This window comes from Lolium perenne, chromosome 3, assembly GCF_019359855.2.
Source record: "Lolium perenne isolate Kyuss_39 chromosome 3, Kyuss_2.0, whole genome shotgun sequence".
Taxonomy (NCBI): domain Eukaryota; kingdom Viridiplantae; phylum Streptophyta; class Magnoliopsida; order Poales; family Poaceae; genus Lolium; species Lolium perenne.
The window spans coordinates 189894363-189965224 of NC_067246.2; the positions used below are offsets into that span (position 1 = coordinate 189894363).

Consider the following 70862-nt stretch of genomic DNA (forward strand, 5'->3'; position numbering starts at 1 on the left):
AGTGATAGCAAGATATATGTACTTCAAGCACGATGGCTATCACAAGGAAAGTAAGCTCAGGTATAGAAATTACCGAGGCACGCGGAGACGAGGATGTATTCCGGTGTTCCCTTCCTTTGCAAGAAGGTACATCACGTTTGGAGGGGTGGAGGTCCCACGAAGGACTCCCCAACGCCACGAAGTCTCACCCTATTCTCCGAGCTAAACCCACGAAGGATAATGAGCCTTTCCTTGTTAGCTTAAAATAGTAATTGCACAGGATGTACAGGATCACTACTGCACCAAGTAGATCATGTCTGTTTGTCAGAAACAGGAAGCAAAGCTTCACTGAAAAGCACAAGTAATAGGCACAACTCACAAAAATGCAACCAGGGGCATCCAATCAATTAACCAGCCACCAGTATTGCTTCCACAAGCAACAACAACCACCAGTAATTGGTGAGAAGCTGGATACACATGCAACAGCAACATATATGATAAATTCATACAAGAACGTAAGCCAACAGAAAGCCTTGATGATCACAAGATCATTCAAAGCCATAGAGATAAGCAGTACTCACTGCAAGCCTTAATAGATGATTATACAGGTATAAAATTCACCTTTTACAATTGTATCCAGTAGTGCATAAATGCATTACCACAACAGGCAATACATAAATGACATAGCAAGGCATACCATGAGAGCCACAAGCATACTAGCACTTGCACAAGCAAGAATTGCTCACAACAATTGGCCAGAATCAGTTCATAGATACGCACAGAAGGAGGCAAGCAGTAGGATGACAACTAGAGCAACATGGAAAGCCTTGAGCATCATAGCATGCTCATGAGCTGATGCATATATGCCACAATAGCAGCAATAGCAAGAGTAGAGGTATAGGAGTAGCTGCAGACAAGTGATACATGCATAAGCAAGCCAATAGCATCTAGGAACTGCACCAAATCATGCACATCAAATAGAACAACACGACATAGCCTGGAGCACCACAACAACAGTAGCAATACCGATATGAGCATGAATTTAGTAGCAGCAGTAGAACAACATGGCACATAATAGAGCACAGGGACAACAATAGCAGCTAGCACACCACAACAGAAGTAGAGCAGCAGCAACATCCAGCATAGTCCAGCAGCAGCATCACAACATGGCAGCATCTCCAAGAAGGGGAGCAGCCATAACTTGAGCTAGACAAAGAGGAGAAGCAGACGAGAAAGAGGAGAAGAGAAGGAGGCGGTGGAGCACTTACAAGCGAAGCGGACGAGGAGCGCAACCATGGCGGCCACGGAGGCGCACGCCAGGGGCACGACGGCGCCAGGCCAAGCCAGGCTAGGCCACGACAACGCCGCAGCAACCAACACCACCACGACGGGGATCACGATGGCGCCATAGCGCCAGGGACGCCGACGAGCAACGAGATCGCCACCGATCCCCAAAACCTAGCCACAGAGGAGAGGTCAGAGACGAGCGGGAGCGGCACCATCTCCAAATCGACATGGAGGAGGTTGCTCGGCGTCGCGAGGCGGTGCAGATGCGCACCATCTCGTCGCCGGAGATGGCCGTGGCCGGAATAATTCGGAGAAGGCGGCGGCGACAAAAGTTGCCAGAGCTCGAAGGGGATTAGGGTTCGGAGGAAGGAGATGACGCGCGAGCGACTGGGTCCGTTGGACCGAGCCCAACGGGCTGGTCCAACCTAACCAACTCGGCCACCTGACAGGTGAGGCCACAGGGGCAAAATGGTCATTTCAAAATTGGCTATTTTAGCAAATCTTTCCAGGATTTTTAGAAATTAAATATAGCTCTAAAAAAATATGTAAACCACTCAGAATAAAATTCTCTATCATAATAAAATATGAAATGGAAGTTTTGAGACAATAAAAAATTAAGCCATAATTAAATGCAAGGAATGAATATTTTAATCATTAAAAAATCACACTTTATATTTTTTATGATAAAATAAGTCCATCAATTCATTTGGACTTAAAAACACCTTGGCAACATTCCAAGGTAGTAATTTACTCTTAAGGAGTCTTCTCGAAATTATTCTTATTAACCATCTCTGACATGAAATGATAAAACACCAGGGAGGGGGAACTAAACCCTAAAACTGAAAAGCATGCATATTTGCTTCTTTAACCATTGCCCTTGTCGGACAATGATGCTATCTTTCAAAAACATAGGACAAGGGTCAGTCCACACCTTCCAACTACAACACTTTGCAGTCTTCAGGCAAGTTCATCGCTTGCTCATGTCATTTGAGTATTTTTACCAAATTACTTGCAAAATACTATACTTATCACTCTTGCATGAAAAGCAAAAGTACTATTTTCATAACTATGCATATGACTATGTGGTGGGCAATGGAACCATGATATGTGTTGATATGGTGGAGGTTCCATTGCAATGGGTTTATATCCATCTAGGATTAAACAACAAATGGCGTCCAGTGATTCTTGTGCAGTAATACCCGTGTTAACCATAAGATCTGGAGTGGGACAGAGTAGTCAATTGTGCTTCCACCTCTCGTTCATCAACGGATGCGCTTACCGTAGACACTTGATCCAGAGAGGGACGAGCGGTAGGGTAGGGGTCCCAATGAAGTCCCCACAGTAATGCGGTCTATGATGGGTTGCATCTACCGGCGAAGGAATTTATGGTAGAGCCCTGAATTGACGTCGTGGTCGGGGGCTATCCACAAGTGGTGTAAATGCACCGGCGAAGACCCAGGGTCGGGGATTGCAACAAAGGGTGGGTGTTCGAGGTAGCGGAGGAGTATGATTGGCTAAGACCTTATATCGGGCCTCACACAAAAGGAAGTGTGGACGGGAAAACTGCCCGATTGGCACCAAGGTTAAGATCTCTTATGGGTAAAGCAACACACCTCTGCATAGTGTAATGAATCGTGACCTGTCACTCCCTGTTCTGGGATTTGGAACTACGAACGCTGCCGGAAAGGAACTCCATGAAGTTCTAGTAAACCGGTGAAGGCTGACGGATATAGTTCTTCTTAATAAAAGAAACCTTTTGAAGAAATGGTTATTAAAACATGCATTGGTATTAGACTTTCTGGTCTAGTATCGTAGCTAGTGCATTAAACACCTCTTTCCTAATATGAACTTGTTGAGTATGCTCGTACTCATACCTCTTATAATCCCTTGCTTAGAATGTCTGAACAACCTCGAGGAGGCATCTGATGGATAAGGTGGAGCCGAGGAGATCTTGTATGAGGAGCCTGATCTCTCAGGCGGAGTCGAAGGCGTAGACTATCTTATTGTCTACGGAAACGGGAAGACATCCGAAGGGAACCAAGCCTGAATCACCTTAGTACTAGTAGTAACCGAGCAGTACGAACTTCTTAGTATTTAGCTGCTCGAAGAAAAAAAATGTATAACCTGCTGAAACTCTTATATTGTAAGCTAAGTCGGGTTCACCTCGGACCCATGAGGAGCTCCAAGATGATGTATATATTTGGTTTGTAATAATGTATGAATGAGTTATGGACCAGCTATGTTCTATTATACTACTCCGAGGGATGTAATATTTGCGGATTGGTACTTCGCGAATGTTATATCAACGACTGGCATACTACAACATGCAGTGGTATGCATGGTCACCACATTTATATAGGAGGCTAGGTCTCGGAGGCCACTTCGGGTCGGTTTACAAGTAATTGTCAAGGCTATGTTTATGTCAGCTCCTTTAATGGGCATTTCCTTATTCAACATGCTTTGGTTCCTAGGCTTCGGATGCTTCCAGTCTTCTGGCTTGATGGGCTTCTTCCTGAATACGTATCATGGATATAAAATCGCAGACTCAATAAGGTATACCTATGTCACCGACATATCTTGTTGATGACAACCTGGCGATGAGTGAGTGCCAAAGCATCAAATGTGTCAAGCGCTTTGTTTGTTGCTATGGTGGAGGTGTTTGTGCTGAGTACTTGAGAGCTGTCAATGCTCAAGACATGGCTAGACTGTTGGCGATCAACACCACCTGTGGTTTTGGGGATGCCTGGATCATGCAATGACATCAATGTTCTTTAGAGGTCACCACTCTTTGCCAAGCTAGCCAATGGAGAGACACCGGTTGTGGAAATCGTTGCCCATGACCACACCTATGACAAATGATACTGCCTTGCGGATGGCATCTATGCGAAGTAGGCTACATTTTCGGAAGCCTCTTGTCTGTCCCACATGTAAGCAACAACAAGACTTTCACTATGCACAAGCGGCGGCTAGGAAGGATGATGAGTGAGCATTCAAGATTTTGCAAGCCCAATTTACTATTGAGAGAGGTACTGTGAAGTTCTGGCATTAGGAGATACTTTGGTACATCATGGCAGCTTGCGTGATCATGCATAACATGATCATCGAGAACGAGCAAGATTTGGATGACCATCACTATGAGTTGATGGGGCATCCGGTGCAGTTGCATCGCGAACGAGACTGCATCGCCCGCTTCGTTGAGGGCTACCACGCAATCCGGGATGAAGATACCCATGAAGATCTTCAGAAACATCTCATGAAGGAGTGGTGGGCATGGTGGGGGCGACAGAGGAGTGGTGGTCATCGTTGAATTGTGTGATGAACTATGTGTGTTAGCCATTGAAAATTACTTGTGATCCATGTAAGACATTGAAACATATAATTCATAATGTGTTTAGTTCAAGATAAATTATTAAACTATTTTATAAATTGCGTGAAAGATCGCAATTTTTACCGACTGAATGGAGTTACATAAAAGACTATCAAATGTACCAAATTAGAACGACTATGTACTGAAGCAACAATAAGTAAAGCATCTACCAACAAGATGCAAAAAAAGGGGGAAAAAGTAGAGGATACTCTACGTTACGACATATCGCTATGGTTATGGCCAGTGGTGGAGGAGCCATTTTGGCAAGCTATGCATTTGATATAGCTTAATTTGGGCACACGTCCTTGATTGAGTCAAGAGTTATAGTTTGTACCTCAAAGATTGGTATCTTTTTGATCTACGGTGCCCCAGTTTGGCATACCAAAACTTTCGTTTGCCTTGTTGTGGCCAGATTTGCAATGTAAAGTCTGCACTAGATAACATCACTAAAGAAGAAGAAAGAGAAACAAAATGAAACTTCGGCAAGTGCAAGAAATAAAAAAGCTACTAGTAAATTTGAAGACACGAAATACACCTGAAGTTTGAGTTGTTGGCAGCAAACTCTACTTGGAGAGGCTATGCAAACATGACTACACATTTTTTTTCTTTGAGCTCATGTTTCTCGAATCACTTACTATCAATGAAGTACCCTAAGCTTATGTGGCTTAAAAATCTCATAAAGAACAATCGACGTCCAACTGTATTTGTGTGTCCGAGGTATGCGGTGGTACACACCAGAGGCGGCGCCACTGCCAACTACTCCCGAACTCCGACACTTGTCACTTTCACAGCCTAGTTCGCCCAAAGCCTCCAATTCAATCCCGTCCCTCCATCACGCAGCGCGAACCTCAACGCACCACACCCCCACAGGCCACAGGCCTCTCGTCCTTGACCTCCCTCCCCCGCCGTCTCGCCCTCCCCTCTTCGGTCAGATCAAATCGAGCCTGCCCATCTCCACCCCATTTCCCCTTCCGCCGCCGCCGCCGCGACCTGAGACCACACGCACGCACGCACCATGTGGCGCCGACTCCAAACCCTAGCCCCGGCCCTCCGCCGCGCCGCAGCCGGAGCCGGCGCGGCCCCCACTCCCATCACCGCCCGGGCCGCTCCCTTCTCCACGGCGGCCGCCGCCTTCCGCCGCACCACCCCCCTCTCCTCCGGTAAGGCCCTCTCCTCCCTCGCCAGATCTCCTTCTCCCGCCGCTTCCCGTCGCTGATCGGCGTGTTCCTCCTGCAGGGGACAAGCCGCCGCCGACTGTGGACGAAATGGTGGCCATCGTCGCCGCCTTCCGCCGCATCAAACCCCTCTCCTCCGGTAAGGCCCTCTCCTCCCTCGCCAGATCTCGCTCTCCCGCCGCTTCCCGTCGCTGATCGGCTGGTGGATCGGCGTGTTCCTCCTGCAGGGCACAAGCCGCGGCTGACTGTGGAGGACATCGTGCCCATCGCCACGGGCCATGAGCGCGAGGAGCTCGAGGGGTTTCTCAAGGTGAGACGGATTGTGGCTTGCGGTTTGGTGATTTCGGGCGGACCTGGCCCTGTCGTTCGGTTTGGCCCTTGGGAGTGGGTTCTGATTTCTCGATCTGCTCGTCGTTTCGCAGGGGAAGAAGCGCTTCGACATGGATGCCCCCGTTGGCCCCTTCGGCACCAAGGTGAGGTGTTCTCTGCTACTCTTCATAATAATATGGGCCTGGGATCATGCGTGCTGGTTCTGCTTAGGTTCGGCAGAGCACTTTATTACTGTATGAAATGAGTGGGATGCATAGTGCATTTATCTCCGCACTAATGTTGTCCGGTGCACTGGTGCGCTTTAGAGAGTGTCTATGCGCACAGTTCATCAATTTTTGGTCATCCATTACCATTAACGTAGAAACTTTTGTTCTATCTAATAGCCCGGGTGTTTTTGTGACAATATCATCAGAGTCGGTTATCTTATTCTATCAAATGATTATAATTTGCCCCTGGATCCGTTTTATAAGTATGTAATTGTTGTAAACCTGAAATTGCTTAAACTTCTAGCATTACCGCATTTACTGTCTCAGCATCGTACGCATTTTCCGGTTGCATATGGATATACTGGGATAAAAACTTTATCTGTTTACAGTATTAAGCAGTGCAAGTGCAATGTAAATACTTTTATTCCTGCCTCATACAGTCATATGTAAGAGTTATTTTCTCCCATCTAGTACAGTTTGTTATGGTCATGATTGGAAAATCACCTTTAATATGACGTCTTGCCTTCCTTTTCAAGCAGAAGATTATATACCTCGCATAGTATGTTCTTTTAAGTTTATTAAGGATCTAACTACAAGCCCATTGATGCATAATTTCTGTTCTAAGAGCTGTGGTATTGTAATTATGTACTACCGAGTATCTAAAAAATGTAACAGGTCTTAAAAGTTTTTGTTGATTAAGTGGTGTAAAACATAGTTAAAAAGAACCGTGTCGAGAAACCACATCACATATCGCAGGGTGGCTAGGAATGTGAGGCCACAGGGGTAGTGTGCTTTGGTAAGCTAGTTCTTAACACGGGAACATGACCCAGTAAGTCTGAGTTGGTGCCCCACGTACAGAGCTATATATGGCCTGACCAGAAAATTGTGTTGCTTGTTCACAGTCAAGCACAAACAATACACACATTTAGGGTGTGTTTGGTAGACTGGGTCTGCTCAGATTTACTTTCCCAGTAGAGATATCTGACCTCATACATGCTAGTCTGAGATTTTACTGTGTGTTTGTTACCCTGTATGTGTTGGGAAAATCTGGACAGGTACTTTGTTTGGTTAGCCCGTATGTGTTGGGAAAAGTCCAAAGACTAGAAATAACATAAAGGTCCAAACTTTTACACAAAGAACCTTGAACAAACAAGATAAAAATCAATCAAGTCCCTGCAGGTAGAAGCTCATCGGCGGCGCCCGCAATCCCGTCCTGTAGCTGCCGGCTGCTGTGCAGCGGTGCGTGGAGGCCGTGGGGCATGGAGGCCATGGGGCGTGGAGGCCGTGGGGCATGGAGGAGCGTCATGGCGGCCAGTCCTGCCGGCGGTCGACGGCTGCTGGGGGCTCCATGGGCAGCGGCGCGAGGGGCTCCATGGCGGCGGCGCGAGGGGCTCCATGGCGGCGGCACGAGGCGCGTGCGTGGAGGCGTCACGGCGGCGGCGCGACGAGCCAGGGAGCGACGAGCCAGGGGCGGCGGCGCGACGAGCCAGGGAGCAAGGAGCGGGGAGACAGGGAGCCAGAGAAGGATGGGAGAAAATGGGGAGAGAAAAAACGTGGGGGTGAGGGTCTGGGGGGGGGGGGGTGGGGCGCGGCGAGTACAGTGTTTTGCGGGACGAGTTCGACCGGGATGACCAGAGAAGCTCGATTTGAGCTTCTCTCCTCAACCAGGCTCTGAGGCCTTTTTCGTATGGGTTGGGCAGTGCTGAGTTGCCCCGACCCGACCTAACAAACACATTCTTTGTATAAAATCTGGGTTGGGAGGAGAATATCTGGGTTGGCCCGATCTACCAAACACGCCCTTAGTTTCAGGGAACATTACACATTGTAGCTGCACGCTCCACAACAACAAAATTCAGAACAGTAACAACTTGCCCACCCCAAGTCACCTACTGGAGGCTCAAACAGCAGGGTTAGGCACAAAGAAAGAAGTAAGAATCCATAATTCTGTGTCAGAAAAGCAGTCCTGCAAGCAGAGCCACAGGTGGTGGTGGCCTTCTCTCCCTAACTCTTCTCTTCTCCTAAGTCATGAAAAAGGACTCCTCTTCTCAAGGCGATGATGACAATATCATGAGAAGCGGTAGCAAAGAAAAGACATGGTGAAAGGGCAGATGGGAAAATGCGCCGAGACTTTGGCGGTGTTGATGCTAACCAAGGAAAGCCATGGGACCCAACAGAGCCAGATGATGCTGTGAGAGGCAATATTTGGGCCGGGCCAACTATTATGGCTGCATCTTTCTGTCCCTTTATTTTATTTTATTGTACTACGTAGTTAGAAATTTAGAATCTTCTGTCGCTATTATGTGTACCATATTCAAATCCTATCACACCGATTTGCGAACCCATCTTAGGTTCGTGTACAGATATCTGTACTGCATCGAAATTAATTCATATAAGTTGATGATTTGTGAATCACGGACCGAGTGAACTGCGTATCTTTGAACTACGGTACTGCATTTCAACATCGAATATATTTGGAGATACAGATTGTCATGGGACCTGCGAGATATTAGACTTTTGAGTTTGATCCTCCTATGCATATCTACTTTCCCGCACTTCAGAGTTCAGCAAAACTTATTTGCATATTAAGACACCTTTGATGAATTTACTACTGATGCTAGATGTGAGGGATGGCGTCATGCTATGTGACCTGCTGCCGCAGATTCCTTTTACTTTACGTGCTAATTTTGTGTGTTCACTTAACCATTATTCTTTTACTTTGATGTTGTCTGCCTTGCTCCTTTCTGTTTCACTTTGCCTATAAAAAGTCAGGAACAGATAAGTTCTATATATTCCTTTTGTTTGCCTGTGTGTGCTGTTCCACAATTTTAGGTTACAGTTTCCATTGCATTACGTATTTGGTGGTTCTAGTATTCAGATGTGTGCTTCATTCTAAATGATAGTAAAATATTGTTTGATCAGAATTTCAGAACCTATGAAATTGAACCATTGTTTCTTGTTAACTTTTGTTCCAGGCTGTAAATACTCTGTGCCGTATTGTTCATTACTTTCCTTTCATTCTGTACTTGCAGGAGGCACCAGCTGTCATTGAGTCATACTACGACAAGAGAATAGTAGGCTGCCCGGGTGCTGGAGGAGGTAAGCCAGTTTGGAAATGCTCTAGATGCTAGATGTGGCAAGACTTGTATAACACTTATTGTGGTTGTTTCATATGCAGAGGATGAGCATGATGTCGTCTGGTTCTGGTTGAAAAAAGATGAGCCACATGAATGCCCAGTTTGCTCACAATACTTCACGGTAATTTGACATGTCAATTTAGTTTATCATAGCACGTGCTGCCAAGCTGCGTGTGGTTTATCAGTGTTAAGCTGTTCATTAAGGGATGTTTTGCTGCTTGCTTTATGCAGCTTAAGGTCATTGGTGATGGTGGAAACCCAGATGGGCATGACACTGATGATGAAGGTCATCACCACTAAGGATGCCTTGTGGTTCTGAAAATAAGAATTTGATGAGGCATATGATATCGTTTACGCTTTCTAGCACCAGACTGCTCCACGGCATCCTTGTTTATGAATATACATTTGGCCATCAAGCAGGTGGTAGTTTTCGCCTTAGGTTTTTTGTCGAAACAAAACTTTCTTCCGATTTGACCAGTGCGTGTCTTATGGAGCATCATCGAATAAAAGATGACTTCTGAGATTTTTTGCTTTTGCTGCATAGTGGCCATCGGATGTGATGGACCTCACCTATTCAATCATGCAAGAATTTATGTTGTGCTGTCTAGTGTGACAGGCAGTTTGCAAACTCTTCTGTTAAATTAACAGCTTCTTGTGCATTGCCTTGTTGCTGAAACGCATCTGGTCATCTTCACACATAATTGCGAAGTTGTTGTCGTGGTGGTCGCTTTCATGAAGCTAACGAGCACATATAACATTCTCTACCCTGGTATTGCTATCATCTTGCTTAGCTCGTTTAGTTGAAGAGTCTCGGCTTGAGATCGAATACCATTCCCTTAACATTTGATTGTCAGTACAGTCTTGTCCATTGGGAAGCTTAGTTGATGCAATGTTTCTGGTTAACGAATAGTCCATATCCTTGTTTTGCAATGTGAGATGATTTTGCTAGCAGACACGAGAGACAGAAAGCCCTTGGATAAGAATAAGATGCAAGCAAAGCGTTTCACACGAGTTGTGAACTCAGGCAAAAAGTCCCGTGCTGTCTGTTCCGCTTCAGTTATTTGTCGCGCCGGACAGACGTCTGTTTGTTGGCAAGTTCGGCTTCGTGTTTCTGCCAACGAAGAGATTCGAATAGTCGCTTATCTTTGCTCCGTTCTTTTTCTCCCATCACATTTTGGCCATTCCTGCAAATATCTTTTCACACGACTTTGCCTGCTAAATTGGGCACCGCTCCTCCTCAGGTTCAGGCATCCCAAAAGAAGAAAATAGCAAAGAGTAGCCTTGTCCACAGTTTCGTACAATTTCGTACCACCAGCAAGTACATTGTACATCATCAAGTACGTGCAAGGTGCAACTATAGAGTCCTCCGACCACAAAAAGTATACTTCTACCTTTGTCTATTTTTCATTTAAAATCCACCGTTCTAATAATAATCATCAACAAACGTACAAATAACATAAAAGTAATTAAATTACAAATAGGTACTTGAACCACCTAACGACGACTAGCATGAGCCAAAGTCGCGTCGCCTTCCTTGCCCCTCAAGCCGGGCAAAGCTGGTTCTAATAAAATTTATTGTAGTAGATAGACGAGAACCCGCCGTGCTAAGGCCTCAAAGGACTAGTGCATTAGAGCATCACTCATCAATAATGATGACAACCGCTGATGGAAAAAAGAGATTGATCTAAAACCACACCAATGAACACGAAAACCGACCGAATCTGTCGGGCACATGATTCCACGTGTGTTTCGCCAGCGCTAGACACACCAACATGGTGAGAATAGAACGCAAAAACCTTATTCTGATTTTAGGATGTAGTCGCCGCCTCACCATCCCTAAAAGACACTGAAAAACAATTTAACCTAAACAAAGGAACACCCCCACCGACGAGGGGCCTTGTCCGCCACATCTCCTAGGCCCCAAGGCCAGCGGAGATGGGACCTGCCAGCGACGACGGCTGCGAAGGAAAAGAAATCCTAGATGGGTTTTGAGATCGCCACTTTCTGATCACCTCGCTCCTAGCCTCCTCGCACTTCTAGCATTCTCTCGACTTAAATTTGTTAACTTCTACCAAAAAAAATTATAGAAAAGTGTAGATACTCACTAGATTTGTTTTGAAATGTAATTCCTTATATGCTAATTTCATATCATTGTATGTTAAAATTATTCAAGTTTTTTTAATTTAACTTAGCAAAAAGTTAGATGTAGAGTTATTTGTTATTTATGGACGAGGGAGTAAGCAAGATCGCAGATGGTACCAAGCGCCGACACGCGTCGAGTTTACCACAAATGACGATGGCGCCGCGCCACGGTGAATCCCGGCGACGGCGAGAACCGATGCCTGAGCGTGACGGCGCCGCTGAATTTGGGAGGTCTACAGGAGCGCGGTCGCTACCCGTTAAAGGCAAACTATGCCCTAGACGAACGCGCGCCGTAGAGAGCAATGTTCTGCCTGCCTCCCTCCCTACGCTACGCTCCGTAGGTAGGTGGCAGCGGATCCGATCGCCCGCCGCTGCCACGGCCAAGACGACGGCGACACGCGCCCACTGGAGCTCGGATTCCCCGCCTAGGTAGGTGGCCTCTCAGCGTCAACCCTGAAATGAAAATCGAATGAGAACATGGACTTCCGGTAGTACATAGTTCGTCCGTTTCACAAACAGTGCCGTCTAGCTGTTCGATGTTATTCCTCCCTGAGATAGCCTGGCCTTTTCCTCTTTCCAGCCGATGGATGGGATGGACGGACGGACGCGCGCTTGTCAGGGTCTCCAAGTAATTTCAGCTGCTGGGTGCAGGGCTTTCATCGTCGAATCGTGACACACGCTGGATTTCCAGCTGCTGAGTGCGAGGTTGTCACGGTCGCGATACCGGCACGCCCTCAGTTTCTAGCCGTTGTATGCACCTGGAATTTTGTGGCTGACAATACCTGTATCTGCATTGACATTTACTTGCACCATGCTGTTGTCTGCACTTTTTCAGAAGAAAAGCGAAAGGGGAAAGCAAGAGGATTATTATGCTTGGATTCCCCTATTCCGTATGCTTCGAGCGATTACGCTGGTGATTCAGATGAGCAGCAAAATGACGCAGAAAGAATGGCGCCTGGAGACGCGAGAAGTTCTCACGGCATCTCGTGCCACATATCTTAATCGGATGATGTTGGCGGCTGGCTGCTATAGTTCCCGCCGCTGCTTCACATTGCCTACTAGGTATGAAATTTTAGCATTTCGTGTCGGAAGCCTTTTTTCTGTTTAGGCAGAGAAGCCATACCAGAAACTTAAGTAGTAAACGAGATAAAATTCCCTTTCCCCTTGCTTTCGAATATATTAGTGCACCCATACATAGTTCCTTCCCAGTGAAGAAAAGCGCAGCTATATACTATTTCATACATGTCATGATATTCTGTCTGGTCCTTTTTGCTAATCCGGTGCACTGCAACAAAGGATTACCTGCAAGAGGAAATGAAACTTGTAATGGCAGCTTTCTGCAGTTCAAACTCATGGAATGCTGGCAGAATGTGGCAGCAAAGGAGAACATAGACTGGCTGCAGGCCTGCACGTATCAAGGATAGAATTAAATTGGATTTTTTTTTCAAACTTCGTTATGTGTACTCATGTGAAAGCTTGCTTTAAAGTTAAAAGTAGTAGTATTATATTTGTAGCTTCGATCCCATATGCAAGAACATTTTTCAAATGACTACTTTTGTTCCATATTATTCGAGGTTCATCAGAGGATAAGTTCTGCACTAAAATTTGCTTTTAATACCTTTTTCCTTCCCACAAGTGCTTTCAAAAGCCTCAGAGTGTAAACACTGATTCAGAAGTACGAATTGTATACCAAATAAATAAAAACAAAAAATTAAGTAGTGAAAGACAGTACGGAACGTGTTACTCAATATTTTTCAGTTGAGATCGTGGCAATTGCAACCCCAAGGATTTGGAGTCATTAGATGGCATTATTCTTTCTTGCCACAATGGTGGCCTCAAATGTCTCCCTTTATTTTTGCATCATCCTTTCTTGCATTTTGTCGCTGACTTCTGTTAATTAGGACTTGATGTGGACTCAATCGATACAGTAATTCGTCATTCCTTACCTGTTTTATTCAGTGGGAGATGATGAATCAGGGGACCGTACCTAACGGCATTTGCAGCTTGTGAGAAAAAAAAGTTCAGTCCATAAAAAAGCTAGGCATCACTGTTTTCAATTTTTTTAAAAAATCAGGGGTTCCAAACAGCCTCAGAGATGAAATCTTCTTAACCTTGGCATCAGCCTAGGTTTACTTCAAGCTGATATGTTTCGGAATCTTGTTGAAATATGTCATGTGAACTAGTAATCTTTGGGTACCAGACAGCCTTAGAGATGAAATCTTCACATCCTCCTGTCTACTTTTGAATCAGCAAAACTCTACTTCAAACTCGCATGGTACTAAATCTTCTCAAATATTTAGTATGTGAAATAATAATGTTTGGTAAGACACTTAACATACTGTATCCACGCCAACTAGGTTATTTGAGAAAAAAGTGAACTAAGTTTGAAATGCATATAGATGTTCAATTCAATTAATACAATATTTGTGAAAACTCCTTTTGCTGTTCCTAGTAGCTGACAAAATGTGTAAACTTTTCGGTAAAGACAACTGTTGATATTTCACTCGTGCAGCCCACTTTTTAGAATATATTCTTTTAATAATTTTTTCGATGCTTCACGTTTTCATAGGATGAGAATATGAAATTAGAAGAAATATATTCTAAATCGGGAATATGCAGGCTCCAAAGCCCTATGACATGATACTTCGACGGCCTATAACCTCCAGCAAATAGTGAAAATTAGGTAGTTCATAACCTTATATGTAAAATAATACTTCATAGCCCCTACGCAGCCTCTATTCTCTCAAGCAAGGTAGGGACAAAAAATACATTTAGGCCACATAATTAAGCCCCTATACAGTCTCTATTCTCTCAAGCAAGGTAGGGACAAAAAACACATTTAGCCAACATAATTTAGTCTGAGCTGTCCCCCCATAAGGTTAACCATGGATAGAAAAATGCAGAGCTAAGTGCATATGATTCCCTATGTATGTAGTGCACTCATATAAAAGAAAGATTAGGTGAAAATCCTCTGCATTATTCTGCTATCACAAACCCTATGGGGTTATTTTAGATTTGACTTAGGACTTTGTTTAATCCCTTTTAAATTTGGATCGTCGAGAGGGGATCAAAGCCTACCACTGTTCAGTACTCTAAAAGCTACTCTGCACCATTGTAAAAGTGGAATCACTTTCTTGCTAGCAGGATCCAAGAATAGCAGAGTTTGTTATGAAAGCTGACCTCAAAGGGGAAAAAAGGATGCTGCTGAGGAATATTTGGGCTTATCGGTGATGTAAACGTGACGGGATTTATAATGGATATGTAATTACCATGGAGGTAAAGCAGAAGAAGTGCGCGGAAATTCTTAGAGGTGGATCCCTGTACTTCTTCTCAATACACAAATTTTCAGGTACCTGTTACTGTCAGTTATCACTGACCTGTACTACATGCTTGCGTTGAGCAGTTCTCTTTGCTGTACTGTAGTATCGATGCCTTCATCAACAATGCTCTCCATGTATTTTTGATGCAACTGGACCTTCAATTGTACCAAGTTGGTTTGATATCTGCATGTGTCACTGTCAACACCTCAGAGAATCTTCCTTGCTGCAGTATGCAGAATTTTGCACTGTATCTGCCTTGCAATGAAACGGTACCACTTGTCATATCCAGACCTCTTGGGTTTCAGTTCCGGGTTGAACTGCCCTTAACCTATATATGAAAACATCAATAATTCACGGCCATTATGTATTTACATCTACCACTGGTTTTGATCTAAGAACTACTCCCTCCGGTCTGATTAAATTGACGTGGATTTGTGAAGGATCGTGAGTATGTAGCACCTCTAACCGCGTCAATTAAAACAGACAAGAGTAGTACAATAGTACAAAAAAAGCCTCCTGCAAGAAAGCTGCTTCGTGCTTTGCCTTTTCGTCCTAAATATAGGGTTTTGTTCAGGAGGACCTTTTTATTCTCATTCCTTGTCATTTTGATCTCTACAGTTTCAGTTCCGTGCCGAATCCCACCTGAAATTCTAGTGAAAATACTCCATTTTTCAGAGTTTGAGTGGACTCTGCCTTAGATTCTACCCCCACGCGTCTATAAAAGGATGTTGGAAATTTGTCTAAATTCAGATGTATCGATACACAAAAGAGTGTCTAGATACACAAAAGAGTGTCTAGATACATCTAAATTTGGACAAACTTGTGACATCCTTTTATGGACAGAGGCAGTACTTTATTTGTAGAGTTCCAATTCATTGTCAAACTATGCCTTAAGCTCTAATGATTTTTATCTAAAAGAGTACCTAACCGTGCCTTAAATTACTGATTATGCAGATTTTTTTTCAGTGCCACTTCAAGTTCAGTGTCAAAACACGTCTGAAATCTCCTGTAAATCCTGATATTTACTGCTAGTTACAGTTTGGTGTGGAACTGTTTCTCCTGGGGGCACGGAGCTTCAAGATTGGTGAAGTCACTAATGCTTCGCTATCAACAGGAAAGTCTATTCCACTGAAAGAACAATCCTCTTTTAACGAGACACATGGCATGAAACTTGAGGTTTTATTCTCCGTGGTCTAGGGTTAAAACCACCATCCTACACAGCCAACCAGCACTTGGGTGTCGCCTTAGTGCCGGTTTGGATGAGGGGTATTTGTCTGTGGAGCCTTGGTATGCTGAAAATATTACCCCCTCTGTTCCAAATCAATTAAAGTCGTCCTGGGTCGAATTACTTTAAGTTTATTGAAACATATCAACATCTGCAGCGCCCATTTAATTTCACTAGGTTCATACTAAATTATATTTTCATAGTATATAAATTGATCTGCAGAAATTAGCATATTTTACTATAAATCCAGTCAAACTTGCCTAAGTGTTTGACTTAGGACAAACTTAAAACTTGAGTTAATTTGGAATTTATAAAGTAAAATTTACTTCCGGAGTTTCATTTCTATTGTGAACTGGCACTAGTGAAAATACCCATAGCTCCGTGTCTTTGTGCAATTAAATCTATCGATACTTTTGATGGCAGTGTTATAGTAATGCAAAAAAGTGACAAACCTCTTGCAAGAATAGGTGCCACAAGTTTTGCCTTTTCCTACTAAATATGGGGTTTGGCCTAGATGAACCTTCCTTCAGCATGGAGACAGCGAGACATCATTGTCTTTTTTTTTTTCTCCGAAGAAAGAAAAGAAAACACTGTTATGCCTATTCCTCACCATTTCGACTAAGGTTATATATACTTATATATATACAATCTTTTGGATCTGTGATGCAGAATTAGTGGGCATTATAACACCTTATCATGATAATGGTGATGACAAAAAATGGGTATGAATTGGTTAAAAGGGGTCCTAAGTAATATTTTTATACCTGGATTCTCCCTCCACTGCCAAGGATGAATATATTCTCCTGTGAGCAGGGCCAGAGATAGGGCCCATCCTAAGAATAGTTAGAATACATAATTTGGAGCTTGATTATCACTATGCCTATTTGTTATGTGCAGTTACGGTGAAGACCAAATACCTGTATACCATAGTTAGGTTTAACCCTGCTGCATTTGAGGGGAGTGATGTTTTGGCACATGGGAGCGTATGCTTCCTTTATTTTGAAATACATGTTAGACACATTTTAAAATGTCAAAAAAATTGAAACAAAAATTTCGCACGTACATCTTCATGTGCTACGCGCTCACAAAGTCGTTTCGTGAAAAATCGACATGCCATGTGGCGTGTGTAAAAAAGACAAAATTCAGTGCTGAAACAAAGACTTGTCACAAGATAAATTTTCTCTTTTTCGCTTAGACTACAAAAATATTATTTTTTCGTGAAACTTGACGAATACACATATATTATGGAGATGTACATGTAAATTTTTTTGTCAAATTTTTTTATCACTCGGAAATATGTTTTTATGATAGAGGGATCATACGCACCCGGGAGCCGAATTGAGTTTCTGGCATTTGAGGTGCTATAAAATGCTTAGTTGCCTATAGTCCAAAATTGCTGAAGCTGGAGCTGAACCTGCAGGCCGAACCCAGCCTTTACTTATGTCCTAACACTAAACCTAATAGCGAAGGAAAGCCCCAAAGTTTGTCTCCCTCCCAAGTCCCATCCCATGCTCCTCCCCGCGTGACCTTAGCCAGCACCTCGATCGATCGCCTTTTCCTCTCTCCCATCGCCGGATTCCCTTGACGCACAGGAGTACAGCTAGATCGCAGCGAGCGACGCACGGCGCACGCAGAGCCGCCAACGCACCCACGGGAGAGAGACACGCGGGTTAGTTACTGGACTGACTGCTGCCGTTCATACACATATTCTCACTCCATCGGGCCTCCGCTCGCCCCTATAAATACATGTCAATCGGGCCTCTGCACTTCGTACTTCCACAAGCATCAAGCTAGCCAGCCAGCGACCTCTACCACCATTACCGCCACCTTCGAGCTAAGCTACCTCATCGAGCACCGCCCGTACGTGCTGTTTGTCGCTCCGGCACCATGAGCTCCTCCGGTAAGTATGGCCGTGCCCCTGAGCTTCTCTGTCCCGCTTCTTCCAAGGTGACTCGCCGTCGCCGGCGGCCGATCTCATTGCTTTGCTAATGGTCCGTCTGTCTGCAGGCTCGCGCGGCGTGAGGCGGGAGTATGGCAGGACGTACGTGGTGAGGCCCAAGGGCAGGCACCTGGCCACCATTGTGTGGCTCCATGGCCTCGGTGACAATGGCGCCAGGTAATCCTATACTATACACATGCGCTCTCTAAACTGCAAGATTGCTTTTGTTTCAACTTGGATATACTAAACATGAAAGATGAATGGTAGAAACTGGAGTGACCAAGTGCTCTCTAAACTGCAAACCAACTACTAGCACCCCTCCTAGATAGAGACATGAGCAGCAAATGCTAGAACCACCAGCAGTTCTTGTCTGAATGCGACCCATGGCCTGAAGGAAGGAAGCTAGGCCTGGCTGTCTCCTCGAGACGTCGGACCATGTCGACCCATCGCGCGCTTTATTCTCCCACACCTCCCTTTGCCAGAAACGAGTGATAAGAGCTCTCTATTTCGGTCCATGCATATATTCCTAGTACTGCTTTTACTCCAAACCTCAGATTGATATTATGATCCATCTATCTTCTTACGCGCGCGTCTTTCTTTCGCGAAGTAACTACATCTAAAAATAGCAATTGGTGGGAATATAACTGTACTTCTGCACAGAAAAGTTAACTACTTCGCTCGACGATGGAATGTCAAGCTAGAGATAACATGACTGACTGGTTTAATATTATCTGCTAGCTCACCTGAGGTACCTTATGTCTGCCACCGAGGATAGAACGCATGGAGAACTTCAGTTTTCTTTAATACACATAGGGTTTCTTGGTCTTGCAAATATGTTTGGCATGAACTTGCATTTTTTTTTCGTTCTTTCTATCCATCTTTATTTCTCGAGTTCATTATACACGCATGTGTCAACTGTCAAGTGTGTCAGCTCCAAATGTTCCGTTTCTCCCACTTGTTTGCTTTTCCAGATCGGTAGTGACTCAACTGCATGTTTCGGCCGAGACACATTATGCTGGTGTAGCCCCAGTGATCTTGGTCGATCCGGTTTTATCATATGCCAACTAGCTACTACACACATATTCTTTCCTCACTCTCCACTCTCCTCTCTTATTCCCCAATGCCTGCTTTTCTGATAAACACGCGTAGTCGAATATTTATGCTTATGTCATGTTACAAGCTATGCTTTAATGATTTACAAGAGGAGCTACGACTAAAATATCTGCACAAGTTGCTGACTAGCTGAGATATTTATGATTAATTCTTTAATTTCAGGAGACACACTGACCTAATATGTTTTCCCCCCATGTTTTTGTCTTATGCAGCTGGTCCCAGCTCCTGGATAATCTCCCACTGCCGAATGTAAGTTGAACAAATCATGCAGCCATCTACCATCCTATTCCTAATTTCCTATTCCTCTGAGCACCATAGTATATACTACGTAGTATAGCTTCTTGTTATCTTCAGACTAGTCAATGAAGCTTATCTGAATCATTTGAGTAATTAGGCACAAGCATCAACTGCTAGTTCTATCGGATTAAGAACGAGCGTTCTTTCCAACTCTGAAGCTGAATTATTTTCATATTAGTTATTGATGCTTAATCATCTCATGTATCCCTACGCAGATCAAATGGATTTGCCCTACTGCGCCAACACGGCCTGTCGCGGCTTTCGGTGGATTCCCCTGCACCGCATGTGGGTTTCTCTGACTTACATATGGCTTGGCTGCAGAGCGCCAGAGCCTGATGCAGCTTTGCCTTTCCTATGTTTTTTCTGGGCTGTTTAATGGGACAAAATGATCAATTATTGTTTACTAAAACGAAACAGGGTTCGATGTGGAGGACACTTCGGTGGATGGCCGTGATGACATCGAAGGGCTGGACGCTTCAGCAGCGCACGTAGCAAACCTGCTGTCATCCGAGCCATCTGATGGTACTTACATATTTCTGAATATGCTCACTGGAAACTGATCATAATTTTTTTTGGTTGATAATCTTTGAGTGCAAATGTAAATTACTAATGCTATTGAAAATGAAAATTTGTAATGTCCAGTGAGGCTTGGGATAGGCGGTTTCAGCATGGGTGCGGCCACTGCCCTCCACTCTGCCGCATGCTATGCTCATGGAAGGTTCACGAATGGCGCCGCATACCCGATTACTCTTAGCGCCGTCATTGGGTTGAGCGGCTGGCTTCCCTGCTCAAGGTCTGATTATTTGATATCTTGGAAGAAAATATGGTGATGTTATTGATATACTTGTAGCTAATATGTGATGCTTTTTATGTATTGTTGTTTAGGACCCTGAGGACCAAAATGGAGAGCTCACAAACTGCTCTCAGGAGAGCTGCTGCCTTGCCAATCCTGCTAACCCATGGACTAGGTTGGCATTGCTGTTTGTTTTTATGTTGATGTCGTAAATATCCTGACCTTTTTTGTGTGAATTTCCAAAGTACTTAAAAAAGGTCTTTGTCCTTGTGTTCTTGCAGCGGATGAGGTTGTCACATATAAGAATGGTGAGAGGTCGCTTGAGTTTCTGCGAACCTCAGGATTCTTATATCTGAATCTCAAAACCTACAACGGGTACTACAGATCTACATACATGATTTACAACATGATCACTTTCTATCATATTTTTCTTCTGAATTTTAGTACTGACGTCATCTCCTTTATGTAGACTGGGCCATTATACTATCCCTGAAGAAATGGATTATGTGGCCACGTGGCTCAGCGCAAGGCTTGGACTCGATCGATCTCGTGGCTAAGTTCCAAGATACACACATGGTTCCATGGCGTTGGTGGTGACATATGAGACACAAGTATTGACAATATAGAGAAGGTTGATGATAGGTTAACTAGAGAAAAACGTTTTGAGTTGACGACTGCCATAAGTTGATGATAGCTTGTAACACTATGTGCTTCAATTCCTCACTTCTGGATTTTATTTTACAGTTGTAGTTTACTAGTAAGAGTTGTAATACCTTGTTACTACAAAAGAGGACGCCTGTAATGTAGTATTGTATTGCTTTGGTTGACTACACTAGTAACTAATGATGATATTGAGTTCTATTAATCATTAGTCCCTTTGGAGTTCTATTATGTTTGTGCTCTATATCAGGCTAGTCTACACTTTTCTATTTCATGTCATATCATCAGATCCCTTTTCTTGTTGGCAGATTCTAGTAATACCTCAAAACACACGATGCGATATTTCATAAATTGCTACAGAAAAGATTCAGAAAATAATAACCATAACCAATATATCACGTTCTGAAAGTATGATTAAGTCCTACACTGAGAAAATCTCCTAACTAGATGAGGTGTATCAGTATCACTATACTTGAGTGGATCAAAGACAACATCTGCAGAGAGGTCTACAGTCTCAAGTCGATCGAAAACCATCGAACTTACTTATCTTGGTCATCATGGTTGAGATGGCAAGCGTCAGAGTTTGATGGATCCTGCCATAGCACGGAGTTTGGGCCATTACTCGGCGATCCATTGTCCTGCGCAAACCCCTGATGTCTTTGGGGATCAGCATCGCGCTGAAAGGTATACCCGTCTTTTAAATGCTGGAACATGGCCTCCAGGCTGCTGCCACTGCACAAAAGGACACATGATTAGAATGTAAACACAACTTTCATACTGTAAACTGTCATTTAGTTAGCGACCATAGGAGGCCAAAAGATGGATCATATACATTACTAATGCCCGAATTTGATAAGCCTTGGTAGAGGCAAATCTGGTCGCCAACCAAACATAGTACTACTTTGGAACTCTCAAATTGAAGTTTAACTCTAGAAGGTATTGCACAGGCTACATCACATTTGACAACGATGTTAGAAAAAATCAAACTTACCCCATGGCTCGAGTCCAGGGAACAAGATCGTCATAGCTGCCACTGTAATCTCCAGCGACTGGGATTGACGAAAAACAGTCAACCATGCCTGCTTCGTCAGCCGGCACATTAAGCATGTCGCCGAAGGTTGAGAACGCTTCATCCAAACCGGCAAATGTTGCACCTGAACCACCGAACATGTTAATCTGGTTATCATCGTGGTTGAGACGGCAAGCGTTAGAAGTTGATGGATCCTGCCGTAGCATGGAGTTTGCGTCATTACACAGCGATCCACCGTCCTGCTCAAACCCCTTATGTCTTTGGGGATCAACATTGTGCTGAAAGTTATCTTTGTCTTTCGAATGCTGGAACATGACCTCCAGGCCACCGCCACTGCGCAAAGGGGGGCACATGATTAGAATGCTGACACACATCTTTCATACCGTAAACTGTAATTTAGCTAGTGAACATTGAAATATAACTTTTGTTGGCATTGCATAGGACTACATCACATTGGACAACAATGTCTGAAGAAATAATATGGAACTTACCCCATGGCTCGAGTCTGCGGAACAAAATTGGCACACCAGTCACTCCAGTCGCCAGGGATGGGGACCAGCGGTAAACCGTCAACCAGGCCTGCTTGGCCTGCCGGCACATTAAGCACGCCATCGACGTCTGACGACGCTCCATCCGAACTGGTTAATGTTGCGTCGGAACCGTCGGATGTTCCAGCAGGACTGTCGTAATCTGCTTTAGCAAGAACTCGGCTGAGGTTATAGGCGAGAAACAAGACAAACAAAAGAATAGAGGCGATGCACCTACCGCCGTTGACTCTGAACCTGTTGGTGCACCCTACGCACTGGCATTTGGCGGTGCACCTGACGTCGTGCTGCAAATCGCGACAGCCGCAAAATCGAGGGTGAGATCGATCGGTATTTACACAAGTAATAATGGTAAGAAACCAAGGATAGGATAGGGCAGCAGCAGCATATAGATACGTATACCTTGAAGCACTCGCAGTAGAGCTTCCTGCATTCAGCCTTGTTGCAGTTGCATCCCTTGACGTGCACCATCACCTCGTGCTGCTGCGATCCAGGCGCATCGCCGCCGCCGGCGGCGGCGACGATCTTGGGCTTGAATGCGTCCGGCCTCTTGCTCGAGATGCCTTCGGCGTGCTCGTCCACCTCGTCCTTGTTCTCCTCGGTGTTGTGGCACTTGCAGCAGGAGCAGGCCTCGGTGCAGTAGTGCTTTTGGTCGAAGCAACGGCAGTACCTGAATGCACGCACGAAATTAGCTATCTTATGCAAGGCCCACGGTAAGAAGAGGGGATTCGTGAGTTGCTTACCGCTGGAGGCACTCGCTCTTCTCGCAGGTGCACGGCTGCCTGGCGTCCATGGCGGCGATTCAGAGCTAGGGTCAAGAGGGAGCAGAGGGGAAGATCCGTTCGCACCTGATGCGCGACGACGAGGAGTCTCTGGCGAACGAAGGTTATGCACTTATGCTACTCCTATATACGATTTGTTACAGGAGAGTCTGAGCGACTTCAAGGTGCCTTGTAGAGTCCATTCATTCAACGAAAATTATCGAGACTCTGCGTAACGGCCGACTACAAATAGTTTGTTTTCCTCTCCCCTGCTTGTCCATGTTCGCCATACGCATGAGCACCGTCGTTGCTTTGCTGTTTGTCTCGCGTCTGGGCTGGGCCGGGCCGCATACGCTTGCCGTGGGTTCTTCACCGCGCAAAAACACTCGCCGGAACATAGACCTGCTTCCCTCCAGGCTCCGGTGGACATGTGCGAGCCGGCGGGGGTCAACTGCAGCATAGTCTTTCCGTCAATGACTATTGTGTCGGCTGTCCGGCGATGACCTATCCGTCAACTAATGATGGAGTATACTACCTTAAAATTCAAGTAAAAGACTAACCCAACAAAAAACGGATATAATAGTGAATGATACAGAATCGTTATTAAAACAGCTGTATCAGCACGGACAGAGATACAGCACAGCGAAATCAAATTCAGCATAAACAATCTGTTCATCGAGATAATAGAGTTACAAGGCAGCGGAGAGGAAATTCACCGGACTAGCAACCAGGGGGTACATGATTCAATAATACAGACGCCACCTTTGATGTTTGTTTATGTTCAATCGACAGTTTCCAGCAGACACTAGCTTTAGTCAACTCCACCTCGTTGCAAATTGCCACCCCTCTGATTACTTCTTTGCTTGTGCGTTGTAGGCAGAATGTCCTGACTACTCTTCAGACGAAGCTGGCACGGATGCTTCTTCCCGACATGCTCCCCTCGATTGCCCGGGGGGAAAGCGTCCACAATGGCTTGCTGGCCAGGCTTTCAAGTCCCAGTAGAAAGCCATGGGACTTGCCCTTGAGCTGCATCATTGCGCAGGGTCGCCATCGTCTTCTCCAGCATCTTCCTGGGAACCGGCGGGTGCCTCCGCGGACATTGCCATGTCGCCAGCTTCCTCGTTGTCAGTAGCAGTGACCTCAGCATCAACACTGCCGCTAGTGCCCCCTCTTGAAGTAACCACGAAAAAAGTTCTGGGTCCCTGAGTGGCTGGGATTTCCGCGTCTGCATAACCAGGGGCTCGCATGACGAAGACCATTGTGAAGGACGCCCCACGAAAGGATGATCTCTCACTGCCACCCTCCTCACCATCAAAGACCCCGAATTCTCTGCCGCTGAACCCAGAACGCACCATGCTGAGCAAGTCCCCCATATCCCGCTGCTGCTCCATCCTGCGCCAGTCCCGCTGCCGATCAGGGTCCACCTCGGTCGGCCGTATAGCAGGATGGTCCTCCCTGGCGTGCTTCCTGAGCTGGCTGTACGCGCCCTTGAACTCGCACGCCTCCATGGTGCACGCCCGGGCCTTGGAGTTCATGAACTTGCGCGCATCGTAGTCCTTGGTCCAGTGGCTGACGGGCCCACGGCAGAGCGGGCACGCCAGCTTAACGGGCTGCTGGCACTCGGCGCACTCCGGCGCCCCCGAATCCTTGGAGGACTCCTTGGAGGCCTTGCGGTACTGGTCGAGGCAGTTGGAGTGCCGGTAGCTGGTGTCGCAGACGAAAGGGCGGCATCCCTTCTCGTGCGAGGAGCAGACGAGCATGACTGCGTTGTGAGGGTGGTCCATGCACACCGGGCAGCGAACCTCCTCCCATTCCGCAGCCTGCTTCGCTGCAGCTGCTGCGGCAGCGGCCGCGGCGACAGTGGCAGACTCCTCTGACCGGCGTGAACCGCTCCGCAGCTTGTATGGCAACGCACGGGGTGCTGAGCGGGCGCTCTTGTCCTTTGGCATAGTTACCTCAAGTCAGTAGTCGGATGCAAGGCGCTGCTGAGAATTCTGTGTAGTCCAAAGGGAAGCAGTACCACAGATTCTAGGTCGATTTGTTATACCCGAATTAACTTGAGCAGATTGTGAAGCCAAACTTGGAATTCTGAAAGAGAATAGCAGTCAGAAGCAAGAGTTTAATCAGATCCATAGCAACAGCATCCAGCGGGCTACACGGATAGTATACAACAGGGAGGGATTATTGTTAGACGGTTTTGAAATTTGAACATGGAACACGTTTCTACATGTTCCCAAACATGGAATTCATTCCAAATCCAAGACGAAAAGTAGCCCTGATCTGAAACAAGGCAAACTTTACCCATCTGGAAATGAACCACTCTTCCCCGTTAGACGAAACAAAACAGACTTTATTAGAGGGTACTAGTTATTAGTCGTAAAAGTGGGGACTTGTTTTTAGGATCGTGGTGTGCTAGTTAGTTGAGTTTCCTGAGAAAATTAGAAGCAACAAGAGAGCGGGCGCAGTGATTTGGAGGACTACTGCTGGGTCTAACAGCGAAACACTAGTCGAACAATCCGGCCCGAGGACCGTTCAAAAAGGGAAAAAAAAATTGTCATTGGAAACCAGTACCGTCGACGGATCCGGTCTAAAACTGAACACGTCGAACAATTCGTTGCGCAGAAGGCGCGGGGAGACATGTCCCGCGTGTCCTGCCACGAGAGGGCCGGCCGAATCGGCGGTGGTCAACGGCGGCGGGAGCAGATCGAGCGCCGACGGTGGGCGTGAGCGAGAGGGAGGAAGTTTTACCGTGCGGGCCGGTCAGGAGGTACCAGCGAGCGGCGCCCGTGGCCGCCGGAGCCCCCCTGGGGCCGATTCGGCGGTGGCGGTCGGCGAGGATTGAGGTAGTGGTGGTAGCGGCGAGGAGACGCTAAGGTAGGGGAAGGGAAAGGAGACGGGAGGAAGGGAGAGGGTGATGGGCAGGGAAGGCGGGGTCGGCTGCGCTGCCTCTGTCATAAATATGGGTGGGTCGGCTGACGTGGACGGTGACGTGGTCGGCTAGGGCTCTCTCGCCCCGTCCTGAAGGATGCGCCCAGTCGGCCAGCGCGGCCGCCTTCCGTGGACCCGGCCTCGCCATGCGCCGTGCCTGTGGCTCCGGGGGGGGGGGGGGGCCACCTGGCGGCGACGCGTCGGTGTTGCGCTGGGATGGGCGCAGGCGCAGCGTCGGTCGCGAGATGGGCCCCACGCGTAGGCTCGGTGGGCTGTCAGTGAGAATGATGCGCGGGGGCCACCACCACTGCGGTTCATGCGGCGTGACTGTGATGCTCGGACCGGCCACGCCCCCCGTGCCAGAGACTTGGAGGATGACGTGCGGGTCCGGGTTCGTGCGTGGGTCCAGTTGGGTGTGTGTGGCTGGAGCGGTAGCCGGTGGGTGGGAAATAATAAACCTGTTGGGAGGCACAAGCACGTAATCTTTTTCTGTCCTTTGATTTAGTGCACGCCGCTGCTGCTGCCTGCAAGCACCAGGCGCTGCGGTGCTCCTCGGGGTTTGGGCAGAAAGTAGTGGCGGCCTTCGAATTCGAAATTCTCCTACTACTCGCTGGGAACTGGGAAGGAAGCATTCCTAGGGGTTTCCTCCATGTGACCCATGATCTTGCTGCAGCTGAAGCAATGAATTCCGTGGAGTATCTACGTCCGCGAATAAATACAGTATACTACTACGTACTAGCAATGAGCAATGAGTACCTGTTTCATATTACTCCTCGTACTATATAAGGTTTAGTTTAAACAGAAATTTGCCATATTTAATAGATTATATGTAAAAATAAATAATTACTTAGATAATTCTATAATAATGATATTACATTAGTATCGTAATGTAATATACAACTCCATCCGTTTCATATGTATTTGTCAATAATATGGATACACCTAGAGCTAAATTATGTCTAGATGCATCTATATCAGACATAATTAACATTGATTGAGAAAAGAGTATCTTTGACTTTGTACATATATTAATATTTTATCATTAAGAGTTGATCAACGATTATAAAGCTTGCTTTTAACCTTTAAATGTTATATATGTGGAGCACTATGAAATGGAGGGACTATGTTTCTAACTTTGTCCTAAATCAAAACTACTTCCTCCATGGTTTGGTTAATGTAATTGGTGTTTTATTTCAAAGCGGAGTATAGGATCTTTTAGATGTTTCAAAGCGGATCAGATATTTCTGGGCGACATGACATGGTCGACATTGCCCTTCTTCTTCAGGGAGTGTCACGGGAGTTCTACCGTAGCTACATCCACTCTAGCTAGTGCTCACAGAAACACTGACGAATCTTCAACTACGCATTCCCGCTTCGACAATGTGCTTGATCACACTTCAATGATGTGTTCATGATCTCATACATGTGGATATCGTGGATGTGTTGCACGTGCGGCACTATATCGTGCAACGGTTTGAGAGATAATGCATCTCCCCGCGTTTACTTCGACAACGTTGATACGTCCAAATTGCATCACTATTTTATACTCCCTCCGTTCCTTTCTATAGTGCCTATTGTTTTTTGGCACGGAAATTAGCGCGAGCCATTTTTTCACGCAAAACCCCCTAGCGATATCACAGACAAAATAGGAAACTGAAATCAGATCTCAGAAATACATGACCAGATCGGTTTCAGTTTTACGGACTTGACTTTGATCGGTGGAAGGGGTTCTTTGCAAAAAAAAACATAGATTTACTCTTATATTCTGAAACAAATGCGAAAAAACAATAGGCATTATAGAAAGGAACGGAGGGAGTATCATAATTTACCGTTATTCATTGATATATTTCATATTTAGAGATGATACTTATGTTATTTCATCTATTTTTGCATGTTTGATGATTATTGGAGAATTAACTGCCGGAGTCAGAATTCTGCTGGAAAAAGGATCGTCAAGATACCATGTTTCTGAAGAACAGTAATTCCCAGAAAATACCTAGAAATTTCTATTTTTACAGACGCCGGAGGAAGCCAAAAGGGGAGTCTGAGGTGGGTCGGGAAGGGCCCACACCACCCCTAGGCACGGGCCACCCCGTGGCCACGCCTAGGCATGGTGTGGTGGGCCGGGAAGGGCCCACACCACCCCTAGGCACGGGCCACCCCGTGGCCGCGCCTAGGCATGGTGTGGTGGGCCGGGAAGGGCCCACACCACCCCTAGGCACGGGCCACCCCGTGGCCGCACCTAGGCATGGTGTGGTGGCCTTGGCCCAACACTGACAGAGTGCCTTCGCGTATTTCATCCCCCGAGAACCCTAAACAGAGGGGGAGCGAATAGTTAAATGTTCCGTCGCTGCGACGGGGCGGAAAACCTCAGAGAGAGAAAAGCTCTCCGGTAGGCAGAAATATGCCGGGGAAATTCCTTCCCAGAGGAGGGAAATCGTCGCCATCGTCACCATTATCGAGCTGGACTTCATCGGGATCATGATCATCATCATCATCATCTCCATCACCAACAACATTATCTCCACCATCTCCACTCCATCCCGCTGTAACATTTTGGGTTTGATTCTTGTCTAGTTCATAGGGGAAACTTTCCCGGTGTTGATTACTCCTTGTAGTTGATGCTATTGAGTGAAACCATTGGATTAAGGTTCATGTCCAGATTGTTATTCATCATGATATCACCTCTGATCATGATCCAGATGATGACTTGTGAGTAGTTCGTTTAGTTCTTGAGGACATGGGAGAAGTTAAGATGTTAGTAGTGGAACTATGTTGAGTAATATTTAATGGTTTGATATTTAAGTTGTGGTGTTATTCTTCTAGTGGTGTCATGTGAACGTCGACTACATGATACTTCACCTTTATGGGCCTAGTGGAATGCATCGTGTATTTGGCTACTAATTGTGGGGTTGCGGGAGTGACAGAAACCTAAACCCCTGTTTAGAAACCAGTACATGAGGGAGTGTAGGATCTGAAAGTTTAAGGATGTGGAATGGTATAAGATGCTGAAGAATGTCCGATCTATTGGATGGGAGTAACTTGTACCTCTCTTATTCCAAATTCTATCCTCCTAGTGAGATTCATAAAGATCAGAATCAAATATATAATTTCTGGCCTCAAGATGGAGGGAGTATTGCCCAAGCATGGGGGAGATTGAAGTCACTAATGCTCAAATGTCCCATTCATGAGCTCCCCAGTAATATTGTTATTAATAACTTATATGCAAGGCTTTCTCTTCATGATAAGGATTATTGGATGCTTTTTTGTTCTGGATCATTTACACGTATGAAAGAAGAAGCTAAATGGGATCTTCTCGACTGCATTCAGGAAAATACTGAAGGATGGGAGAATGATAAAGGAAGAAAGGCAGGTATAAATTATGATTATGAATGCATTGAATCTTTTATGAGAACTGGTGACTTTCACAATACTAGTGTTGTTTATGGCCTTGATTTTCAAATTCTTGCAAATTGCTTTAAGATCTTTGCCTCTTATCTTGATGTTCCCAAAAAGGAGTGGAACAAGTACCATGCACCTTATAAAGACATTGTTAATTGTGTTCCTGCTATAAATATTGAAGTTTGTATTGTTGATCGTGTTTTGCCTGAACCTTATATTGAGAAAGTACCTTTCCCTGCCAAGGTAAAGGAACATTCTATTATAACTAATGTGGTTAACAAAAGTACAAAGAAAGCTATAGAACGTGATGACCAAATAACTATTGAACCTGCGGTAGCAATAGTAAAGGACCTTGTTACTGAAAATGTAGAAGATGGACACATTATCTTCTATGAAAATGCTTCTAGTATTGTTTCACATCCTAGTAAATCTAAGAAAACTAGTGTACCTATGCTTTCTGTCTGAATATGTGATCATTGCTATTATGGTTTATGTGATATTGGTGCAAGTTTAAGTGATATTCCTTATGAGCTTTACAGGGAAATAATGCTTGAAATTGGTTCTTCTGAACTTGAAGAAATTGATGTGGTTATTCAGCTTTCTAATACCATCTCTCCAATTGGTATTGTTAGAGATGTAGAAATTTTATGTGGTAAGATTAAATATCCTGCTGATTTTCTAGTACTTGGTTTAGCTGCTAGTAAGACTTGTCCTATCATTTTTGGTAGATCTTTCTTGAATACTTGTGGTGCTATTATAGATTGTAAGAAGGAGAAAATTCTAAATTTAATGGAGAGTCTTATGAGTATAAATTTTCTAAGTTTGCTAAAGCTCCTTATGAAACTAAATTTCCTAATAAAGATTTTAGAGTTGAACAACTTGCCTATATTGCTCTTGCTCCTAACAATGCTTTGCAGCAATATATGGAGGACCACGAAAGTGAGATCTTTATGGAGAAAAAAATGAGATTGATGAGATTTTTATTTGTCAACAGAGATGCTTAAACACAATTTACCCGTGGAAGACTTGGGTACCACACTACCACCCAAGGAGGATCCCGTTTTCAATTTAAAATCTTTACCTGATGATCTTAAATATGCTTATATTGATGATAATAAAATATATCATGTTATTAATAGTTCTAAACTTTCAGGGCAGGAAGAGGAACGGTTATTGGGAGTATTGAAGAAACACCGAGGAGCTATGGGATATACTCTTGATGATTTGAAGGGGATTTCTCCTACTATATGTCAGCATGCTATTAATATGGAACCTGATGCAAAGCCAGTTATTGAACATCAATGCCGTTTAATTTCTAAGATGAAGGATGTGGTAAGAAATGGGGTATTGAAACTCCTTGATGCTGGTATTATTTATCATATTACTGATAGTAGATGGGTTAGTCCTGTGCATTGTGTCCCTAAGAAAGGAGGAATTACTGTTGTAGCTAATGAGAATAATGAACTTATTCCTCAAAGAGCAGTAGTTGGTTATAGGATGTGCATTGATTTTAGAAAAGTTAACAAAGTTACTAAGAAAGATCATTACCCTTTACCTTTTATTGATCAAATGTAAGAAAGGTTGTCTAAGAAAACTCATTTTTATTTTCTTGATGGTTATTCTGGATTTTCTCAAACTGCTGTTAAAAGGCAAGATCAAGTGAAAACCACTTTTATTTGTCCTTATGGAACTTATGCTTATAGACGTATGCCTTTTGGTTTGTGTAATGCTCCTGCTACGTTTGAAAGATGCATGTCTGCTATTTTTCATGGTTTTTGTGAAGAAATTGTAGAAATATTCATGGACGATTTCTCCATCTATGGGACTTCTTTTGATAACTGTTTGCACAATCTTGATAAAGTTTTGCAGAGATGTGAAGAAACTAATCTTGTTCTTAATTGGGAGAAATGTCACTTTATGGTAAATGAAGGTTTTGTTCTTGGACATAAAATTTCTAAAAGGGGTATTGAAATCGACAGAGCCAAAGTGGAAGAAATTGAGAAAATGCCCTGTCATAGGGATGTTAAAGGTATTCATAGTATTCTTGGTCATGCTGGTTTCTATAGGAGGTTTATTAAGGGTTTCTCTAAAATTTCAAAGCCTCTTACTAATCTTCTCCAAAAGGATGTATCTTTTGTTTTTGATGATGATTGTAAGGAAGCCTTTGAAACTCTAAGGAAGGCTTTAACCACTGCTCCTATTGTTCAACCACCTGATTGGAATTTACCCTTTGAAATTATGTGTCATGCTAGTGATTTTGCAGTAGGTGCTGTTCTCTGACAACGAGTAGATAAGAAGTTAAATGTTATTCATTATGATAGTAAAACTCTTGATGTTGCTCAAAAGACATATGCTACTACTGAAAAAGAATTCCTAGTTGTGGTCTTTGCTTGTGATAAGTTTAGACCTTATATTGTTGATTCGAAAGTTACTATTCATACTGATCATGCTGCTATTAGGTACCTTATGGAAAAGAAATACGCTAAGCCTAGGCTTATTAGATGGGTGTTGCTTTTACAATAGTTTGATATGCATATTGTAGATAGGAAGGGTGCTGAAAATCCAGTTGCTGATAATTTGTCTAGATTGATAAAAAAAATCTTATGATCCTATTCCTGTTAATAATAGTTTTCCAAATAAACAATTGGCTGCAATAAAAGTAACCTCGCGAGAGAGTCCTTTGTATGTTGATTATGCTAACTTTATTGTTTCTAAGTACTTTCCTCCAACATTTACAGCTCAGCAAAGAAGAAAATTATTGTATGACTTGAGGCATTATTTTTGGGATGATCCACACTTATATAAAGAAGGAGTGGGATGGTATTATGCGAAGATGTGTTCTAGAGTATGAGCAACGAGAGATATTGAGAAAATGGCATGGTAGTGCTTATGGAGGACATCATGCTGGAGATAGAACTGCACAAAAGGTTCTACAATCAGGTTTTTATTGGCCTACTCTTTTTAATGCAAGAAAGTTTATTTTATCTTGTAATGAATGCCAAAGAGTTGTTAATATTTCTAGACGCAATGAAATGCCTATGAATTATTCTCTTGTTATTGAACCATTTGACTGTTGGGGATTTGACTTTATGGGCCATTTTCCTCCTTCATAAGGTTATACCTACAAAGAGTGATGATGGCGAGACCTCGTTAAAAATGCTTAAGGATGTTATTTTCCCTAGGTTTGGTGTGCCTAGATATCTTATGACTGATGGAGGTTCTCATTTTCATGGTGGTTTTAGAAACACCCTTGCGAGATATGATGCTAATCATAGGATTGCTTCAGCCTATCATCCCCAAACAAGTGGGCAAGTAGGATTATCAAATAGAGAAATTAAATCTATCTTGCAAAAGACTATTAATAAATCTAGGAATAATTGGGCTTGTAAGTTAAATGATGCTTTATGGGCTTATAGAACTGCTTACAAAAATCCTATGGGTATATCTCCTTACAGAATGGTTTATGCAAAAATATTGTCACTTGCCTTTAGAATTAGAACACAAAGCTTATTGATCAGTGAAAGAACTTAATAAAGACTTTAAACTAGCTGGTAAGAAAAGGTTGCTTGACTTAAGTTCTCTAGATGAATGGAGGAATGAAGCTTATGAAAATTCTAGAATCTTTAAAGAGAAGGTTAAGAAGTGGCATGATAGGAGAATTCTTAAGAGAGAGTTCCATGTTCGTGAGAAAGTTCTATTGTATAGGTCTCGTCTCATATTTTTTGCAGGAAAATTACTCTCAAAATGGGAAGGACCTTTTATTATTGAAGAGGTGTATCGTTCCGGTGCAATAAAAATTGCTTCATTGAAAGATAACACTACACAAGTTGTTGTGGGTATACTTCATGGGTGTACCATCGACAGTGCCTAGATCCGGCAAGCCCGGGTGGCCCACAGACGGTGATGAGGCATGTGGCCCATCGGGCGGCCCAGTTGCTGTTGATCATGAAGGAAGAAGTCCAGCCCAGGATCAGCAGGCCGGATCCGTACCGACATAGGAGTAACCCGGATCCATGGAGGTCCACGAGGAACCCGGATCCAGTACGACGTGTATGGGAGGCGGATCCGTGGCGTGCACGGCAAGATATTGTACCGTAGCTAGGCTATCTGTAATCCGGCTAGGACTCTCCATGTAAACCCTAGATCCGTGCGCCTTTATAAGCCGGATCCCGGGAGCCCTAGAGGCACAACCACAACTCATTGTAACAACGCGAAAGCGCCCAGATAATTCCAGACAAGCAGCAGTAGGCCCTGTCATCGTGCAGGTGTTCGAAGGCGGGTAACTCGCGTACCACCGTCCCGTGTGCACTCCGCCCTATGGCCCCTACTTCTTCTCCCCCTCGTGAGGATCCCTCCTCCGAGGTACCGTCGATTAGGGCAACGACGGTTGGCGCCCACCGTGGGGCCTGTGGCGTACGGAGGCCGGAACCGGGAGGGTTCCGCCATGGGAAGCTACGACGACACCATCGCCGTGGGGCGCGTCCTTTACGCCGGGAATCTGCCGATCGTCCCTCCGGATGAGTGCTGGATTCCGGCTAGGACAAACCCCGTCAAGCTCTCCATCGTCCCTATAGGCGGCATACACATCTTCATCGGGGAAACCGTCGATTCCGACGGAAACCCACTGGTAAGTAACGCAGACGCGACCGCCGCAGAGCTGGACGCTGTCGCGAAGATCCGATCTGAGATGCGGGAGCTCCCAAGGAAGATTCCACCTTAGATCCGGAAATTTCAAAGCCCACCCAATCCGCCCACGAGCAGGAAACAACGGTGGAAGACCAATGCGAGATCCGCCCGGGTCTCCTGTGTGTTAGAAAAGCAGAGGTGCCACTTCGTACACTTCTTGGCCCATACCGCCGGAACCGCCCCTCAAGAAGCCGGAGCTGGTCCTGAGCAGGTAGAGGCACCGGAAAACGGCGCAGATCCGGATCAGGCTCAGCCTGTCGGAAAAAGCGAAGCTCCGGTTGAAGAGTCGATTTTGGGCAATCTGAGCCCAATTTCCGGAGATACCTCCTCCATGGAGTCTGATGACTTCGTTCGCAAGATAAGGGAATACGGATACAGTGATCAGCCCGAAGTCGACTCCGCCCAGCCTAAGCAAGTTCTCGCAACGATAGCAGCGCAGGGACAAACTGGATCTGAAGAGCCAACCAGCCAATCTGACCCTCCACCATCCCACCCCGGATCTCCACTGTCTCGGGTGGGCCCCCACAGCGATCCTTCCTCGGAGGAAATCCCGTCGCGAGAGGAGGTGGCCGCGCGTGCAGTTCTTAACACACCTATAACCCCGGGGCGACGCCGCAGATCTGGGAGGCTCTAGAGACCGCCAGAAGGAAATGCTGGCTACAGCCAAGAGACTCGCCCATACCGAAGCTGCGTTAAAGGTAGGAAGGGCAGATCATGCGGCACTGGTGGAGAACTTCGACAGACAGGACCGCGAGATCACTGCCACACTCGAGCAGGTCAAGAACATGAGGGCTGAGTGGGAAGTAAAGATGATCTATGCGCAGGAGGAGGCTGATTGTATTGTTAGAGAAGCAATTCCGCCTCGCAGGATACCCTTCAATACGCCCGCAGATCACCAGCCGCTGGAAACTCCAAAGGACAACATGCAGAAAGCAGCGGAATTGCTGAAGAAGAAGGACGAAGAAGTTGACATCAACTATCTCCGCACACTTGTCGCTTCGACAATGCATGAGACGAGAGCAAGGCGTATACTTCGCGTAGGTTGGAATCCAATCCGGATAAGCTGTGTATCTACCGCGCAGAAGGACGATGAATCGCACACCGGATCCTCGGAGAGCGCGAGAAAAGGGCCGGGGAGCACCCAAATCCGATCCCCGTTCCGTCGCGTACGCCTCCGTCGGATCCAAGAAAGGGAAAGGATGCGATGTACTCCGGAAGAGACAAATACCGCAACCCCTCTCCTCCGCCCAACGGTTACCCGCGACCCCCTCGCCGCCGTAGTCCAGCCGGAAACACCAGGCCCATAGGGCATGGTGCACTTGTTATCCGCGACAACGTGCTGCCAAGAAACGAGAAACAGGGGAGCGCTCGCCGGAACCTCGCCGGAATCGGGAACAATGTTCATGAGCCCGAGCCCGGGAGGAGTCGGAATGAAGACCGCGGTCCGAGCCTCGCCGGAACCGTGATCCGAACCTCGTCGGAGCCGCGACCCGGAGAACCTCGCCCGAGCCGGGACCCGAGCCTCGTCGGAGCCGTGACCCGGAGCCTCGCCGAACGACCGGGGCAGCCAGCGCCAAGGCGAGGGCAGCCACAGAGGCCGGAGTCGGCACCGGGAAGGCCGAGGAGATTCGGATGGCGGAAGCAAGAAGTCAGACCGCCCACCTCGCAGGTCTCCTCACCACCACCTAGCGGTGGCGGCGGAGGTGGAGGCGGAGGCAATGGCCGGAGATCTCGCTCTCGCTCAAAGTCTCCTCGCCACGGCTCGCGACGCGCGGGACCGCCTTAACGAGTACGTAACCGACTACATTGGCCCGAAGTGCTTTGGCGGGATGATTCGAGAGGAACCAAAGCCAAGGATGAACCTCAAGCTACCATGAAATCTGAAGCATTATGATGGCACCGAAAGGCCGGATACCTGGATCGAGGATTACTACAATGCTGTAACCTTCGCTGGAGGAACCCCTAACATCGCCTGCCGCATGCTCCAGTTGTACCTTGTAGGTCCAGCCCGGATACGGCTCGGCGACCTCGAGAAGAACTCCATCTTTTGCTGGTTCGACACGAAGAACGCTTTTGAGAAACACTTCAGGGGTACCTACAAGAGACCTGCCACAACAAGCGACCTACGTGCTTGCATCCGTAAGAAGGGCGAAACATCGAGGAATTTCCTCACCCGATGGTTGGCATGCGAGAACGAGTGCGAGAACGTTGACAACCGCACGGCAATGCACGCCTTCATTGGGGGCTTGCAGCGAGGAGGATTGCTGCGACACAAGCTAACCTGCTTGGTCAATGCAAATAAACTGACGTTGGATGACATGATCACCATCGCTAGCGATCACACTGCCGCCGATGACGACGCAGGCGGTGATCTCGCAGCTACAAAGACTCCCCTGCATCAACAAAAGAAGAACCGTGACAACGGCGGCAGCAGCAGCCATAAGCGCAAGAACCACGATGACCGAAGAGTGGCGGATCCGAGATGGTCGCCATGGCGTTTCAACGCGGAGGTCCAGGAGGCGGAAGAGGACGCGGACGCGGAGGCGGAGCCGGCAGGGGTCGCAAGACATACCCCCGAGGTCACCGGCGCCGGATCCCGCGCCCGCAAACCTATGAGGAATACAGAGACATGCCCCGCCCGGCCCATCTCGGATCCGGTTACTGTGGAAGTCCACTCATACCAACCGCAATCGCAAGTGGGTCAATGATCTAAAGAACGACCCGGAGGCCGGATACAAGCGCGCCCGGAAGCACCGCCCTCGCGGAAAAGGTGGCAAGGGCAAGAACAAAGACAAGGAGGACGATAGTTCCGAGGCGATGGATGAAGATGATAACTCGCCGGATCCCAAGGCAGGAGCCGCAGTAAATCCAATCCATTCGACAAAAAGAGCGTGGGGGCTTACCACACTTTCCTCGGAACCCCAACAAGACGCGCCTCCAAGTCGGCTACCCGGATCCCGAACGCCATAGTTCCGCCGTGCCGCAAAGACGTCAGGTGGTCGGAAATCCCGTGTACATTTGACAGGAAGGATCACCCCGCAATTGTGCCAAAAGAATGCTACGCCTTGGTTGTAAGTCCCCGCATAGACGGGTATGACTTCTCCAAGTGCCTCATGGATGGCGGAGCCAGCTTGAACATCATGTACACGGAGACTCTAGAGCGGATGAACCTCACCAAGGAACAGCTCAAACACGGCAACACCGAGTTTCATGGCGTGGTTCCGGTAAGAAGAAAGCCGAACTCCCTCGGCAGCATCACACTTCCCGTGGCTTTTGGCGATGTTCATAATTTCCGCGAAGAGAAGATCACGTTTGAAGTTGTGCCCTTCAAGAGCTCCTATCACGTCATCTTCGGCAGGCCCACCTACCACAAGTTCCACGCAAGAGCGTGCTACATCTACAACAAGCTCAAGATTCCGGGTCCTAAAGGTATGATTACCGTATCCGGAGACTACAAAAAGGCTCATGAGTGCGAGTTAGGTGAAGCCGCCTTCGCAGAGTCTGTGATATCCGGAGAAGAGCTGAAAGGCTACAGAGCCGCGGTGGATCCGACTGAGATGCAGACCACCAAGAAGCAAATCTCCGAGCAGAAAACCTCCTTCAAGCCCGCGATAGAAACCAAGAAGCATGACCTCATCCTGTGACTCTTCCAAGCAGGTTTCGATCGGAGCCAACATGGACCCCAAGTAGGAAAGCGCGCTCGTCGAGTTCCTCCGCGCTAACATGGATATCTTCGCATGGCAACCTTCTGACATGTCCGGAGTACCTAGGGAACTCGCCGAGCACTACCTCAACATAAATCCGGGGGCCAAACCAGTGAAGCAAGCTATGCGACGCTTTGGAGATAAGAAGCGCCGTGCCATAGGAATGGAACTAGCAAAGTTACTAGAAACAGGTTTTGTAATAGAAGTTATCCATACCGATTGGGTCGCGAATCCCGTCCTTGTACCCAAAAAGAACACTGAAATACTAAGAATGTGCATCGATTACTCTGGCTTGAACAAACATTGCCCGAAGGATCCGTTCCCCTTGCCGCGCATTGACCAAGTCATTGATTCGACGGCGGGGCGGAACTTCGTGTTTTCTTGATGCGTATTCCGGTATCATCAGATCCGGATGAAGGAATCCGACCAAAAGGCGACTTCATTCATTACCCCGTTCGGTACTTATCGCTATGTTACTATGCCCTTTGGTTTGAAAAATGCAGGTGCTACCTACCAACGTACGATGCAGCGGTGCTCGAAGGACCAAATTGGCCGGAACGTGCACGCTTACGTCGCCGATTTACATCGCGGTCATGACCCGGAAAGGATCCGACTTGATCAGCGATCTCACGGAAACCTTCGACAACCTCCGCAGGTACAAGATGATGTTGAATCCGCTGAAGTGCGTCTTTGGCGTGCCAGGAAAACTCCTTGGCTTCATAGTCTCTCACAGGGGCATTGAGGTTAACCCGGAAAAGATCAAGGCAATTCTGTGTATCAAAAGGCCAACTTGTCTCAAAGATGTGCAACGACTAACTGGTTGTGTCGCAGCAATCAGTAGGTTTGTTAGCCGTCTTGGCGAGAAGGCATTACCTCTGTACAAGCTGCTGAAGAAAACAGACAAATTTGTCTGGGATGACGCAGCAGACGCAGCTCTTCGAGGGTTGAAGGAAATACTTACCTCCCCTCCTATCTTGGCAGCTCCAGCAGAGTCAGAGCCAATGCTCCTTTATCTGGCAGCTACCAACAAAGTCGTCAGCCTCGTCATCGTGGTGGAGCGAAAGGAAGAAGGTCATGAATATGACGTCCCAGAGACCTGTCTACTACATTAGCGAGGTGTCGACGGAATCAAAACAGAGATATCCTCACTTTCAGAAACTAGCTTATGGCGTGTTCCTAGGCAGCCGGAAGCTGAGGCATTATTTCCAAGAGCATCCAGTAACAGTCGTGAGCAAGGCTCCGCTGTCAACAATTCTCAACAACGCTGACGCAACAGGACGTACGGCTAAATGGGGCAGCGAATTATCCGCCTTCGACATCGCTTACAAGCCAAGGACTGCGGTAAAATCCCGTGTTACGGCAGATTTCGTTGCAGATTGGACAAGCTCCGGATGCAAGTCCGGAGCCGGAACCAGAGACATGGGTCATGCACTTCGACGGATCCAAGCAGCATCAAGGCTCGGGAGCCGGAGTCATCCCGAAGTCCCCTAGGAGAAGAAGCTGCAGTATGTTCCCAGAGATCCACTTCGAAGCTACTAACAACATGGCGGAATATGAGGCTCTATTACACGGTCTGCGCATCGCTAAGGAACTTGGGATCAAGCACATCATATGCTGTGGAGATTCCGACCTGGTGGCACAACAAGTAGCCGGAACCTGGAACGCCAGAAATTCCGTCATGGCGGCCTACAGAGACGAAGTTGACGAGATCGCAAAGAGCTTCCTCGGATACGAAGTCAAGTACGTCAGGAGAGACGATAACACAGCGGCAGACATGCTATCCAAGCTCGGATCCGGCAGGAAACCAATTCCGCCTGGCATTTTCCTGGAGCATCTCTGGATACCCTCGATTAAGGGCGCTAACCGGAAAACCCGCAGGTGGCAGTATCTCCGGCTAGGGAAGTGATGGCTATCATTCCGGCTTGGACACAGCCTTTCCTGGACTACCTCATCGATCAGAAGTTGCCAGAGGACGAGGTCCTCGCACGACAGATCGTCAGACGAGCAAGAACCTACACAATAGTTGATGGACAGCTCTACAAACGAAGTGCAGCAGGGGTATTTCTTAAATGCGTCTCCAATCAAGATGGCATTGAAATCCTCAGAGAGATCCACGCAGGGGATTGCGGGCATCACGCCGCTCCCAGATCACTCGTTGCAAAAGCCTTTCGGTTAGGTTTCTATTGGCTTTGACTAAAGAAGACGCTGATAAAATAGTCAAGACCTGCCGAGGTTGTCAGTACTACGCTACTCAACCAAACGCTCCAGCCCAAGAGCTGAAGACCATACCTATCACCTGGCCATTTGCGGTCTGGGGGCTCGATATGGTTGGTAAGTTAAAAAGATCATCTCCTGGCGGTTTTGAGTACCTCCTGGTCGCTGTTGACAAGTTCAGCAAATGGATCGAGGCTAAGCCAGTGAGAAAAGCCGATGGTGCTACGGCACTAAAATTCGTCTGCAGCCTCGTGATGAGATTCGGCATCCCACACAGCATAATCACAGATAATGGCACGAACTTCGCTCAAGGAGAATTGAGGGATTATTGTGAAACAATGGGGATACGACTGGACCTCGCATCTGTGGCTCACCCACAGTCCAATGGTCAGGTTGAAAGGGCTAACGGCCTAATATTATCAGGAATTAAACCACGCCTTGAAGGACCGCTGCGACGAGCAGTGGAGCTTGGGCTGATGAGTTGGAAGTCGTTTCGTGGAGTTTACGAACTACCCCTAACAGATCGACAGGGTTTACCCCTTTTTCCCGGTATACGGATCCGAAGCCGTGCTTCCCTCCGACATCATCCACGATTCACCGCGAGTTTCCGCCTACAATGAAGAAACAATTGACGAGGCCGTGACAGCTATCTCGTGGACCTGATCGAGGAAGCTCGGAACTTAGCGGACTGCAGATCCGCCATCTACCAGCAAAAGCTCCGACGTTATCACAGCCTGCCGAGTTCGGAAACGCTCCTTCATGGCAGGAGACCTGGTCCTCCGCCTTCGACAGGTGAAAGACCATAAGCTGCAATCTCCATGGGAAGGACCCTTCGTCGTTAGCAAAGTGCTCCATAACGGGTCGTACTACCTTGTTGATTTCCGTGAGCTAAGGGATAGACCTGCTAATTGGCACCGGAAACGCAAGCGCGAGGATCCGGATGACATCTACGATGAAACAGATCGCCCTTGGAACATTGCACAGCTACGTCCTTTCTACACTTAGCATATATTTTCCGAGTTCTAAACTCTGTAATAGTTATACATGATCAATGAAATAAAGCTTATGGTTCACTCTTTGAGTCTTTTACCTCCTTTACTTGTTCATTTTAGATCATGTATGTTTTTTCCGACTAAAACCGCAGAGCTGGATATTTCCGCCTAGGCGTGTATGAAAGTTGTGATTTTCAAAATCGTCCTTTAGGACGTAAGGTTGAGTTTTACGATTAAGTTGTTATCTCGTTGCGAACTCGTGGATTCCTAGTAGCGATTTCCGGCACCTATGCTCGGGGGCTTGTTTCCGCGGTTATGGACGGACTGCCATTGGGCTTCGTTGCCGGCGGCGAGCGTTTCCGGCTAAGGTTTTCCGGCTCGTGGAAGGTCAAGCGGGCAAGCCAGAAAATAACGAAGTCAGCACTTGCTTTCCGACATAAAACGAAACATGCACATAATATTTAACGGATAGCAGGATAAGTGTTTCCGCCCCATGCATAATCGTTTCGTTCCTAGCTACTTAAGAATTTAGTCTTATTACAAACCCTCGCTGGGGCCAAAATGATGCAACTTGTTTCATTGTTTCAAACAGGAACTCTACCTGAGTCCTCCTCTTCAGATTGCCGGTAGCTGGAGCCGTTGTCGCTGCCACCGCATCCGGCTTCGTAGTCGTCTCCAGAATTTTCTCCGAGTGCTCGCTGCTTTGGACCCGGATCCTTCCCCATAATACTGCTCGCCTTTGCTTCCTCCTCTCGCATCGGAAAAACCTTCGGGCAGATTGTGCTTGTTGTACCGTAACGAGTGATCCACTCGCCCGACAAACAGCTCTTCATAGCCTTCAGTTTCCGCGAGGAGGGCGCTCATGTCGGAACTCTGGGGCTCCGCGTGCAACTTGCGCCGAGGTTGAGTGAGGGGAAGAAAGCCTTGCAGGTGGCCAGGACTAAGGAGGCGGCTCCGCGCGTCGAAGACTTCGCCGGTCCTTGATGAACTCCGGCACTGTCGCATAAGTTTGGTCATCGTATCGATGACCGTGGTTTTGGCCTTCTTTAGCGATAGAGCCGTGGCGATTCCGCTACATGTGCTTCAAACAGCGCATCAATTGACATCCGCGCTTCATCGTACGCCTCCGTCCTCGTCAGGTTTGAATCTTTTGTCCACTCAAAGCCAAGGCTTGCTGTGGAAAGAAAGAGGTTCAGTTCCGTCGTAGAAAACATGCAAGGTGGTCGGAGCAACGACGCGGAAAAATGCTTACGGAAGATAAGCTTGTCAATGGCTTCCGCCTCCGCTTCTGTGGCTTTGTTCTTGGCAATTGTGGAGATCACGCGGCCCTGGCTTTTCTCCAGCTTGTCAATCAGCTCCGCCCGCTCACGGGCATGCTTCTCGGAGAGCTCCTTCCTCGCCTCGCCTCTTTGCTTGAGGATTCTTTCATGAAGTTTCGAGGGACTCGTTCTCCGCCTCAAGCACCTTGACCTTGGCGTATAGTTCATCAAGCGAGGAATGCTTGGCGCTTTCTTCCGAAAGCGAGTTGAACATATTATGCACCCCGAACAACCGTCGGTACAAAAAAAGTGAAGATCCGGATCTCGTACCTTGAAGTCGGGTCTCAAGCAGCTGGATAGCCTTTCGGCTATTTTCCGCGTGTTGGCGCAGCCCCTCGATCTCCGTGATTTGCTCCAGCACGTGTATGCGCAAATCTTCGTGCAGTTTCCGCGTGGACTGAGATGCAGCAGAGAGTTAGTCGGATATTAAAATCTGGGGGGCTGGCGAAGATTTCAAAGACTTGGATAAAAATTTCAAATTTCCGCCTAACAGTACATTTTGAGAAAGCATTGGCTAATACATGTTACACGGAACTATATCACCCAATGCTTGGGGGCTAGTATTACCTGCCGCACTTCCTTGTGCTTGGCGAAAAATTCCTTCAGCCGTCTTCCAGCTCGGCGAGATAACCCACCTCCTCCTCCGGCTTCCCCCATACCTTGTTCAGCATGGCGGAAACTTCCGCGTGACGCTCTGCGAGGGTAAGTTTTTGGAGGGACGGAGTTGGCTCGAGGCTGACTCGGGTCGCATTGGTAACTTGGAGAAGCTTGACCTTTTGCCCTTGCTCTTCATCAGTAGGCCCCGCGAAAGCGGAACTTGGTTGATCTGGTGGAGGAATGGGTGAGGAAGTCCCCTGGGCGGAGTCGCCATGGTGAGCAGGGTCTTCAGGAAGGTCTTCAAGGTCAATGATGTCCTTCGGATCCGGCTTCTTGGCAGAAGAAGCCTTGGGCGGAACTTCCACCTCAGGAGTGATAGGGAAAGAAGCCGGAGATGGTTTGGCCTTCTTCTTGATGACCCTTGGGGCCTTGGGAGGCTGGCTTCCGAAACTTCAGGAAAAACATACAAATATAAGAGCGAGTGTTAAACCAGAACTTGGGTCTCGGAAGAAGACGCTTACCGGAAGGCTTGAAAAGTGCTGGATGGCAGGCTGCCCTTTGTTGCTGGTATTAATCAGCGCGAGGCGCTTCTTTTCCGCCTCAGCTTTCCGGTAGCCGCGATGCCGAGCGTTTCGCGGGGCGTTTCGCGTAAGGGCTGGAAGGGGCTGGCTTCTTCCTCTTCGCGGGACGTGGAGCTTCAGGAGCTTCCGCCTCTGACGTGGCTTCCGGATCCGCGTGGCCGGTGGATGGGACTCGGAGGAGAGTTCCGAGCTCATTTTCCTCAAGCGCCTCGAGCTAGTTCAAAGTTACACTTAGCCAAAAGTTTGAAGAAAAACGATAAACCAAAGTCAAGACGACGTACCGCAGTTCCGGATCCCTCCGTGTGGATGTCTTTGTTGCATACGTGAACGTGGAGTTCACGTGGGATTTTGATGAGGACCCGGATCCTCTTGTCGATGGCGTCGGCGGAGAGATTATCCTTGGTGGCGCGCATCGGATCGTCGCGCCCTGTGTATTCAAACATCAGGCGGTCTCTATGTTGCGGCGGCGTGGATCCGCTTCGTGAACCAGGAGAGGGTTAGGTCTTTCCCCGTCAGCCCCTCCTCCGTGAGCTTGCAGATCCGCCCGACAGCCGCGGGTCAGCTGAGGCGAGTCGGAGAAGTGGGGCAAGTGCGTCCATGACGGAAGCTCGGTGGCGGGGCAGTTCTTGAAAGGTGGTAGCTTCTTGTCGCTCGCGGGTCGGAGACGTCCTTGAGATAGAAGAAACCCCCGAGACCGGTATCTCGCGGATTCGTGGCGGTCGGTGGGGGGGTAGACGCGGCCCGGGCGGATGATGAAGGTGACAGATCCGCAAGTCGCCAACTCGGAAGTTTGGCGGATCTTCTCCTTCTTGACAGAGAAATAGTATTGGAAGAGGGAAAGCTCTGGAGTTACCCGGAGGTGGCCTTCGCAGAGAGCGACGTGGTTGCTGATGGCGAGCACGCTGTTCGGAGATATGTTGTGGGGTTGGAGTCCATACGTCTTCAGAATCTCCCGGAAGAAATCCGAAGGCGGAAATGAAAATCCGCGCTCCACCAGTGCCTTCATCAGCACCATCTCGTCGTCCCTTGGAGCCGGAGCAGGTTCATTAGGAACTGACCTCCAGCTTCCGGGTTGCAGGAAGCCTCCGACTCGAGATTCTTCAATTCCATCTCGGTGGTGGTGCAGGGCCACCATTTTCCCTTAGCTTCGGAGTCGCGCTTCCGAGCTTTCGATTTCTTGGCAGCTTCTTCTGTTTGCTGCTCCGACTGGCCCGCCCCGGAGGTTTTCTCCGGGTGAGCGGAGGTCCCCTCAGTCTCCTTGCCGGAATCCTTTGAAGGATCCAGCCTGATTGGGACAAAGGGAGGAGGGGCGGAGGAGATTGGCGTCGCCATGATTGGCTCCGAGCTCGGAGGCGGAGTCGTTGAAGACATCTGAAGAAAAAGGTTGGCGGAAACTTTTCTTAGTCGGATCCCACGTTGTCTTCCCCAAGTTCATCCCTACCAACTACGGCGCGAAAGTAAAGCTCGAAGGTTACCGTAATGGAGCGTGCGGTGGACGGAGCTGATCGGCGGCGAGTTTTCCGTGCGGTGGCTCGCCGGAGTTAAGAACACGAAGAACACTGCGGCGGAGGGCTCGTTCCGGCGATGCTCCGGTGACTTTCCGGCAGGTTCCGGCGCGGCGGAGGAAGGGCTCATGGGCGGCGCTCGGCAGAGAGATGAATAGGGGGGTGAATGGGGTAAAGGGGTCGACGGCTGATATTTATAGGCTGAGGGGATAAGATTCGTGTTCCGCATCCTGTGGTCGGAACGCAAGCGTCGCGCCGTTGGATGCGTGACACGTGTCCCAAACCCTAGCGGTAAAAATGGCTAGAGATAAGTTACCGCACGAATCGCGCAAAAATGGCGCCAGAATTGGCGGAACCGTTTGAGTCTTTTAAGATTCCGGGAAAGTGCGTGAAGATAAGTTGGCTCTCGTTCGCGCGCAGGGAGTAACCCGGAAATGTTCTTTGAAACGTCGATGGGTGAAGTCCCGCAGGGTGAGAGCATTTTCCGGCTGTAAGTTGGAAAAAGAAGAAAATGCAAAGTTGGAGCTCTTCAAGTTTCTCCGCGTTGCCAACGATGCCGGAAACTTAAGGAACAAGCATGGCGGAAACTGCAGGTGAAACTCGGAGAACTCTGGGGGCTACTGTTGTGGGTATACTTCATGGGTGTACCATCGACAGTGCCTAGATCCGGCAAGCCCGAGTGGCCCACAGACGGTGATGAGGCATGTGGCCCATCGGGCGGCCCAGTTGCTGTTGATCATGAAGGAAGAAGTCCAGCCCAGGATCAGCAGGCCGGATCCGTACCGACATAGGAGTAACCCGGATCCATGGAGGTCCACGAGGAACCCGGATCCAGTACGACGTGTATGGGAGGCGGATCCGTGGCGTGCACGGCAAGATATTGTACCGTAGCTAGGCTATCTGTAATCCGGCTAGGACTCTCCATGTAAACCCTAGATCCGTGCGCCTTTATAAGCCGGATCCCGGGAGCCCTAGAGGCACAACCACAACTCATTGTAACAACGCGAAAGCGCCCAGATAATTCCAGACAAGCAGCAGTAGGCCCTGTCATCGTGCAGGTGTTCCGAAGCTGGGTAACTCGCGTACCACCGTCCCGTGTGCACTCCGCCCTATGGCCCCTACTTCTTCTCCCCCTCGTGAGGATCCCTCCTCCGAGGTACCGTCGATTAGGCAACGACACAAGTGGTGAATGGTCAAAGACTCAAACATTATATTTCTGGAGATTCTTATAATGAAGATATTGATATTATTCAAGTGGTGACTCCGGAAGAATTTATTAAGGAGCAAATCCAGGAAACTGCAGAGTTAGTTTTAGAATAGATAACAGTTTTAGTAAGAAAAAGTTAGCGTTAAACTTTCCAGCTTATATTTTTATCTTTTTTATTAGATATGAGAAGATACGAGACGAAAACGGGTAGGAGACGGCGCCCGAGGGTACCACACCACCCCTAGGCGTGGGCCAGCCCCAGGCCGCGCCTAGGCCTAGTGTGGGCGCTCCAGAGCTCCACTCCGACCCGGTTTTGTCTTGTACCTTCCTTTTTGTTGTAAAAGTTTTTGCTATATAATCCCCCAGATCCCCCGAGGTCCGTATATCGTTTTCTTGTCGTGTTTCCGTTTCGATCTGTTTCTGTCAGGATTTGTTCTCAGATTTATAGCCACCATGTCTTTTTCTGGATCACCGAAAGACAACTCCTTTGTGAACGTCGTCAACCGTACATGAATGAGCTGAAGATGCATCCTAAGGAGTTATTGGTCAAGGATGGGAAGGTGCAAGTAGAAGATGTTCGGGATCCTAAAGGAGAAGGCAGTCTAGAGGCTAGGATGGAAAAGCTAGAGCAAGAAGTCTTTAGATACAAGAAGATGGCAGAACGTGAAGTGGACATTATCCATAAGATAAATGCAGAACTCATTGGCGAGCACAGGAAGGAAACTGCAAATCTTTGGGATGATATTTTCTTGCTCCATGAGACCACCAACGAATTACAAGCACAACTCTATGATGTGCAAAATCAAAACTGTGAGTATGAGACTAGGTTTAAACGTATAAGTTCTGCTGCCAGTTACAGGATATTGGAAACCCGGTCGTCCTTTGTTGATGGGGAGCCTTTACCTTGAAAGACTGATGATGAGAAGGAGGCACCACCACCACCGAAGGAGTAATACGTCATTGGTATTGGCATCCCTTGGCTTGTTCCAACCTTGGGGGAGTGCCGCGGGCACACTATTATCTTTTACCTTTTTTACTTTTCAGTAGAGTCATATCATGAGTAGTGAAGTTATCATATATGATAGTTTGTAGTGTGGAAGTATCTCTCCTTTAGTCGATTATCTTTGTATTCCTTGGTGTGACTTGCCGTTATGGAATATTAATGAGAAGTTTTATGATTTACTTTCTGCACACCTTATTTTAGTTTGCAATTTCTGTCATATGATTAATCTTGTTGATTAGTATTGGTATCACTTTAGGAGCATCAAGTAATTCTAGTTGGTCTTGGCAAACTTAGCATTGGTCAGTAGCAACAATACTTTGAGTCTTGAGTAGAAAAGAGAGAAATACATGTAGATACATTATTCCATTATCTTTCTTTCTTGTTGTCTCATAAGCTTAGTATTCTTAAGTTAAAATCGTTTGTACTTCCAAGGAAGATTTTATGATTGTTTTCTATCACATGTATATTTGTTTGTTTCACTCAACTCTTATGCTTGCTACCCAGCCTTGCTAGCCAAACACATGTTCTGAGAGGGAATGCTTATCGTGCATCCAAACCTTGAACCAAAAACCCATGTCAGTTATATCCACCATATCTACCTATATGTGGTATTTCACTGCCACTCCAAAGTAATTTTCTTGTGTGCTACCTTTAAAACCTTCAAAAGCTATTACTTGTTTTGTGCTCCTATTTTAGCTCATGAGAAAGCATTGGATGCTTTATTATCTCTTTCATGTTTATTTTGGCTTCACACCTTGACTGGCATGCATAATGTGCTAGTCCTTAATATTGCAAAAAGAGCAGGCAAGCGGGGGTGCCCACCCCACTAAAATATAAAATGAACCAATAATCAAAATCTCCTAACACTATGTACTTGAGAAATCACGAACTTAGCTTGTTCAAACAAAGGTGAAGAGGAACTTTATTGTTCTCTCTATGGGAGCCGCTCTTGTATCCATTAAACATGAAAGGATGATAAATCATTTGATGTCATTCGTTGACATAGACATACACCACTCTCAGAATTACATTTTCATGCCTCTGATTCATTTAAAACGAAAAGCTCTAGCACATGAGTAATCCTGCTTCCCTTTGCGAAGGGGCCTATCTTTTACTTTTATGTTGAATTAGTAAACCTATTTCCCTCTATCTCAAGCAAGCATTTGAGTTGTTGTGATCCAACCATTTATGTGTGTTTATGTATTCAATCATATCTTTTACCCTTTCTTGTGCATCACAATGTTTTTATCTGAATGAATATAACGCTGAAAGTTATGAATGATTGTAAAGAGACTGTAATGATTGAGCATGTGATTTCTGCAATATAAGCTTTAATATAAATACTCTTCTCGAAAGATAAGTACAATCTGTTAATTGTTCTCTGACCAAGAACGAAAGTTTGCCATCACCAATTATGATTTTCTCTGTTCACCTCTATTAGTGACTCCTTACTCATTGCAAGTTGAGTTATATAAGAATAAGTTGTTGCCTATAATGACTTGTGTATTGTTGCCTATATCGACACTTCACTCCATAAACCCGTGGTCTGATTTACTAAGTTCAGTTTTGGCTTGAGGACAAGTGAGGTCTAAGTGTAAGGGTACATTGCCCCTATGTGTGGTTTTGGTAATTAATGACAACCCCTATGGACTAATGTTTTCATTGAGTTTATATGAAGGAATATTTCATTGGTATGGATGCCATGAAGATAAAGATATACCTTGAGTATTGGCATCAAGATCAACGATTTGAAGACATATATGTGATATGATCAAGAAGAAGAAATGAAGATGGATTTCCTATGTGGAACTCAATATTAGCCATGCTCTAGCTTATGTGATAAGCAATGAATGATCAAGATCTTGAGTGTTTGATTCTAAGTGAAGAATTCAAGTTATGGCTCTAAGTCGGTGTCATGATAGTCTCATGAGTTGAGCTATGGTTGACTAAGATTTAGAGCATGCAAATAAATGAAGAATTCTTTATACACCTCAAGATAGTATGATAGAGCATGAGAAGATACAAGGTTGACCAATACAAAGAGTAAAGAATAGATTCAAGTTTGGTCAACACATGAAGCATGAAGAATGTGCCACGAGAAGTCATGTGGTATGACAAGCCATATCAATTATGCTTCATTAACTAACCCATCATATATATGTTCCCTTGTGTTGTCTATGTGGGTTAGGTATCTTTCCATGGGCATGCATCAAAAGTGAGATCTCATATAGTCCATGAGAGGATGACGTCAAGTGGTGATCGTCATCAAGGTTGAGTTGGGAAAGTTCAAGTTGAGCATCTCGGGAGGATCATATGCCTGAAGCTTGCCGTCCATTTGGTTATAATGGACATGTGACTATGTGCATTGATGTCTACGGGTGCTTCTATTTTTGTAGACAGTGTTGTAATCATAAAGGAATATAAATAAGCACTTCACTATGCTACTCTGAATTACTCTCTGGCAAGATAATGAACTCTAATTCATCATGTAGGCAAACCTTAAAGATGTATTCCCAAGTACTAATGAACACCCCACGCTGTCACTTTGAGCATTCACAGGAGGTACTAACACACCACAATTTCATAGAGACATCCAACTCAAATCATAACTCAGTGAATAAGTATTCTGTGAAATATAGCCTAAGAGACCCACACGGTGCACACACTGTCACCTTTACACACGTGGGACAAGGAGTCTCCAGAGATCACATAAGTAAAATCCACTTGACTAGCATAACGACATCTAGATTACAAACTCATCATATGGATCTCAATCATGTAAAGCAGCTCATGAGATCATTGTATTGAAGTACATAAGAGAGAGATTAACCACATAGCTACCGGTATAGCCCCGAGCCTCGATGGAGAACTACTCCCTCCTCATGGGAGACAGCAGCGTTGATGAAGATGGCGGTGGTGTCGATGGAGGAGCCTTCCGGGGGCACTTCCCCGTCCCGGCGGCGTGCCGGAACAGAGACTCCTGTCCCCCAGATCTTGGCTTCGCGATGGCGGCGGCTCTGGAAGGTTTCTCGTACCATGGCTTTTCCCGTATCGTGTTTTAGGTCAGGGACCTTTATATAGGGGAAGAGGCGGCGTCAGAAGGTCAACGAGGCGACGACACAACAGGGGGGCGTGGGCCCCCCTTGGCCGCGCCAGCCTGGTGTGTGGTGGGCCTGTGGCCCCCCTCTGGCGGCTCTCGGGTGTTCTGGAAGCTTCATGCAATCCTAAGACTCTGGGCGTTGATTTCGTCCAATTCCGAGAATATTTCCTTACTAGGATTTCTGAAACCAAAAACATCAGAAAACAGCAACTGGCCCTTCGGCATCTCGTCAATAGGTTAGTTCCGGAAAACGCATAAATATGACATAAAGTATGCATAAAACATGTAGATATCATCAATAATGTGGCATGGAACATAAGAAATTATCGATACGTCGGAGACGTATCAGCATCCCCAAGCTTATTTTCTGCTCGTCCCGAGCAGGTAAACAATAACAAAGATAATTTCTGGAGTGACATGCCATCATAACCTTGATCATACTATTGTAAGCATATGTAATGAATGCAGCGATCAAAACAATGGTAATGACATGAGTAAACAAATGAATCATAAAGCAAAGACTTTTCATAAATAGTACTTTCAAGACAAGCATCACAAGCATCAATAAGTCTTGCATAAGAGTTAACTCGATCATAAAGCAATAATTCAAAGTAAAAGGTATTGAAGCAACATAAAGGAAGATTAAGTTTCAGCGGTTGCTTTCAACTTATAACATGTATATCTCATGGATAGTTGTCAATGCAAAGTAATATAACAAGTGCAATATGCAAGTATGTAGGAATCAATGCACAGTTCACACAAGTGTTTGCTTCTTGAGGTGGAGAGAAATAGGTGAACTGACTCAACATAAAAGTAAAAGAAAGGCCCTTCGCAGAGGGAAGCATTGATTGCTATATTTGTTCTAGAGCTTTGGTTTTGAAAACAAGAAACAATTTTGTCAACGGTAGTAATAAAGCATATGTATCATGTAAATTATATCTTACAAGTTGCAAGCCTCATGCATAGTATACTAATAGTGCCCGCACCTTGTCCTAATTAGCTTGGATTACCGGGATTATCATCGCAATACACATGTTTTAACCAAGTGTCACAAAGGGGTACCTCTATGCCGCCTGTACAAAGGTCTAAGGAGAAAGCTCGCATTTGGATTTCTCGCTTTTGATTATTCTCAACTTAGACATCCATACCGGGACAACATAGACAACAGATAATGGACTCCTCTTTAATGCATAAGCATGTAGCAACAATTAATGTTCTCATATGAGATTGAGGATATATGTCCAAAACTGAAACTTCCACCATGGTTCATGGCTTTAGTTAGCGGCCCAATGTTCTTCTCTAACAGTATGCATGCTCTAACCATTAAATGAGTGGTAAATCTCCCTTACTTCAGACAAGACGGACATGCATAGCAACTCACATGATATTCAACAAAGAGTAGTTGATGGCGTCCCCAGGAACATGGTTATCGCACAACAAACAACTTAATAAGAGATAAAGTGCATAAGTACATATTCAATACCACAATAGTTTTTAAGCTATTTGTCCCATGAGCTATATATTGCAAAGGTAAAGAATGGAAATTTTAAAGGTAGCACTCAAGCAATTTACTTTGGAATGGCGGAGAAATACCATGTAGTAGGTAGGTATGGTGGACACAAATGGCATAGTGGTTGGCTCAAGGATTTTGGATGCATGAGAAGTATTCCCTCTCGATACAAGGTTTAGGCTAGCAAGGTTATTTGAAACAAACACAAGGATGAACCGGTGCAGCAAAACTCACATAAAAGACATATTGTAAACATTATAAGACTCTACACCGTCTTCCTTGTTGTTCAAACTCAATACTAGAAATTATCTAGACTTTAGAGAGACCAATTATGCAAACCAAATTTTAGCAAGCTCTATGTATTTCTTCATTAATAGGTGCAAAGTATATGATGCAAGAGCTTAAACATGAGCAAAACAATTGCCAAGTATCAAATTATCCAAGACATTTTACCAATTACTACATGTAGCATTTTCCGTTTCCAACTATATAACAATGAACGAAGCAGTTTCAACCTTCGCCATGAACATTAAAAGCTAAGAACACATGTGTTCATACGAACCAGCGGAGCGTGTCTATCTCCCACACAAGCATTTATTCAAACAAAAACACAAACAAAAGCACACAGACGCTCCAAGTAAAGTACATAAGATGTGACCGAATAAAAATATAGTTTCAAGGGAGGAACCTGATAAATTTGTCGATGAAGAAGGGGATGCCTTGGGCATCCCCAAGCTTAGATGCTTGGGTCTTCTTGAAATATGCAGGGATGAACCACGGGGGCATCCCCAAGCTTAGACTTTTCACTCTTCTTGATCATAGTATATCATCCTCCTCTCTTGATCCTTGAAAACTTCCTCCACACCAAACTCGAAACAAACTCATTAGAGGGTTAGTGCATAATAAAAATTCACATGTTCAGAGGTGACACAATCATTCTTAACACTTCTGGACATTTCCCAAAGCTACTGGAAGTCAATGGAACAAAGGAATCCATCCCACATAACAAAAGAGGCAATGCAAAATAAAAGGCAGAATCTGTCAAAACAGAACAGTCCGTAAAGACAAATTTTATTGAGGCACCAGACTTGCTCAGATGAAAATGACAAAATTGAATGAAAGTTGCGTACATATCTGAGGATCACTCACGTAAATTGGCATAATTTTCTGAGTTACCTACAGAGAATTAGGCCCAGATTCGTGACAGCAAGAAATCTGTTTCTGCGCAGTAATCCAAATCTAGTATGAACCTTACTATCAAAAACTTTACTTGGCACAACAATGCAACAAAATTAAGATAAGGAGAGTTTGCTACAGTAGTAACAACTTCCAAGACACAAATACAAAATAAAAGTACTGTAACAAAATAAACACATGGGTTATCTCCCAAGAAGTTCTTTCTTTATAGCCATTAAGATGGGCTCAGCAGTTTTAATGATGCACTCGCAAGAAATAGTAGTTGAAGCAAAAGAGAGCATCAAGAGGCAAATTCAAAACAAATTTAAGTCTAACATGCTTCCTATGCATAGGAGTTTTGTAAATAAACAAGTTCATGAAGAAAAAAGTAAAAAGCATAGGAAGATAGAACAAGTGTAGCTTCAAAAATTTCAGCACATAGAGAGGTGTTTTAGTAACATGAAAATTTCTACAACCATATTTTCCTCTCTCATAATAACTTTCAGTAGCAACATGAGCAAACTCAACAATATAACTATCACATAAAGCATTCTTATCATGAGTCTCATGCATAAAATTATTACTCTCCACATAGGCATAATCAATTTTATTAGTTGTAGTGGGAGCAAATTCAACAAAGTAGCTATCATTATTATTCTCATCATCAAATATAGGAGGCATATTGTAATCATAATCAAATTTATCCTCCATAACAGGCGGTACTAAAAGACCAATATCATTATAATCATCATAAATAGGAGGCAAAGTATTATCAAAGTAAATTTTCTCCTCAACGCTCGCGGGACTAAAAATATCATGCTCATCAAAGCCAGCTTCCCCAAGCTTAGAATTTTCCATATCATTAGCAACAATGGTGTTCAAAGCGTTCATACTAATATGCTCCATAGGTTTTTTAATTTTCGCATCAAACCATCCATGTCTTAAATCAGGAAATAGAATAAGAAGCTCATTGTTGTCCATTATGCCTAACTAGTGTAAACAAGAAACAAAAAGATGCAATTGCAGGATCTAAAGGAAATAGCTTAGAGCACACACAACGGCAACATAAAAGTACTTTACCTGGGACCGGAGTATGAGTGCCTTTTACCTTTCCTCCCCGGCAACGGCGCCAGAAAAGTGGCTTAGTTTCCGGGGTCCGGAGTGTGAGTGCTTTTTACCTTTCCTCCCCGACAACGGCGCCAGAAAAGTGCTTGATGTCTACGGGTGCTTCTATTCTTGTAGACAGTGTTGGGCCTCCAAGAGCAGAAGTTTGTAGAACAGCAGCAAGTTTTCCTTAAGTGGATCACCCAAGGTTTATCGAACTCAGGGAGGAAGAGGTCAAAGATATCCCTCTCAAGCAACCCTGCAACCACAAAGCAAGAAGTCTCTTGTGTCCCCAACACACCTAATAGGTGCACTAGTTCGGCGAAGAGATAATGAAATACAGGTGGTATGAATAAGTATGAGCAGTAGCAACGGCACCAGAAAAGTGCTTTGCTGTCCAGGACTGGCGTGTGGTTGATGGTGGTAATATTGCAGGAAGTAAACATGCAGCAGAACAGTAAACAAGCGGTGTTTGCAGTATTGGAAACAAGGCCTAGGGATCATACTTTCACTAGTGGACACTCTCAACATTGTAATCATAAAGGAATATAAATAAGCACTTCACTATGCTACTCTGAATTACTCTCTGGCAAGATAACGAACTCTAATTCATCATGTAGGCAAACCTTAAAGATGTATTCCCAAGTACTAATGAACACCCCACGCTGTCACTTTGAGCATTCACAGGAGGTACTAACACACCACAATTTCATAGAGACATCCAACTCAAATCATAACTCAGTGAATAAGTATTCTGTGAAATATAGCCTAAGAGACCCACACGGTGCACACACTGTCACCTTTACACACGTGGAACAAGGAGTCTCCGGAGATCACATAAGTAAAATCCACTTGACTAGCATAACGACATCTAGATTACAAACTCATCATATGGATCTCAATCATGTAAAGCAGCTCATGAGATCATTGTATTGAAGTACATAAGAGAGAGATTAACCACATAGCTACCGGTACAGCCCCGAGCCTCGATGGAGAACTACTCCCTCCTCATGGGAGACATCAACGTTGATGAAGATGGCGGTGGTGTCGATGGAGGAGCCTTCCGGGGGCACTTCCCCGTCCCGGCGGCGTGCCGGAATAGAGACTCCTGTCCCCCAGATCTTGGCTTCGCGATGGCGGCGGCTCTGGAAGGTTTCTCGTACCGTGGCTTTTCCCGTATCGTGTTTTACGTCAGGGACCTTTATATAGGCGAAGAGGCGGCGTCAGAAGGTCAACAAGGCGACGACACAACAGGGGGGCGCGGGCCCCCCCTTGGCCGCGCCAGCCTGGTGTGTGGTGGGCCTGTGGCCCCCCTCTGGCGGCTCTCGGGTGTTCTGGAAGCTTCATGCAATCCTAAGACTCTGGGCGTTGATTTCGTCCAATTCCGAGAATATTTCCTTACTAGGATTTCTGAAACCAAAAGCAATGACAGCAACTTGCCCTTCGGCATCTCGTCAATAGGTTAGTTCCGGAAAACGCATAAATATGACATAAAGTATGCATAAAACATGTAGATATCATCAATAATGTGGCATGGAACATAAGAAATTATCGATACGTCGGAGACGTATCATGCATCAATGGAGCTTTCCCATCATAGTGTATGGGGGAGCATTTGTGAGTCTTCACAAAGCAACAATGATCAAGTGAGGCATTCCGGCTTGAGTGGAGCTTGAAGATTTATCATCAAGATCAAGCGGATGGGCAAGGCAAAGGTATGGCCTTGATAGGTTTTCCTTTTACCGGTCTCAAGGTGGTTGATGGGAGACCGGATTATAGGATAGATAGCCACACTATCAAGAGGGGCTTTCGGTTGGGCAACTTGATCACATCATCTTAGGGAGCTCAACCCTTTGCATACTTGCATATCCTTATTTTTCTTGGTGTTTCTATGAGAGAGGTTCTTGAGCTTGTTGCTAGCTTTACAACAAGCCCAAGTTCATCGAAAACGGAATCCGCATGCATCTTCTATTGCGTTTTCGAGTTTGGACGTCTTCACCGTTTCTTTATGGTGGGAGACTCTCTCTCTAAAATCATCTAAAAATATCCTGTGAGGAGTCTCCATATTTGTCGTTATCTTTCCAACAAAATTGGTTTCATGTCAATCAGAGTTCGGGAGCATTTTCTGTTTAAAATATAGAAAAGCTGTTTTGCCACTGGCCGGTCTGTGGTCCGGTTGGACCGGCCGTGGCGCCGGCTGGCCGGCGCCGATCGGCCCCTGGACCGGTGCCATCCGGGGGCATGTTCTGTAAGTCCCCGATCTGCCCCGGCCATGGTCCGGCGCCAGGTCCGGTTTGGACCGGCCGGGTCCGGCCTGTGGCCCGGTCTGACCGACACCTGGACCGAACGGCCCGACCCCAGGCCCGGTTGACCGGCCTCCTCGACTGTGCCGAGCTGAAACTCACCCAACGGTTACATTTCTCCCTAGACTATAAATAGGCCTTCTTCCGCCTTGGGCTGAATAAGTTCCTGCACTCTCTCTCCTCCATTGTTGACTTTGAAGAACTTGCCCTATCTCTTGATTCCCCCCATGATTCTTGCTCATTCTTGAGGGATCTAAGAGAGGAGATCTAGATCTACAACTCCACGAATCCATTCCTCCTCTTTGTGAGGGGAACTCTTGGGATCTAGATCTAGGAGTCATTTGTTGATTTCCTCTTTGTTCTTCCTCTCTAATCTCATCCTAGCATTTGTTGCTTTGGGGGGATTTGAGTGTGAAGGATTTGAACACCTCTAGTGTTCTTTCTTTGCATCATTGCATAGTGTTGAGCTCTCCACCACGATTAGTTCGAGTGAGAGACCGTGAGCATGTTACTCTTGGAGGGAGACCTCCTAGTTGGCTTGGCGGTTGGTGCTCCGGTGATCTCTTCAAGGAAGATTGTGAAGAGGCCCGGGCTTCTCCTTCGTGGAGGTTCTGAAGTGGTTTTGGAGCTTTCCATCTCCGGAGTGGAGGAAAAGCTAACCATAAGGAAAGGGCCATTATCCTTCGTGGGTTTGGCTCGGAGAAGAAGGTGAGCCTTCGTGGCGTTGGGGAATCCTTCGTGGGACCTCCACCTCTCCAAACGTGATGTACCTTCTTGCAAAAGAAGGGAACACGGGAATACATCTTCGTCTCCGCGTGCCTCAGTTATTTCTATACCCGAGCTCACTTTCCTTGTGATAGCCATCGAGCTTGAAGTATCTATTACATCTTGCTATCACTTGTTGTTCATATATATAACTTGTGCCTATCTTGCTTAGCTCTAGTTGTTGTTGCACTTAGTCGAGCCTAGCATATTTAGGGTTTGTGCTTGTAGAATAAACATAGTTTAATTCCCCATTCTTACAAGCCAAATCCGTAAGAGTTTTTAAACGCCTATTCACACCCCCCTCTAGGCGACATCTCGTCCTTTCACTCAGCTTGGGGGGAGTTGATACGTCCAAATTGCATCACTATTTTCTATCATAATTTACTGTTATTTATTGATATATTTCATATTTAGATATGATACTTATGTTATTTCATCTATTTTTGCATGTTTTATGATTATTGGAGAATTAACTGCCGGAGTCAGAATTCTGCAGGAAAATGGACCGTCAAGATACCATATTTCTGAAGAACAGCAATTCCTAGAAAATACCCAGAAATTCCTATTTTGCCAGATGCTGGAGGAAGCCAGAAGGGGAGCCTGAGGTGGGCCAGGAGGGGCCCACACCACCCCTTGGCGTGGGCCACCCCGTGGTCGCGCCTAGGCATGGTGTGGTGGCCCTAACCCACCACTGACAGAGTTCCTTCGCGTATTTCATCCCCCGAGAAACCTATACAGAGGGGGAGCGAACAGAGAAATATTTCGCCACCGCGACGGGGCGGAAAACCACATAGAGAGAAAAGCTCTCCGGCAGGCAGAAATCTGCCGCGGAAATTCCTTCTTGTCAGACTTACTCCTCAAACTTACGAAGTTTCCACAATTATTTCACTCAATGTTAGGCATCCATAGACAAAAGTACATGATATCAACTAAATATAATTAAAATAAATGTTGAAAGCTTGCCATGTGACACAACATATGAGCTAACTCCCAACCAACATTCTTGTCAGGCACACAACTTCATAATCTTAATCACAATGGTTCAAGTTTATTAAGTGCAAAGAAAAGTAAAGTGTGCACCAAGTTCGTGAGAGCTTTTTTAACCAACTATTCCCATAACAAATAATAACATAAGCATCTAAATTCGAAAGCATAGATAATATAATATAACATGATAAACATACTTGGAATAGCATAAAGCTAATAGGTATATATGGTGGACTCACTAGAAAAAACTTTGGTTGAAGGTGTTTGGAAAACAAGTTTTTTACTTCTTGGAATTTTTGGGCTAGCAAGAGGGAGAAAGTTGACCGTCTAAATACATGCATAAGTGTCCATAGAACTAATCAATCCATGTTAAAAAAAGTAAAGTAACATTCAGCATCAAAACATTAATAAGAAACAGCTGTTGATAAAACACTTGCAAATTGATATTCATTGAAAAACACATGAATCGTGCAACTATATGTATCTTTTTGAATCAACTCAAACATCCTCTTCCCAATATTTTTATAGCATTCAAATTACTTTAACCCAAACTTCTAGTAGCTCTCCCATAACATAAATGAAAAGTGGTGGTCTAAAAAAATAAAAACCAAACCTAAATAAGAAGAACAAAAAGACGCTCCAAGTTTATGCGATAAAGTGCATTGATCGAAAAACAGAAGTTAGACGTGTGCAAACCGAGAGTGTGTTGGTCTAGTGGGGTTGTATTCAAATCCCAAAGCTTATTGTCTTCACCATCTTTGGATAGCTCTTGGTGCATCTCCTCTAATTCCTGTGAAAAAACTTCAAAACACCGTTTCTCCCATTTATTTTTTGTGGGGTGACATTAGTAGGCACAAAACAATTGAATTGCTTGTTGTATGAAATCCTTAAAAAAAAGAAAGAAACATATACAAAAAGTGTATAATGTTGTATTCCTTCTCATAAACTCAACTGGATCAAAAAGATTCAACTTAAAAGTTCCAAGAATGCATAAAATAAAATGGGACAAAATCTGTACAGAAAAACAGTAGCATCAAAACGAATTTTTTTACCACACTTATATATGTCCTAAAATCACGACAAAATTCACGCATACAGAGGATGAAAAGTTTCAACTACAGCTCCAATATCAGCTCATTTGGAGTTACAGAATAGGAAATAAAAATCATACCGTGCACAGATTCGTGTTGGAATAAAATCTCAGAATGCAAATAACAACTTTTTCAAACCAAAATGGGTAAAACTTGGCACTTTATTAAAAAAATTCAGAACAAAAACTAAAAACTAAGTCTCTTGTTACAGCAAGAGGACGCAAAGAAAATCAAAATAAAAACAACCGGGTTGCCTCCCGTAAAGCGTTTTCCTTATAGCCATGTAGCTAGGCTTACTTACTTGATGTTTATGATGGATGAAGCTCATGAGGGAGCTTGAACTTTGATGTGTCCCTCTTACTTGGGAAGTGTTCCATGCATTTCTTGTGTGGAAACTGAAACTTCACATTCCCTTCTGTCGAGGGTGCTCCTCGGTAATACCCACCTTGAGGGGCTTAGGGTTGATGGAATCCTGCAGGCTAACACGAGACAACGGATACCAAACAAACGAGGAGAGAGATTTACCCAGGTTCGGGCCCTCATGGAGGTAAAACCCTTACTTCCTTCTTGTCTGATCTTGATTAATGAGAATATAGGATTACAATGGGGTAGCCGAAGGCTTAGACTAAGGACTCGACAAAAAGCTAGGATTGTGTATGACCTAACTCTCGACTTGCGGTGGTTATGGCTAGATTGATTGTGTGTCCCTCGGCAGCCCCTCTCCTAGCCCTTATATTGTGAGCCAGGTCTCGAGAGATCTGTCTGGGTACGACTAGTTTACAAATAGTACTATATCTAAATTTTCCTTGTTTCTTCGTCCTCTTGCCTTGTCCTTCAAGAATCCTTCACGGGAACCGACATCAATATTTAAGAAATTGTTAATCTTAACTTATCGGTCAGCCTTAAAATGAAGATTAATCGCTTATCGACCGATTAATCGATTTTATTGGTCAACCATTTATCGGCTTATTTTTTATAAATCCTAATTTTCGTCACTAAATTTTCTATAATATGCTATGCAAAAAATAATATTTAAGCATTGCCCATAAGTATTACCTTGATTCCTTGCATTTGAATCAATAATAATGGAAAATTTGAGCTAATACACAATTCTACAAAACCATAGGATGAAAATATCGACTGCCATACCAAATGTCATTGAAATTTCTCTGGCAATCAGTCGAAATATCGGCCATGAGAGTGAAAATCGGGCGAAATATCGGCTCTCATACAGAAAATTGGCCAAAATATCGGTGGAGCGATAAACTGGCTGATATGCCAAAATCTTATCGGTTACCACCTGATTCACGATAAATCAGCATCTCAGACGATTTTTAGAACAGTGACCAACATAGCGGCCCACCTTGGTCAGCGGGTGATCTTCATGGGCCCCCGGTTGGGTCGTAAGAGGTAGCGGAATACTAGTTACCCGAAGGGTAATGCCTACATCAGTAGCCCCCGAGTGACTGGCCGAAGAAATTTTGGGCAGGGACTAAAATTGTCTTTTGTCGAATGTTTATAATTACCGAAATAATATCGACTCCTTCAAGATAGCAACACCTTTTGTATCGGGTGCGCGACAAGCGCTCCCGACGGGAGTAGCTCCCGAGTCTAGGCACGGATGCTGGAAACCGTGCGTAGACTCAAGTTGTACTACTCGAATGTCTTTCTTCATCCGACATGTTTCTATATCGGGTCTTCAATACCTTCACATAAGGCCATGTTTGTTAGCAGTACGTAAAGGATATGGAGTAACGTGCCCAGTTTTACTCGATAAATCGATGCTGGTTAACCGCCAAATGGTGAAACAACGCTACTCTACACAGAATCAAGTCCCCGGGCATGATCCTGGATCTTGTGACTCCTTCGGGTTCATAATTTATTTTTATCGGGTGCGCAACAAGCGCTCCCGATGGGAGTAGCCCCCGAGTCTAGCCACGAATGCTTGCAACCGCGTGTAGACTCAAGTTGCACCATTCAAAATGTTCAAGAATTCTTTGAATGCTTCACGAGGAACCGAAACTTTTGATGATGTCATCAATGACATAGCCGCTGCGGTGGTCTGATTGACATGACATGACCTGACGGGCCCACCCTACTTCTGCGCGGTCAGTTAAGAATTGACTAGTGCTTGTGCTTTGACCGAGGTGCCTCCTCGATTCCCGCGTGTAGTGGGAGTAATGGGCCGCCGGTTTTATTTCTCCTTCTGGACACGTGTACTACTGGATCCTCGCCCATCTTCCCACGATCACCAAAGTAACGGCCACGATCTCCAAGCATTCCCCGTTATAAATAGGGAACCCTTTCCTTCTTTTACTTTTACGCCTCCGCACTGCTCATCTTCTTCCTTGCTTCCTTCTTGCCATTGCTTCTGCCTTCAAGAGCTCAACCACCATGGGCAAGAAGAAGGGAACCGCTGGTTCAAGCGCTACCACAGGCGCGGCCAAGGTCGGTCGAGACTGGTCCGCCTCAACCATCTCCAAGCGCGAGGAGAACAAGTTGAGATCACTCGGCCTGATCTCATCTGCCGAATCTGACTACCTTCAACTAGGTTCTTCCTCCCGCCCAAGGCCTCCAAAAGGCTTTACTGTTATGTTCACCGCTTTCCTGTTCCGCGGACTTTCTCTCCCTGCACACGAGTTTCTTCACTCTTTTCTTTCCTTCTATGGGATCCAGCTCTGGCAGATGACTCCTAACTCCATCCTTCATCTTTCCATCTTCATTACTCTGTGTGAGGCCTTCCTCGGCATTGACCCTCACTGGGACTTGTGGAGGAAGATTTTCTACGTCAAACGCCATAATGGCAATGACGGTCCCCCTGTTGTTGGCGGCGTCGGCTTCGTCGTCAGGAAGGAGGTGAACTACTTCGACTATCCAATGAAAGAGTCAGTTCAGGGCTAGCGACAAAAGTGGTTTTATCTCCGAGACATCCCAGTGTCAGGACGGCGGTCCAATCTGCCTCCATTCGAAGACATCCTTTCCACAGTGCCGAAGAAATCTTGGCGAAACACTTTGACTGCCAAAGAAAGTGCCCTAGCCGATCAACTGTATGAAAAGGTCTTAGACCTAAAGAATGCATAAGGTTTGACAATGTGCGGCACTGAGGTGGTTTGAGTGTTCTAAGGCGTAGGGTGCAACCGCTGATGACAAGGCCTCATCAGTTATGGCTGTACAACGGTGCCTCAGATAAATCGAGGATTAGTTCAATCGATGTATCCGAAGAGGATCTTCGAGATGAGGTGCGACGCCTAACTCGCCTAAGTCAGAAGGACAATATTTTCATGACTTCGGCTCTCCCTCCTCTCGACCTTAAGCATCCTGCCAAGGTAATTTTTCTTGCATTTGCATCATATGTTGTTTTTTGTCTCTGAATCTGAATCCTATAACTTTTTCCTGTCGATAGGCTTCCACCGTTGCTCAATGTTACCCTCCCACACCCGAAAGTGGGATAGCTCCAGAAGATGACGATGCTTTGGAAGAGACCGAAGATGAACAACACGTTTTCGAGGACAGCGACGTCCAAATCGACGAAGCCCTCGAAGATGATGCCTTCACTAAATATATGCGACACAGGAAGATCAATGAAGATTTGATAGCGACAGCAGAATCAAGTCCTAGCGGACAAGATGATGATGCTGATGCGACTGCTTCCCCTGCTCCTTCTCGCGACGCTTCGACTCCTCAACCTTTTAAAAGGGCATCAACACTCTTCGCAGACGAGGATGATATTGAGTCCATATCGTAAGTATCCTCTGGCTCCTTTTTTCTTGTATTTCGTTTTTGTTGCCTTTACTGACTTTCTTTCTGTTCAGCTCTGAGGATGATGATGAAATTCCTCTCTTGAAGAGAGCGAAAATATTGAATGAAAAGGCTGAGTCAGCAAAAGAGTCAAATCCTTCGACTGCCGAGCCTATTCTTCCACCAAGAACAACTATGGCCAAGGTTCCTCTGTCGACGGTTAATCCCTCTGCAAGCGCCTCCGTTCCTCCAATTTGTCGTGATCATGTAAGTAATATTTGGCGCAATATCCTTTAGCCCCGGAGATGATGCTTGATTCTTCAAAGAAGATTAAGTGTCAGCTAAAGTCTATCTGCTATGTTGCCCGATATAATCTTTTTCAATTTTCTTGCTGCAGCCAATTTTTGCCACAGTTGACGCTGTGGCAGATTTTGCTGAACAATTCACTCGCCTAGAATCAGAAAACATCCAACTTCGCAAAGCTGTTAAAGCTTCGGCTGACCAAGTGTTGGAAGCCAACAAGCTAGCAGCTGAAGTGCAAGGTGAAAATGCATGCTTAAAGGAGGAACTGAAAAAGCTGAAGAAGAAGAAGATAAGGACGATCAAGAAGCACGGCAGAAAGCTTTCATGGAGGCCGATGAAAAGGAAGGTGCCCTTCGAGAGTCCATCGAGAATTTGCTGAGTAAGTTTCTCCAGAGTTATATGATATTTCTTTCAGAATACCTTCTTGACACGATGAATTGTGTTTTGTGATTTTCTAGATACTGCCGATATGCCTATCGACCGTAGAACCAAACTTCGAGTCAAATCCATGTCGGATGCACTTTCCTTTGCTACTGATTCCGACAACCAACTCCAAGATCTGTTGAAGAAGACCAAGGGGGCACTGTCGAAATTATTTTCGATGATGTTCCCGAAGTTAGATCAGAACAAGACCCACGGGGAGATGGCGGAGACCTTCTTCATTGATTCTTCAGAAGCTATAGAGGTATTGAAGGGACGCTCTCGTTTTTATGGAGCATTCCTTACTTTTCAGCTATTGATGGGGCACGGGCTTGGTTCTGAACTGGAGAATTTATCTAAGGCATTGCCTATGGACGCTGACAACTGTCTTGTCAACCTTGAGCCTTTTAAGCAATCTTCAGTATGGTGTGTTAATCGACTCCTCAAACTGGTCGATGAAGATAAAAACAAGACTGTATTCGAAGCTGGTCCTGGTTCATCGGCACAAGCTTTATTGTGCCTAGCCCACCTTGCTTCTAGTTGTAACTCAGACTTACTCTAGTCTTAACTTGTACTCAATTAATCTGGCTCTGTTGTCAGTATTTGACTGATAATCCCATTGCCTTCATCGTGCTTGCGAATAAAAGATTCAGGCTGCTTCCTTCATCCATGAATACCTTGCTCATGTTGTATCCTCCAATCTGCACTTCAAGAACCAGGGCAGCGTGACCGGGCCTACGGACGGCTGTCGGGTGATCTGCTTTGCTAAACATGATGTTCTAATCGGATCAATCGATATAATCGGGTACCTCTGCCATAGCTACCTCTGCAAATTTTATTTCTCGTGAAAACTTCTTGGCTTCTCTCTTCGAAAAGTTGGTCTTATGAATCATGTTCACTTGACCTCGAGACGCAGGATAAACTTCAGTTGGGATGTAGATATCTTCGCTTGGTGTATACTATTGCGGGTAGCTGTAAGCTACCGTTCTCTTTTCTGCCGAACGAGCTCTTGCCTCTGATTCGGCTCTTAACTCGTCACAGAATTGATGAATGTCAATAAACTGCTGACAATCTCTGAGTAAATGAGTGGCCTTCTCGACGCCATCCTTCGGATCGATATAAGAGTGCATATAACATGGTGCATCGAGCTGTTCCGTAGCCGATAAATAAGGCGTTCAGAGACGGTTCTTGCTGGGTTGCGTATTGTAGCATCCCTTCTCGCACAGTCGAGGGCGACGTGTGGCTCGTTCTTCCTCCTCCCGGCGTGGATTCTTTCGCCTCTTCCGTTGCACCTCTCTGCTACCGAAGCGACTCTTTCTTTCGCCGCTGTTCCTGTGCGAACCTACTGGAGCTGCCAGTGGACCGATGTTTTCCGGAGCCGAAGTTCTTAAGCTTGACGCGTTTGAAGTCAGAGAAATCCTTTGGAGTCGATGATGAAGTGAACTCCTCCGAAGGTCGTATCCATATCGCCGTGTAATTCTGAAGAGATCGGATGCGAGGCCTCAACACACGGTGCGTACTCGAAGGAACCACAGCGAACCGAGTTTCTTGGGCTTGAAGGTGTTGGTGAAGTCAGCACAAACGCTGCCGATGTGACTGGAGCTGCCGATGACGTGCCTTGTACCGACAGGTTTCCCACAGACGGCGCCAATTATCGAGGGTGCTCCTCGGCAATGCCCACCTTGAGGGGCTTAGGGTTGATGGAATCCTGCAGGCTAACACGAGACATCGGATACCAAACAAACGGGGAGAGAGATTTACTGATGGGATTCGTAGCATAGAAAACAAAAAAAAAATCCTACCGCAAGAACGAATAACAAGCCAAGATCCAATCTAGAAGATGGTAGCAACGAGAAGATCATGAGACTAACCCACGAAGATTTCCAAAGCCTATGAGATTAGATCTCGTTGTTGCTGTAGTCGATCACTTGCCGCTTTCGAAAGCGCGTAGAAGATCTTGACGGTGCCACAGTCGGGCAGCACCTCCGTACTCGGTCACACGTTCGGTGTTGATGACGACGTCCTTCTCCCCGTTCCAGCGGGCAGCGGATGTAGTAGATCCTCCTCGGAATCCCGCCAGCACGACGACGTGGTGACGGTGGTGGTGGAGATCTCCGGCAGGGCTTCGCCGTAAGCGCTGCAGAAGAAGAAGGAGGAGGTAGAAGCTAAGGTTTGGGAGAGAGGGAGGGACTTGGGGCGCCGGCCAGGGGGCCCCTTTGGTGGTGCGGCCAAGAGTGTCTGCCCCTCCCCTCTCCTCCCCTTTAAATAGGTGGAAATCCCTAGGGTTTGCCCCAAAACCACATTGGAGTCCAACTCCAAAACTTACCAAATTGGCGAAACCTAGGTCAAGTGGGATTGCTCCCTTTCCTTGCCTCCTTGGCCGGCCAACTAGGTGGAGTCCATGATACGTCTCAAACGTATCTATAATTTCTTATGTTCCATGCTAGTTTTATGACAATACCTACATGTTTTGTTCACACTTTATATCGTTTTGATGCGTTTTCCGGAACTAACCTATTGACGAGATGCCGAAGTGCCAGTTCCTGTTTTCTGCTATTTTTGGTTTCAGAAATCCTAGTAAGGAAATATTCTCGGAATTGGACAAAATCAACGCCCAGCATCTTAGAATTCCACGAAGCTTCCAGAACACCTGAGAGGGACCAGAGGGGGGCCGCAGGGCCACCACACGCCAGGGCGGCGCGGCCTGGACCCTGGGCGCGCCAGCCTATGGGGGGGCCACCCCCTGGCTCCTCCGAGGCCGCCTCTTCGCCTATATAAAGGTCCCTGACCTAAATCTTCGATACGGAAAAGCCACAGTACGAGAAACCTTCCAGAGCCGCCGCCATCGCGAAGCCAAGATCTGGGGGACAGGAGTCTCTGTTCCGGCACCCTGCCGGGACGGGGAAGTGCCCCCGGAAGGCTTCTCCATCGACACCACCGCCATCTTCATCAACGCTGCTGTCTCCCATGAGGAGGGAGTAGTTCTCCCTCGAGGCTAAGGGCTGTACCGGTAGCTATGTGGTTAATCTCTCTCCTATGTACTTCAATACAATGATCTCATGAGCTGCCTTACATGATTGAGATTCATATGAGCTTTGTATCACTATTAGTCTATGTGCTACTCTTGTGATGTTACTAAAGTAGTCTATTCCTCCTTCACGGTGTAATGGTGACAGTGTGTGCATCGTGTAGTACTTGGCGTAGGCTATGATCATAATCTCTTGTAGGTTATGGAGTTAATTATTACTATGATAGTATTGATGTGATTTATTCCCCCTTCATAGTGTAAAGGTGACAGTGTGTATGCTATGTTAGTACTCGGTTTAAATTGCAAAGATCTATTATGCTCTAAAGGTTACTTAAATATGAATACCGAATGTTGTGGCGCTTGTTAACTCCGGCTTGAGGGAGCTCTTGTAGCCCTACACAACGAATGGTGTTCATTATCAAACAAGAGTATATGTAGCACAAAGGAAGAGAACTTATTTATTTATGTGATCAATGTTGAGAGTGTCCACTAGTGAAAGTAGGATCCCTAGGCCTTGTTTCCAAATACTGCAATCATCGCTTGTTTACTGTTTTACTGCATCTTTACTTCCTGCAATATTACTACCATCAGCGCACGCGCCAAGCACTTTTAAGCGCCGTTACTACTGCTCATATTCATTCATACCACTTGTATTTCACTATCTCTTCACCGAACTAATGCACCTATACATCTGACAAGTGTATTAGGTGTGTTGGGGACACAAGAGACTTCTTGTATCGTGATTGCAGGGTTGCTTGAGAGGGATATCTTTGACCTCTTCCTCCCTGAGTTCGATAAACCTTGGGTGATCCACTTAAGGGAAACTTGCTGCTGTTCTACAAACCTCTGCTCTTGGAGGCCCAACACTGTCTACAAGAATAGAAGCACCCGTAGACATCAGTCCACCATGGACCCCACCTTCCCACTTGGTGGGTTGGTGGAGTCCCTCCGGGACTCCTCCTTCCATAGTGATTTATTCGGGATGATTCCAAAAACAACCTTCCATAAATTCACCGGACCATTCCCAAACTTGGAAAGTGACTTCCTATATATGAATATTATTCTCCGGACCATTCCGGACGTCCTCGTGATGTCCTGGATCCCATCCAAGACTCCGAACAAAATTTGAACTCCATTCCATATTCCATATCTACTTAAAACGACATCAAACCTTAAGTGTGTCACCCTACGGTTCGTGAACTATGCAGACATGGTCAAGACTCCTTTCCTACCAATAACCAATAGCGGGATCTGGAGATCCATAATGGCTCCCACACATTCAACGATAACTTAGTGATCGATTGAACCATTTACATACTATACCGATTCCTTTTGTCACGCGATATTTTACTTGTCCGAGGTTCGATCATCGGTATCACGATACCTTGTTCAACCTCGTCACTGACAAGTACTCTTTACTCGTACCGTGGCATATCATCTCTTGTGAACCAGTCACATGCTTGCAAGCTAATCAGACGACATTCCACCGAGAGGGCCCAGAGTATATCTATCCATCATCGGGATGGACAAATCCCACTCTTGATCCATATGCCTCAACTCACACTTTCCGAATACTTAATCCCATCTTTATAACCACCCATTTACGCAGTGGCCTTTGATGCAATCAAAGTACCCTTCCGGTATAAGTGATTTACATGATCTCATGGTCGAAGGACTAGGTAACTATGTATCGGAAGCTAATAGCAAGTTGAACTTAATGACGTGATCTTATGCTACGCTTATTTGGGTGTGTGTCCATTATATCATTCATCTAATCACATAACCTTGTTATTAATAACATCCAATGTTCATGATCACGAAACCATGATCATCTATTAATCAACAAGCTAGTTATACAAGAGGCTTACTAGGGACTCCTTGTTGTTTACATAACACACATGTATCAATGTTTCAGTTAATACAATTATAGCATGGTATGCAAACATTTATCTTAAACACAAAGATATATTATAATAACCATTTTATTATTGCCTCTTGGGCATATCTCCAACAGTCTCCCACTTGCACTAGAGTCAATAATCTAGTTTACATTTGTAAAGATATAACACCCTGACCTTCTGGTGCTTTATCATGTTTTGCTCACGGGAGAGGTTTTAGTCAACGGTTGAGCAGATCACACTACCCTTTCCTCGCACCTCGCATCCTGTTCGGTGGCAATCCCCGTCCACGCTCGCGTCGCCGTCTTATGTCAAGCTGGTGGACACGTACAAGATCGAGGGCGGCGGCCAACGGCGTCGGTGACGGCGTACGCAATGGAGGCCTCGGTATGGTTCAAGAGCTCCTGCCACACGACCTGTGGCACCTCGTTCGCCCTCCTCGAGCAGTGCATGATGCTGCTCACACTCGTCCACCCGTCGGCGCCGCGCTATGGCTGGGCAGCACATCTGGGGAGCTCGGTCTTGAGGTTGAGGAGGAAGAAGCCCCTCCACTCAATTCAAGTGGGGCCATGGGCGAGGGCACAACCAGGAGGAGCACCTGCGTGAGTGGTAGCGCGACGGAGCAGCTGCTTCTGGTGGGAGTCATGGCCAATGCTTCCACGGCAAGTGCGGCGAGGCGGAATTGTCACGCCGTTCGTTCGAGCCGCTGGAAGGCCAACGAGAGCACGACGGCATCCTGGAGCTCGGTGCTCGCAGCGGCATGAGGCCATGAGGGCTGATCGCTGGGCTGACCGGCTGGGTGCCTCGAGTTGTACATGTGCGGCAGATGGAGGCCGGACGAGAGAGTTCACTGGCCAAGTCAACAGTTCCAGGCTTGACTGTCAGCAAAATCCCGATAGAAACACTCACGGTTTAAAATAGACTGGGATTTGAGAGTTCAGTGCGTCGATTGCCGGCATTAGAAGTTTTGGGTTCCATTTAGCTAACACCTACATTTAGCACACATCGACACTTTCCTGGTAGAAAAAGGCCTTTAATCCCGGTTCGCAACTGCCATTAATCCCGGTTGCGCAACCGGGATTAAATATGCGGGACTAAAGGCCCCCCCTTTAGTCGCGGTTGCTTACGAATCGCGACTAAAGGCCCGTCCACGTGGCCGCCATCCGTTCGTCGGGGCGGAGGACCTTTAGTCGCGGTTCTCCTGGCCAACCGCGACTAAAGGCCTCCGCAGGTTTAGGGTTTGCCCCCCCTAAATCTGGTTTCTTTTTAATTTGTATTGTTTTATATTTTATTTTGTGTTTTATTTTAATTTTGAAGAAGTTTCAGTACACATATTCTACGCTACTATATACATGCATATGAATGTACAATTTCAAACAAGTTTGAAATTAGAACCAAGAAGAAATGAAGAATTCAAGAGGAATATACAATATATATTCAATCTCGGATGACCATATACAATTTCGAACAAGTTCCATACATAATTTACGGCATCAGAAGTTCTACGTCCTTGTAATAGTGTTCTCCTTTAGGATGGAGGACTTCCCTCATCAAAAATCCTGCTAGTTCCTCTTGAATTGGTCGGAAGCGAGCTTCTGGACTAAGCGTCTTCCGGAAGTTATTCCTCTTGACGTTGTTATCCGACGGCTTCCGCTCAGAGGTGTGTCTCCGGATGAACTCACAAACATAATATCCACATAGATTGGTCCCGGTGGCTGAATATCCCCAGTCAGTGACCTTCTAAAGTCTAGCTCTTTTTTGAATTCACCGACCATTTGATCTGAGAACCGTCTCCAAACCCTACTAGGCAAAGAAAATTAAATGAACAAGGGAGTTATTAGTTACTTGATATTAGAAAATGAACGAAAGAGGCCGATCGATATAGAGCGCAAATGAATGAAAATAATTACTTTTGCAGCATAGTTCTCATGTTGACCCAAAGCTTTGGATCCATATTCAGAGAGTCCATGATGAGACCTCTCGAGGTGTGAAATTCAA

At 45.9% G+C, this 70862-nt stretch overlaps 5 protein-coding genes and 1 long non-coding RNA gene across 7 annotated transcripts; 4 read left to right on the forward strand and 2 right to left on the reverse strand.

The window, feature by feature from the left end:
• The first annotated feature begins 5537 nt into the window (after window positions 1-5537).
• Window positions 5538-10137, forward strand: LOC127342908 (cytochrome c oxidase subunit 5b-1, mitochondrial). Its single transcript, XM_051368931.2, has 7 exons — window positions 5538-5793; window positions 5870-5947; window positions 6036-6118; window positions 6231-6281; window positions 9374-9440; window positions 9520-9599; window positions 9710-10137. The coding sequence occupies exons 1-7, from the start codon at window positions 5649-5651 to the stop codon at window positions 9776-9778; spliced, it is 573 nt and encodes a 190-aa protein (XP_051224891.1). The 5' UTR covers window positions 5538-5648; the 3' UTR covers window positions 9779-10137.
• A 1606-nt stretch (window positions 10138-11743) lies between these two features.
• Window positions 11744-15342, forward strand: LOC127342912 (uncharacterized). Its single transcript, XR_007876946.2, has 3 exons — window positions 11744-12049; window positions 12201-12682; window positions 14765-15342. It is a non-coding gene; the product is annotated as an uncharacterized lncRNA (long non-coding RNA).
• Window positions 15343-17824: 2482 nt separating this feature from the next.
• LOC127342911 (uncharacterized) lies at window positions 17825-21172 on the forward strand. The gene is made up of 9 exons (XM_051368935.2): window positions 17825-18065; window positions 18173-18281; window positions 19430-19466; window positions 19730-19799; window positions 19932-20036; window positions 20157-20307; window positions 20400-20482; window positions 20589-20682; window positions 20777-21172. Exons 1-9 carry the CDS (start codon window positions 18053-18055, stop codon window positions 20862-20864), a joined length of 750 nt encoding a protein of 249 aa, XP_051224895.1. The 5' UTR covers window positions 17825-18052; the 3' UTR covers window positions 20865-21172.
• A 146-nt stretch (window positions 21173-21318) lies between these two features.
• On the reverse strand, window positions 21319-23814 carry LOC127342909 (uncharacterized). 2 transcript variants are annotated; one of them, XM_051368933.1, is made up of 7 exons: window positions 23286-23814; window positions 22945-23212; window positions 22763-22829; window positions 22489-22687; window positions 22221-22330; window positions 21959-22121; window positions 21319-21699 (listed from the first exon to the last, which is right to left on the reverse strand). In XM_051368933.1, the coding sequence occupies exons 1-7, from the start codon at window positions 23333-23335 to the stop codon at window positions 21507-21509; spliced, it is 1050 nt and encodes a 349-aa protein (XP_051224893.1). In that variant the 5' UTR covers window positions 23336-23814; the 3' UTR covers window positions 21319-21506. The 2 variants fall into 2 exon arrangements, with proteins under 2 accessions (XP_051224893.1, XP_051224892.1); XM_051368932.1 differs by having other exon boundaries at window positions 21959-22330.
• Window positions 23815-23956: 142 nt separating this feature from the next.
• On the reverse strand, window positions 23957-26236 carry LOC127342910 (uncharacterized). The gene is made up of 2 exons (XM_051368934.2): window positions 26052-26236; window positions 23957-25391 (listed from the first exon to the last, which is right to left on the reverse strand). The coding sequence occupies exon 2, from the start codon at window positions 25250-25252 to the stop codon at window positions 24335-24337; it is 918 nt and encodes a 305-aa protein (XP_051224894.1). The 5' UTR covers window positions 25253-25391; window positions 26052-26236; the 3' UTR covers window positions 23957-24334.
• Window positions 26237-46947: 20711 nt separating this feature from the next.
• Window positions 46948-47346, forward strand: LOC127339725 (uncharacterized). Its single transcript, XM_051365544.1, has one exon. It carries the CDS (start codon window positions 46948-46950, stop codon window positions 47344-47346), a length of 399 nt encoding a protein of 132 aa, XP_051221504.1.
• Window positions 47347-70862: the final 23516 nt, after the last annotated feature.

Coding starts and splice junctions, on each gene's coding strand:
- LOC127342908 (XM_051368931.2), top strand. CDS start 5,649: ATGTGGCGCCGACTCCAAACCCTAGCCCCGGCCCTCCGCCGCGCCGCA. Junction 6,282..9,373: donor TTGGCCCCTTCGGCACCAAG/GTGAGGTGTTCT, acceptor CTGTACTTGCAG/GAGGCACCAGCTGTCATTGA. Junction 9,441..9,519: donor CTGCCCGGGTGCTGGAGGAG/GTAAGCCAGTTT, acceptor TTTCATATGCAG/AGGATGAGCATGATGTCGTC.
- LOC127342909 (XM_051368932.1), bottom strand. CDS start 23,335: ATGGACGCCAGGCAGCCGTGCACCTGCGAGAAGAGCGAGTGCCTCCAG. Junction 22,830..22,944: donor TCTACTGCGAGTGCTTCAAG/GTATACGTATCT, acceptor CGCGATTTGCAG/CACGACGTCAGGTGCACCGC. Junction 22,331..22,488: donor CCGCAGACTCGAGCCATGGG/GTAAGTTCCATA, acceptor CCCTTTGCGCAG/TGGCGGTGGCCTGGAGGTCA.
- LOC127342910 (XM_051368934.2), bottom strand. CDS start 25,252: ATGCCAAAGGACAAGAGCGCCCGCTCAGCACCCCGTGCGTTGCCATAC.
- LOC127342911 (XM_051368935.2), top strand. Junction 18,282..19,429: donor CTCGGTGACAATGGCGCCAG/GTAATCCTATAC, acceptor TGTCTTATGCAG/CTGGTCCCAGCTCCTGGATA. Junction 20,308..20,399: donor GGCTGGCTTCCCTGCTCAAG/GTCTGATTATTT, acceptor ATTGTTGTTTAG/GACCCTGAGGACCAAAATGG.
- LOC127339725 (XM_051365544.1), top strand. CDS start 46,948: ATGAATGAGCTGAAGATGCATCCTAAGGAGTTATTGGTCAAGGATGGG.